The sequence below is a fragment of the Rhinopithecus roxellana genome, chromosome 1 (genome assembly GCF_007565055.1).
Source record: "Rhinopithecus roxellana isolate Shanxi Qingling chromosome 1, ASM756505v1, whole genome shotgun sequence".
Taxonomy (NCBI): Eukaryota; Metazoa; Chordata; class Mammalia; order Primates; family Cercopithecidae; genus Rhinopithecus; species Rhinopithecus roxellana.
The window spans coordinates 199,310,399-199,382,487 of record NC_044549.1 but is presented as its reverse complement, the minus strand read 5'-3'; the positions used below and the strand labels follow the sequence as shown (position 1 = coordinate 199,382,487).

The 72,089-nt window shown below is 40.0% G+C and overlaps 1 protein-coding gene and 1 non-coding gene across 5 annotated transcripts; one reads left to right on the top strand and one right to left on the bottom strand.

Moving 5' to 3' along the window:
- Positions 1–13,046: 13,046 nt before the first annotated feature.
- On the bottom strand, positions 13,047–67,742 carry SACM1L (SAC1 like phosphatidylinositide phosphatase). Of its 4 annotated transcripts, XM_030936101.1 has the most exons (21): positions 67,486–67,742; positions 66,615–66,654; positions 55,032–55,129; positions 53,280–53,354; positions 51,301–51,428; positions 48,312–48,461; positions 44,750–44,809; positions 43,875–43,908; positions 38,512–38,613; positions 36,020–36,105; positions 35,146–35,232; positions 34,570–34,638; positions 27,168–27,247; positions 26,383–26,481; positions 23,160–23,298; positions 20,789–20,858; positions 20,601–20,673; positions 19,784–19,877; positions 19,574–19,666; positions 18,801–18,858; positions 14,548–14,930 (listed from the first exon to the last, which is right to left on the bottom strand). In XM_030936101.1, exons 3-21 carry the CDS (start codon positions 55,123–55,125, stop codon positions 14,794–14,796), a joined length of 1,728 nt encoding a protein of 575 aa, XP_030791961.1. In that variant the 5' UTR covers positions 55,126–55,129; positions 66,615–66,654; positions 67,486–67,742; the 3' UTR covers positions 14,548–14,793. The 4 variants fall into 4 exon arrangements, with proteins under 4 accessions (XP_010373110.1, XP_030791966.1, XP_030791961.1 ...); XM_010374808.2 differs by lacking the exon at positions 66,615–66,654 and having other exon boundaries at positions 13,047–14,930; positions 67,486–67,721; XM_030936106.1 differs by lacking the exon at positions 51,301–51,428 and having other exon boundaries at positions 13,047–14,930; positions 67,486–67,621.
- A 167-nt stretch (positions 67,743–67,909) lies between these two features.
- TRNAR-ACG lies at positions 67,910–67,982 on the top strand. Its single transcript has one exon. It is a non-coding gene; the product is annotated as a tRNA-Arg (tRNA).
- Positions 67,983–72,089: the final 4,107 nt, after the last annotated feature.

The window sequence follows — 72,089 nt, the reverse complement described above, 5'->3', positions numbered from 1 at the left end:
CATTTGGACATCGTGGCCAACTCTAGCAAGACCACAATACCACTTACAATTCATTTTAAATGATTCATCTGTACATAAGTTTTCTGAAATGTATATAATTCAAACAGAGCATCTTGTAGCTGAAGACACACCATATCTATGATATCACATTAGTCCCTGTGGGGAAAAGAGAGAGAGATCAGACTGTTACTGTGTCTATGTAGAAAAGGAGGACATAAGAAACTCCATTTTGATCTGTACTAAGAAAAATTGTTTCTGCTTTGAGATGCTGTTAACCTGTAACTTTAGCCCCAACCCTGTGCTCACAGAAACATGTGCTGTATGGAATCAAAGTTTAATGGATTTAGGGCTGTGCAGGATGTGCCTTGTTAGCAATATATTCACAGACAGTATGCTTGGTAAAAGTCATCGCCATTCTCCATTCTCGATTAACCAGGGACACAGTGCACTGCGGAAAGCCGCAGGGACCTCTGCCCAAGAAAGCCTGGGTATTGTTCAAGGTTTCCCCCACTGAGACAGCCTGAGATATGGCCTCATGGGAAGAGAAAGACCTGACCATTCCCCAGCCTGACACGCGTAAAGGGTCTGTGCTGAGGCTGAGGAGGAGTAGCGAAAGAGGGAGGCCTCTTCGCGGTTGAGATAAGAGGAAGGCTTCTGTCTCCTGCTTGTCCCTGGGAATGGAATGTCTCGGTGTAAAGCTGACCATTTCCATTCATTCTATTCTGAGACAGGAGAAAACCACCCTGTGGCTGGAGGCGAGCTATGCTGGTGGCAATACTGCTCTGTTACTCTTTGCTACACTGAGATGTTTGGGTAAAGAGAAACATAAATCTAGCCTATGTGCACATCCAGGCACAGAACCTTTCCTTGGACTTATTCATGATACAGATTCCTTTGCTCACATATTTCCCTGCTGACCATTTCCTCACCTGTTGCCCTGCTACACTCCTCTCATGAAGATAGTAAAAATAATGATCAATAAATACTGAGGGAACTCAGAGGCCGGCGCTATTGTGGGTCCTCTGTATGCTGAGCTTCGGTCCCCTGGGCCCACTGTTCTTTCTCTATGCTTTGTCTCTGTGTCTTATTTCTTTTCTCCGTCTCTCGTCCCACCTGATGAGAAATACCCACAGGTGTAGAGGGGCTGGCCCCCTTCAAGTCCACCCTGAGAATTTCTTTTTTTAACTGCAATAAAGTAGGTCAAGGTAACCCCTAAAGTGAGTGGGTCCCTTTCTGCTCTAACGTCCAGCGCTTCCTTGAGATTATGGAATTCTGGAGAGTCTCTGTGGATATATTTGCACAGACATCTTTGAAGACACAAACAAACACTCACCTGGGACATTGGCCAGAAATGTCTTTTTATTTTTATGCTGTAAAATTCTCTTATAGCAAAAATAGGCTTTAGAAAGGTCTTCTACTGTCTTCAGCAACCGTCTCATCAATACTGCTAGCTTCACCTGATTGTCCAGTTATCAAAAGATCACTTGACTTTCAAATGTATGAGCCAGCACGTACCCCATGGATTCAATCTTCTTATCAGGTGCTTCTTTTATGTCAAAAAAAAAAAACCTGCTGTCAAGGCTTGAAGAGTGCGCACACTCAATGGCAAACACAGCACCGAGTCTGCTCTGAATCCTGGAGGGTCTGGCCCTCCTCTCGACCCCCACTCACGGTCACTGTCTTACAACTCGGGGCCACCTGGGATCAGCCATCAGTCGGGGTGTGTAAGCCTTGAACACCAGGTAGCCTCGGGAATGAAAAGATGAATGTCCTATACCACGACCTTACTCAGTGTCCCCACCTTGCAGCCCATTCCAACCACTGGAGCATTTAAAACTCCAGATGCCCACACCACACCCTGGGGCCACCCATCAGACCTTCTGGAAGCAAGACCTGGGCCTCAATAGCCCCCAGAACTCCCTAGGTGATTGCAATGTGCAGCCAAATCGAGAGGACCCCTTTAAAAAAGAAAGAATATGGGTGGTACATTGAGGAATATTTTCGTTTTATAAAATGACTTAAAAATTTGAAGGCATTTTTGGGCTGGGCGCAGTGGCTCATGCCTGTAATCCCAGCACTTTGGGAGGCCAAGGCGGGCGGATCACGAGGTCAGGAGATCCAGACTATCCTGGCTAACATGGTGAAACCTTGTCAGTAAAAATACAAAAGTCTGTAGTAAAAATACAAAAAATTAGCCGGGCGTGGTGGCGGGCGCCTGTAGTCCCAGCTACTTGGGAGACTGAGGCAGGAGAATGGCATGAACCCAGGAGGTGGAGCTTGCAGTGAGCCAAGATCGCGCCACCGCACTCCAGCCTGGGTGACAGAGCGAGACTCCATCTCAAAACAAAAACAAAATAAATAAATAAATAAATAAATTTTAAAAAAAGCATTTTTGAGCATTTCCAATTATATGGAAGAGCTACTTCTACAGAATAGTTTCTGCTCATGGAACTCAAACAGATGAAGCACCACTGTTATAGAAAAATGTGTTCCAGATGAAAATGTCTCGTTTCTGTGAATTTCATGAAGAGCAGAACATTTCTCAAGAATCCTCTTGAGCCAGTAATCAATCCTGTCTCAAAAAGTGTTCTTAGCCATTTCCTAGGTACTGCACAAAAGTGGCCATGTCGACATTTGTCCATCCACCCTCCAATAAGCTGGAGAGAAAAAAGGACATTCCATCCCTGTGCCCTTAGTAGTCGCCATGGCGCGATGGCCAGATCATGGACTCTGGAAAGTTTTCTGTTTTTACTGGAAACATAGTAAACCTTGATTTAGCTCCAAGAAATTGAGTAGGGAAATATTTGTTTTTTAGCAATTGTCACAGTGAATAAAACTCTAAGCAAGTGTATCTACAGTTTTTTGGTTTTGGGTTTGCTTTTGTCACTTACTGGATACAGTTTAAGACCTCTCAACACAAGATTTTCCTCATGTAGAAACACAAGCTAATTTTGAAAAAATGGAAAATAAGAGGGGGAAAATCCATCCAAATTTTTTTTCCGCCAAGCTTTTCCGCGTAACCTCCTCATGTAACCCGTGAGACCGCACCAATGCAATGGATGAAGTCTATCATGGGAAGATGAGAGAGTCCACAAGAAAAGTTAGAAAAATATTTCTAATTGTTCAGATTTAAAACAGAATGTGAGCCCCTTGGAATTGCTGCAGAATCTTGCCACTCCTTTTGAGAGTATCCCGGGCAGTCTTGCCCATCTCAGCGTCTCTTTTTGGCCAGGGCCGTACAGAACCACATTAGGTTTGAATGTGACCTCAGAGCCTCGCCTGAGGGGGAGGAGTGTGTAGACTATTGTATTTGATTTTTGTATGAGTTACTTTGCATGGAAAAATTAACTTATGCCACTTTATAGGTAGAAAAGCTGGGGTAAAGAATTAAATAAGCCAATTTTCTGCCCTATATCAGTCAGGGGAAGAAAAAAATAACAGATTTACACATCCCTTTGCAAGGCAAAAAGTGCATCTACAAATAGGAAATTCTTAACCTGAATTTCCTGACCAGTCTCTTACATGTGGATCACTTTTCTATTAATTCACCCTCCTGCAGAGTGGGTGGATCAGGCTTTTTTGAGATCACCCAACTAGTATATTACAAACCAGTCCCTTGGTATGCGCCGGGGCAATGGTGAACAAGATAGACACAGTCGCTGGCCTTTATGGCACTTACATTCTGGAAAAGGAGAGAGACAATGATGCATAACAAATAGATGATATGATTATAGACCGTGGTCATGTCTAAGAAGCAAATAAATGGCCCGATGTGATGGCGTTAACAGGACAGTACTTTAAGCGGTTGAGGAGCTTTGTGAACTGAAATTTGAAGAATGAATGAGTCATTAAAATTCCTAGAAGGTCTGTCCAGGAGAGGTGACAGCAGGTGCAAAGGCCCTGAGGAGGGAAAGAGCAGAGAGGAGGCCTGTGGTTGGAATGGGAAAGTGAGTGATGGGAAGTGAGCTTGGAGGAGTGAGCAGGGGCCAGATCACATAAGGCCTTGCAGGCCACAGCAAGGAGCTTCATTTTCCTTGAAGAGAAATAGAATGCCACTGAAGGTTCACTGTGGGGTCTGGCAAGATCTGATTTATATTTGAAAGATCACTGTTGCCACGGAGGATGGATAGGAGCGGGGCATAAGGGGAGGCTGGAAAATCACTCCAGAAGCTACTGTAGTAAACCCATGGAAGATGATGGCAGCATGGACGTGGGAATGGATATGGAGAAAAATAGGCAAGCTTGAGCTATACTTTGGAGGGAAAGTTGCCAAGTCTTGCTGCTGGGTTGGATGCCCAGCTAAGGGAAAGGGGACTAAAGAGCTTCACCTGCTGGGTGGATACTGATGCCATTTCCAGAGATGAGGAAAGTGGGGAACAGAGCTGGCCTACAGAGTAAAACTCAGGAGTGGTTTGACCATGTGAGGTTTGAGATGTCTGTGAATCAGGTGGAAATATCCAGTAACCTGTTGAATATAAGAATCTGGAGATTGGGTTATGTCTGGGCTGGAGATATAAATTCGGGAGTCACAGTGGAGAGATGTTATTTAAAGTCACAGGTCTAAATGAGGTCATCCAGGGTGAGTACACATTAAGAGGTCCTGCGACCAAGGCCTACAGGAACTCCAACATGTTTTCAGACATGGCCACATGTGCTTTTCCACCTCTCCCATGGAGGGATAGGGTCCGTGTATTTAGGTGGGCTTGTGACTGCTTCAACCAAAAGAATATGATAGAAGGGACACCATTTGACATTCAAGGCTAGATCATGTGGCCATGCAGCTTCGACCTGGTTTGCCGGAACATTCACTTGGGTAGCCCCAAGTTGCCATGAATGAAGGCCCACCACCCTACGCTGCTGTACTCCAGCTCACAGGACCAGCTCAGTCCACCTTCCAGCCACATCTGGGCACCAGACTAGCTTGGGCCAGACAGACCAGCCCATCTGTCAAATGAATGCCACTGAGTGACCTCCATCAGTGCCATCTGGAACAGAAGAATCACCCAGCCAAGCTATGGCTGAATTCCTGACTCACAGCATTGTAAAGTAGAGAGGAGGGATCAACAGGGAATGGAGCAGCCAGGTGTGGTGGCTCACGCCTGTCATCCCAACACTGGGAGGCCCAGGCCAGCGGATTGCTTGAGCCCAGGAATTCGAGACCAGCCTGGGCAACATGGCAAAACCTTGTCTCTACAAAGAATACAAAAATTAGCCAAGCCTGGTGATGCATGCCTGGAGTCCCAGCTATTCGGGAGGCTGAGGTGAGAGAGTCACTTGAGCCTGGGAAGCAGAGGTTGTACCACTGCACTCCAGCCTGGGTGACAGAGCAAGACCCTGTCTCAAAACAAAAAACAAAAACAAAACCCAGGAGAGTGTGGTCCCAGAAGCTCAGAGAGAACATCCTAAATTCTGCTAAACATGACTTACCACTTATACTTTCTACTTTTCCTAATGTCAGTCTATATTTGAACCCAACTCTAATAGGAGCTTGATTTAGGACATAAAATGTTAACAATATTTTAGTGAATGATACTTTAGGTTTGCACAACTAGAAAAAAGGGCAATAGGCATGCATCACTGAAAATGGTGAGTGGAGAAAGATGAACACCTGGACTTTTGGCTAAACAAAAACAAAAAGCAAATTCATGCTCAGAATAATCTATCAAGGCAAGTGTTAGGAACAAACAGACCATCTAACTCCTTCACCTGGGACCAGGGAATTCACTTAAACATGTCACAGCCCCTTACTAATTGGTCCCCCCAGTGAGATCACATCTTGGAGCCTCTACGTGGATGTCCAGCCTGGAGGAACAAGGCCAGAGGCAGGAAAGGATGAGAGCTGGACATCAAGGAAGACTCCCCACTCGTAGACTTACCCGGATCTCTCAGCAGGTGAGTGCAGATGTGCATGTGTGTGTGCATGGATCTTAGGGAACTGCCACCTGGATAAGAATTTTAAAATTTATCATCAAGGTGCCATCAGATTCAATACTCAAGTGAGGTCCAAATAGACTATAGCCCATGTTTTTCAGCTTCAAGGCCAGAGTAGTCACCTCCATGCTGGCCTTTCACAAAATGAATCCCATTAAGGCTGGTCCTATGAGATGCTCTAGGAACAAAAGATTCCACAGGCTACAAAGTTTGGGTGCTACTGCACGGTAGATACCTCCTCCAGGAGAGTCACTTTTCAAACCTCTGACAAGTCCTGCAGGTTAGATAACTCTGTGTAATCCAGGGTTTGCAAACAGTTCTCACCACAGATCCACTGTCAGAAAACAAGTGTTAACACAGAGAACCCACATTACTCCAAAACTGTACTGCAGGTCAGGAAAATGCATGACATCAAGCTCTCTGCCTAACAGACTGAGGAACCCAGAGCTCACGGCAGCGACAGAACCATCCTGCAAGATGCGTTCTCAGCAGTGAAAACATACCGGCAAATAGATGAGAATAGAAAGTCCCAACACCCACAAGTAGAGCAGACTTGAGAGACGATAGGGTGGCACTGCAGACCAGGAGGGACGAGATTCAACAGCATTCTCAGCAACTGGCTAACTCTAGAGGAAAAAGAACGCTGGACTCTGTCAGATGACATCATATTGTCTTACATAAGCACAAAATGTGCTAGGAAAACACTGGTCAATTCAACACCATTTTTGCACTTCGTTCATCAAAAGTCATAAGAAAATGAAAACACAAGTTAAAAACAGAGAAGATATTTATAGTATATATAACTAACAAATAATTATTTTCTAAAATATAAAGAATGTCAAAACTATGAAAAGATGCTCAATCTCATTAGTGATCTGAGAAATGCCAAAATTGAGATACGATTTTTATACCTACTGGATTAGAAAGTTAGGAAGTCTGACAGTGCCAAGCATTGATGATAATGTGGAACTGGGAGCAATATGAATGGCACAAGCAATTTAGAAGAGAATTTCATGTTACCTTATATATTTCAGGCTTATAATTCTACCACTGGGCATGGAGCATAGAGAAATAATTTCTGGTGTGAGCTGGAGACATATACAATGTTCACAGCAGTACTTAGTACAAAAACAAACAACCAAAAACAACCAGAGTATTCATCAATATTAGACTAGACAAAAAATGATTTATGACCATCATAAATAGATCCAAATGAATATATATATTGTAATATAGTCATTCAAAGTAAACAACAGTTGGCCAGGCAGAGTGGCTCACGCCTGTAATCCCAGCACTTTGGGAGGCTGAGGCAGGTGAATCACTTAAATACAAAAATTAGCTGGGCATGGTGTCGCATGCCTATAATCCCAGCTACTTGGGAGGCTGAGGCAGGAGAATTGCTTGAATCCGGGAGGCAGAAGTTACAGTGAGCTATTGCACCACTGCACTCTAGCCTGGGTGACAGAGAGAGATCCTGTCTCAAACAAATAAACAAATAAACAAGGCAGACAACAACAGGTTGGACTCAAGCTATAACCATCAGTGTAGATGAATCTTACAACAATGCCGAATTCCAAGGCCAGCTGTATCATGCATGTGGAATGATGCCATTTCTAGACACTTCAAAAACAAGCAAAACTAAACAATACAGATATTACATATACATTATATAGATATTACGTATCTAGTGATACATACTATGTGCTAAACTAGGAAGAAATGCAAGGCTAGTGGTCATCTCTGGGAAGATGTAGGGATGGCAGTGGGAAGGAGAGCACGGGTTTCCAAGGTGCAAGTTCTGTTCTCCCCAACCATGCTCCAGATGCCCAAAAGCATACAGAGGAAAACAGCAAAGCTTTAGATTGAGGTGGAATATTGAATTCTTACAAGCTAGGTGCCTTTCCCAACACTTCTTCCAAAGAAGGAAACATAGCCAGGAGTTAAGGATAATAGCAGAGTTGTGCCCTGGCTCTGGGGAACTCAACTAGCTGCCCTGGATAGGGTGTTCATGGTATACCTCCTGTGTCTATATCCCTCCTCTCCCTCCTCCATTCTTCCCTCCTGCTCTTTCTTTCTGGGGCTAATTTGCTACACAGCATTAGATAACCAGAACACCTAGGTCCTAGCATAAGCCCCACCTCCTCCAGGAAGCCACCTGACTCCCTCCAGCAATAGCTCTGCACTTCACCTTTGTATTCTCTCCTTACTATGGTCAGCAGACTTCTAAGATGGCCCCCAAAGATTGCCACCTGGTATTCATGCGCTCGTGTTATTCTCCTCCTCTTGAATGAGCTGGACCTAGTGACTTCTAGTGCATAGAATACAGTAAAAGTAATGGGATAACAATTTCCAGATTAAGTTATAAAAGACACTGTTGGCCAGGTGTGGTGGCTCACGCCTGTAATGCCAGCACTTTGGGAGGCCGAGGTGGGCAGATCACCTGAGGTCAGGAGTTCGAGACCAGCCTGGCCAACATGGTGAAACCCCGTCTCTCCTAAAAATACAAAAATTAGCCAGGCACGGTGGCAGGCGCCAGCTACTCAGGAGGCTGAGGCAGGAGAATCGCTTGAAGCTGGGAGGAGGAGGTTGCAGTGAGCTGAGATCACGTCATTGTACTCCAGCCTTGGCAACACAGCGAGACTTCGTCTCAAAAAAAAAAAAAAAAAGAAAGAAAGAAAGAAGAAAAAAGACACTGTGACTTCCTCCTTGCTAGCAGACTCTCCCTTGCTGACTTGATGAACCAAGTTGCCATGTTGAACAGGCCCACGTGGCAAGGAATTGAGGTTTTCAGCTAACAGCCAGCAAGCGGACCAGTCCAGCAGCCCACAAGGAACTGAATCTTGCTGATATGATTTGGCTGTGTCCTCACCCAAATCTCATCTTGAATTCCCTGTTGTGGGTGGGACCCAGTGGGAGAGAATTTAATCATGGGAGTGGTTTCCCACATACTGTTCTAGTGGTAGTGAATAAGTCTCCCGAGATCTGATGGTTTTATCTGAGGTTTCCATTTTTGAGTCTTCCTCATTCTCTCATTTTTTTGCCTGCCACCATCCACGTAAGATGTGACTTGCTCCTCCTTGCCTTCCGCCATGACTGTGAGGCTTCCCCAGCCACTTGGAACTGTTAAGTCCAATTAAACTTCTTTCTTTTGTAAATTCCTCAGTCTTGTGTATGTCTTTATCAGCAGCGTGAAAACAAACTAATATACCTGCCAACAACGAGAGTGATCTTTAAAGTGGATCCTGCTCCAGCTGAACCTTGACTGGCGCCTGTGGGAGACCCTGAAATGGGACACAGAGCTAAATCATGCCCAAATTCCTGACCTACAGGAACTGTGAGATGATAAATACGAATAAATATGGGTTGCTTTAAGCCAGTAAGTTTTGGAGTAATTTGTTATGCAGTGATAGATGCACTGAGGTCATTCAGAGCTGGAACGCATCTCACATCCCTTGCAGTCCCTGGTTCGGAGCACAAGGATACCTCATTAATTCTCAAATTAATGATCACATTTTGAAATTATTTCACTAGGAAACTGGAAAAATGAATTATGGGAAGATAATATTTTAAATATTTAATTTATCCTGATATATATATATATATAATTTATCCTCAAGATATATATACATATATATATATTTTCTGATCCACTGTCAGAAAACAACTGTTAATACAGAGAACCCACATTACTCCAAAAGTGCTCCAAATTTCAGCTGGAGAGAGAGAGAACGAGAGCGAGCACATGGGCATAAGGGCAAGCCATTTCCAAGGAATTTCATCTCACTTCCCACATGAGTGAGGGTCCTCCTAATGTTACAGGATCTTTGGGGTGTTGGTTTTCTGGCTGGAAACCTCTGTGGTCAGTGGTGCCTTTGCCCGAGTTTTGTTCAAGCCTGCTGGGCTCATTCCACCCACTCAGCCTGCCTGGCTGAGCTCGGCTCACACTACTGGCCTGGATCCCATGCCTGCCAAAGGCAAGTCAGGTATGGAGCAGCAAGGGGTGTGTAAGCGTGGGGTCCAACCACTGCCAGTTAGACACACCAGCTGCTGCAGAGGAGCGGGCAGCTCCAAGTGCTGGCATGGGTGCGGGCTCTCTGCAAGGCTGCAGCTGGACCAGGTATGCACTGCAAACAGCTTCCACGGCTGCCAGTGCCCAAGACAGTGGTGCCCAGAAGTCTGGAGATGCTAGGAACTGCAGGGCCCCAAAGAGGTAGTCACAGCCCTGACTCACTGAACTCCCAGGTCTGGATTCCTCGAAGGGCTGCAGATCTTCTCTCCTTCTCTTTGCGTGCAATGTGGTGAGCAAGGGGCGTCTTAGCCCTGTTTGTGTTACAGCTTTTTTTTTAATGCGACGGAGTCTCGGTCTGTCACCCAGGCTGGAGTGCAGTGGCATGGTCTCTGCTCACTGCAAGCTCCGCCTCCCGGGTTCACGCCATTCTCCTGCCTCAGCCTCCCGAGTAGCTGGGACTGCAGGCGCCTGCCACCACGCCCGGCTAATTTTTTGTATTTTTCGTAGAGATGGGGTTTCACCATGTTAGTCAGGATGGTCTAGATCTCCTGACCTTGTGATCTGCCCGCCTTGGCCTCCCAAAGTGCTGGGATTACAGGCATGAGCCACCGCACTGGGCCGTGTTATAGCTCTTTTAGCTTCACCATTTGGCGGGTCCTGAGTTCTTGTCCTGTGGCCAGGAAGAATGAAGTATGTGCACAAGTGTGGATGAGCAAGACAAAGAAGAGCTTTATCAAGTGATAGAACAGCTCAGAGGAGACCTGCAGGGAGTAGCTCCTTTCTGCAGCCAGGGTGTTCCGACGAGTGTTCAGCTCCTAGCAGAGAGGGTAGCTCCTCTTTCCTGGCAGGTCATCCCAACAGGTGTTCAGCTATCAGCAGAGAGGGTAGCTCTTCCCTGCAGCTGGTTGTCCCATTGTCTCTGCTCTGTTTTGGCTGAGCCCTGGGCCTTTATGGGCCCCAGAAGGGAGAAATTGCATGCCAATTGTCCCATGGGCAGCCATAGGTGGGACCAGAAAAGGCACAAGTGCCCATTCCAGTCAGGTCCACGGAACTGGCAGCCCAGTCCCCAGCCTCCAGGCTGTCATTGGCCTGAAGGTGGGGCCTCACCAGGGACGCGCTCCCTTCTGCCCAGGAGCCTGTCTGCCTCCTGCAGCCATCCATGGTGCCCAGACTGCTTGCACCAAGGGGCACCTGCAGGTCAGCACCAAGACACCCTTAACCTCCCCTTCGGTTTCTCCTCCCCTCCACCAGTGCTTGTTGGTGCCCAAAGTCCAGAGGGGTCGACGTGGCAGGGGCTGGTGTTTCAGTGCTGCCCCAAGTGTGCACACACTCTGCTGAGCTGTGACAATGCCCGGCTTCAGCCCCAACCCCACTCTGAGATCTGGCTCCTGAGGATGCAGAGTGCAGACACCCCCAGGTCCTGTGCCTGGGAAGGCGAGTCTCCCACCTGCTCCATGGAATGTGCAGGCAGCTCTGGCCACGCCTCCTTGCAGACTGGGGTGGGGGTTCCGGTTCCTTGCTGGGCCCATGCTGGCATCTGAAGCAGAAGTGACGTCACCACAAGTTCTTCCCGTGGTCCCAGTGCTCAGAGGTGGCCTGGTGCTCCCCCTTGCCTGGCTCACAGCCCTGCCCAGCAGGGGTGCCTCCAGCAGCAGCCTGCAGGCCCTGGTCCTGGTCCTAGGGAGCATCAGGCTCAGAGGTCACCCCGCTGTGGGGCAGACCCTGGGGATCTGGCCCTGGGAAGTCCTGCGCAGAGCCTCCTCCCAAGGCGCAGGAATCCAGCACCAGTCAGCAGGGAGGGTGCAGTGGCCATGCCACTGGCTGGGTCCCCAAAGTAAGCACCGCTCCCACTTCCCACTCCAGGCCCCCGAAGGACAGACCCAGCTCCGTGCCCCAGGCCTGGTCCCCGTGCCTCATGTGCAAGCGTGGCACCACCCCAGGCCCAGCTCTGCCTGTGACCCCTTTCTGCCTGCTCCTCCATGCACAATTACGCTGCTCCCCCATCGGCAGGCAACTCAGCCTGGCCCACTGCGGCAGCCCCTAGGCAGACAGGTTCCAGGGGGATCCCTGCGGCAGGCTCCGGGGACTGTCCACCTCCTCCCCACACCATCCCGGCAACAGCAAGCAACAGTGGTGGTAACGTGGATCAGGGTCCAGAGCAGTGGTGGCTCCGGGCCTGGAGGCAGGACCCACTCAGCCATACAGGGGTGGGGGCGGCGCAGTCGGCTGCCGCAGGGACACAGGGCACAGGGGTCTCACCATCACTACTGCTGCCCCTGCAGCCACTCCAGCCGTCACCACTCATATCTCCCTGCCAAGGCCGGCACAATGGCAGCAGCCACTCCAGACAGCCCACTGCTGCCATCACTAGGTACCAATGTGTTCACATCACTATTTCCCTCATGGTGACAGCTTCCTGTAGAGGTGTCATTTTCTAATAAGCAATATTTTCCCACATCAGCTGGGATTCATAGCATTTTGAAAAACATTACAATTTGAAGGTGGGGGACACCTTTTTATAGACATTACACTTTACTAAGTATTTCCCTGGGTTTCCCTGTAACTAAAAAAAAATAACTATAAGGAGATACAAAATTTCTTAAGTGATCATAACTGGAAAGCAAGATTGCAGAAGCTACTGATTTTCTTGCTTACTCTAATTTTTCTATGATGATCATGCATTGCTTTGTGTATTAGTTTGTTTTCACACTGCTGTAAAAGAACTACCTGAGACTGGTAACATATAAAGAAAAGAGGTTTGACTCACAGTTCTGCATGGCTGGGGAGGCCTCATAAAACTTACCATCATGGCAGAAGGTGAAGGGGAAGCAAAGCATGTCTTACATGGTGGCAGGAGAGCGAGCGAGCGAGCGAGGGGGTAAATGCCAAACACTTTTAAACCGTCAGACCTCGTGAGAACTGATGAGAATGGCATGGGGGAAACCATCCCCCATGATCCAGCTACTTCCCACCAGGTACAATTTGAGATGAGATTTGGGTGGGTGGGGACACAGAGCCAAACCGTATCACTCTGCATGATTTTTAATACTCTAAGATCAAAAAGAAAAACATCACTTTCAAAGTACATGAATGATACCAACAGTAGTTAGAAAAGAATATGACATTTTATTTTCACTTATGGACATACAGTACATGAATTTAGAAATAAAATCATCGCAGGATTCTGAAATACTGATACCTTAAGATCTAACACACTGATATTAGTCCATTCCCTACAAAGCAGCCACATTAGCAGCTCAGATTTGGTCTTTGTTGTAGTTGTTGACATTAAGTTCTTTAAGTGAAATGCCCAGCAGCATTTAAATAATATTTTACAGCAGACAGGAACTAAGTTTCAATATTCCATCTTTGGAACACATTATGCTTATTTACATGTTAACAGGTGGCTATATTTACTTACCCTATTGTGAGTTTAATGACTGATTTTAAGCTACAAAGGGTTTTCCAGCTATTATTTCCTTTAGAGTTTCTAAAAGTAACAACTTGTATCAATGTTTTACAAAAGATAATGATGAAAAAAAGGTAATGCTGAAATAAAGGCGCTTTTAGAAATATTTAAGGACAACGTAAGGTATTAATATTGGAAAAAAACTGTACATATTTTCAAGCACAACACTGAAATATTGTAGCAGTGTTTAATTGAATTGTTTTAAAATAGTGGTAATTATACTACCTTACATACTGTTCTAATATTTAAATCTCTTAATTACAATTTGAATATACAATCTGACTTACAATTAGAACTATGCACAGTTTCCGAAGCATATTTTTCAGGTTTGTTTTTGCACATAAATTAATGTTTAAGTTGGTCCTTGATTTGGAGAACTATAACTACCTGGAAGCACTAAGTTTTAGACACATTTATTGACAGCCAACAAAATCCTTGACAGAGTGAAAAGCATCAAGAGTACCATGCGTGGAAAAGCAGCTGGTGCCCCCCAAGTGCAATATGAAATCTAGAACAAGACCCTCTCAGAGGCCTGCATGTCTCAATGACTGACCCTCAAAGAAACCAAAATGTACAGGAGGAAGTAGCTGACCAGTCATGGGCATCTTCCACACTGGGGCAATCTTTAAAACAGAGGCAGCTTTGGACCTCTAGCATAAGAGATAGACTTTACATTCTTTGATTTTATTTACACTTTTTTAAAAAGATAAAGTATATCTGAATTCTCTCATCACATCTAAACTGCTGGTGCACTGGCAGCTCAAGCTGATTAAAGTCATGAGGCAGCCCACCAGAGACTTTAACAGAACCCCAGACCACATCCCCTCCTCTTTCCTATCATGAAGTCACAGACTGTCTCATCAAACTACTTGATGTCTGTAAGAGACTTACATTTTATAAACACAGTTAGCTTATTACTGAACTTTTAAGCAAAGTCCAAAGATGTGTGGAAAAGTATGCTTGCTAACAGTGACTGCTTCTACAAGGAAAATAATGAAACTGAGCTACAAAAATAATTTTACTGTTTTAAATAATGAAAGGAGCTAGGTTTTTAAAATATATTACTTATTCTGCAACAGCTGATTAAACTGACAATCAATAGAATCCAATGAACAGATTCAGCTTCCATTCTGCAAGCTGACTTCAGGTTATATTTTAATTACAGAACAGCTTCACATTACAAATCTAACTGTCCCAATAGCAAAGAGACCATCAAGGCAGTAACATCAGATCAATTCTGTCATCATCCTGCACAGAGCACAATATGTGCTTTTGGATAAAGGCATTAAAAAGACCTTGGGCTGATGTGGAAAGCGGGTCAGTAAAGATTCCAGTTCTGCACAATGGAATCTTCCAAGCCAAGCCGCTTTCCACAAATACAAATTCAGTCTATCTTTTCTTTCTGGACCAGTCTGGGAGCATCAACAAAATCTTTGCCATTGTAAAGAATGATAAAAAATGTTCCAATGCTTGCAACTCCCCAGAAGAGCACATAGGCCAGTGTTTCTGTCCAAGTGTCACCTGTTGATATTAAGAAACAAAAAGCTAAATAAGCCATTTGTTGATATCAGACCCAGTTTTCAGCTGTTTAGCACATTTTGGCAACATTAAAGTTTACTAGCACATTCACAGCAAAAATATAAGAACCTCTTAATTAAGGTTTAAACCGGTGGTTCTCAAACCCTGGCTAGTACCAGAATCTTCTGCAGGGCTTGATAAAGCATCAACTGTTGGGCCCCAAGAATCTGCATTCGAGCAAGTTCCTAGTTCCCAGGTGATGCTGATGCTACCGATCCAGAGGCTACACTTTGAGAACCACTGGACTAAACGATTTCATATATTATACAAATAATAATCACTTTTAGCATATTTTAATAATACAAAAAACTATTGTTTAATTCATAGTTCTGTAACAGATATGAGCTATTATCAAAATACCTGCACAAAAAATTTTAATAGAATATTCATAAGTTATGAATACCAAACATAAGTTATCCAAAACTTTTCTGAAGTTACACATACATAAATATATAAAACAAAAGTCAGTAACATTTGCTTTAGAGACGGGGTCTTGCTGTGTTGCCCGGGCTACAGTGCAGTGGCTATTCACAAGCACGATTCCACTACTGATCAGCACAAAAGTTTTGTCCTGCTGTTTCCGACCTGTACTGGTTCACCATTCCTTAAGCCACCTGGTGATCTCCTGCTCAAAGAGGTCACCATACTGATGCTGAACTTAGTGCGGACATCCGATCAGCATAGCACACTACAGACCAGAACTCCTGGGCTCAACTGATCCTCCTGTTTCAGCCTCCTGAGTAGCTGGGACCACAGGCACACATCACAGCACCCAGCCAATAACATATTTGAATGACATATTTAGCCCAACTCTGCTGATATGCATTTTCCAAAGTCTGAAGTTCATAAAGGTTAGCAGCAGGCCAACGGGCAAAGATCTACTTTGTTTTACTCCTTGAATAGCTGAACCTAGAGAATAGCTTCTCTCTCTGCAACAGTACTGGCCTCATCTGCAGACGGAGAAACACATACAGGGAATAACGGCCAGTGAGAGAGCACACCAGGGAAGAAGCCAGTCTCCAGACTCTTTCCTAACAAGCCCTCAGAGATCATGCTACATTTGTTTTCTATTCTCTTTGAAAACCACAGCAGGAGCTAGAAATCAGGTATCACCACACCCAAATGTCACAAAGTTCCTTATAACAATTAACTGACATGAGATGTTACCATCCACAGCATCCAATCTCTTGTTATGCAAAATATACTCGAATTTGCATAATTGCTAATTTTCATGGCTCTGAGTTTTAAAATTCTTCTTGGACAAAAAAAGAAGGGCAGTTCCTTATTGGCCACTCTGCTGGACACACCCTAAAGGAATCATCCGTTTTATTCAGGCAGAGCCCTTGGTCTTGACTTTCCTGCCTCTCCAGAGGTTCTTTAGGTAAATGTGGGTATAGTCAGAACAACAAAATTAACTAATTTAACAGTACAGTGGCTCCCCAAAAATGACATCCACTGGGCAGTGTTTTCAGGAAAGAAGGCAGAGGATCTAGAGAGGAAATGAGAGCAGGGATGGCCGCTGAGGAACTTGCACATGCTGCCTCTTCCTTCCTGCCCCAAAACCCGCAGTCACATCCCAGGCAATGCCTGTGTCTCAACCTGTTTTTGTATTGTAAGGTAAGAATGGTTTTTACATTTTTAAATGGTTATAAACACAAAAACAAAGAATGTGCAGCAGATACCACACACTATCCATAAGGACAAAAATATTGACTACCTGCTCTTTACAGAAAAATTTTGCTAACTATAATAATAGTAAGATGGCTCTTTCCCCCTACTCAACATTTCAGCATTTAGTCAATACTACATCACAACTGTCTACAGGGCTGAGCACTGAGGGGAATACCGAGATGAACAGGTAACTGAGCCTCCCTATCAAAAAGGTGACAGAATTAGTGGTGGTGGTGGAGTAGGAGTCCTTAATTCAGCAAACATTTACTGAGGGTTTACTACATCCTGGACAAAGGAGATAACGCAATGAGTAAGACACAGACTCTCAAAAAGTTGCTGATCCAGTGAAAAAGACAAACAAGTATGCAAATCATTACCATCCAAAAACAAATACACACTGGGTATGTCAGGTACACCAAAGAGGTATACTACCTCTGAAAAATAACTCCCTATGTATTAATGAGGTTAAAAGAGGAAAGTGCTGGGAGAGAGGACCAGGAGTGCTGTGGAAATTCAGATAGAAGGTGAAGACTTCCATGTGGGAGAGACACTCTGTGAGAGGGGAGCATATGAATGGTGCCCTGAGGATGGTGGAATTCAGACAGGCAAGAAGACGTTGGCTCAATGAATTCAGGATAGAGGATGAAGGCTGGAAAGGTGCCTTTTCTTTCAGAGTGACTAGGATTGCACCTCCAAGGTACAATACACCAAGTCTCAGACTTAAACCTCCAAAATACAGGATATTACTCAAAGGAGAATAAAGAATACATTCTTCTCACTTTAATCTTAAATGCTTTATTAACTCAGTAACATAGCAAAATATTAGGAGAAAAAAGAAAACTAGTAAAGACCTTTTCCACTCAGGTTCTTAGGCAATTTTACTCTCAACCTATTAAAATTTAATGATAAGTAATATCTTAATCCATTAACATTTGAGTTGGTTAGACTATACATTCTATAAATGGAATACTTTGCAGCCATTAGCAATTAAGAACATGGGAAAACATACTGCTCAGTGAAAAAAAGCAGATAATGAAAATACATATCTCACTTTTGAAAAAAATCAGACACTTATAAATATTAAAACATCAAAATGTTAAGAGTGGTGAGCTTCTCTCTCAAAGGTATGTTGATAAATAATATTTTCTCCTTTTCTGCCTACATGTGTTTTCTATAATTACTATGTATTACTTTGGTAATGTGAAAGGAAAATAAAATCTCAGGACTCCAAATTTGCTATGCCAAAGAGAAAAGTTAAACTTGGGAACTGAGTCTCACAAAACTACCCTTCTTTTGTTCCTAAGTAGACAGCTGCGAAGATAGTGGGCCACATATCCTCCCAGATGGCCACCCTCACAAACTGTCACAAGCAAATTCCATGTGGGCCCCAAACTCTTTACCCTAAAAGACAGTCTGGTCGAATCTCCCTCACCCTGACATTGTAAATTAACAGTTTATTTTCACAGGTAAGGGACAAAGACTAGAAAATCATCCCTCCACTCACCCCAAAACAAATGCAGATTTGACTTCTCCCTCTACTCTATGTTTACTTTCTCTTACATAAAATGCAGATTTACTGAGCCGGAGATGAATGCATAATTGACTGTTCCTCTACCCCCTCCTCTCACATGTAATGTGGATTCAGTGAGTGCTAATCAAAGCCTCACAAGAATGTGACCACTTATTTCACTACCTACCCTCCCCTTGTTTCCATTCCTCCTTCCCCTCCTATACACCGTTTCACCATTTAATACTGAAGTCCTCAAAACCCTCTTTGGAAAAAGCACAAGATACTGATACTGATCCTACCGTAGCTTGTGTCTCTTTTTCCTGGGCAGGTTCTCAACCTTGGCAATTTAAGCCTCTGAACTGACTGAGACCTGTGTCAGACACTTACTGGTTCACAGTAATAAGAAAAACATGTTTTTAAAATCTGAGGTTTAAAAAAAACCATCAAACTACTAGGTATGTTATTTTTCTTCCTGTCACATCTAATGACTAATTTCATCTACTCCACTTTACCCATTAAATTTAATAGGGAAACATCAAGTGTTCAGTGAACTCAAAAACTTAGGATGTTGTAAAAGAAAGGTCAACATTCTAACCAAGAAACAAATGGAAGAATGTGTGGAGCTGACTTACCAGCCATCAGCAAACAGATAATGCACATTGAAAAGGCAACAACCATGATAACAGGCAACTGGAAAAGACAACAGAAAGAGATAATCATTTAAGAATGCTAATCAATGGCTGCAAAATCAGTTGTGCATGCATTGCTTGGGAAAAGAAAAAAACTCATCTGTCAACTAATACACACAGTATCTTTTGTCAATAAAACATTATTATTTATGGGTTCAATCACAACTGCCCTGGACTTTAGATGGGGAAAGTGGTAAGCTCGGAAGAAGCATGCTTTTGCTCCAAGCCAAAGAGTGCTAAATGGAAGGAGGATGCCCAGATGAGGACCTAGAACACGAGGTCTCCCTTCCATTCCAGGGCACTTGACCCACTGGAAAGAAAATCCAGAGGGGCTCTTGCAGAGTCTGGTGAACAGACAAGTCAAAAAGGAGAGAAGCATCAAAAATAAACTTTGCCCTCCATGTAACAAGTTTGTCTCTGGCAATTCCCTCAATGTAAAAGAACTGAAGTTTTCCTGAAATGAGAAACCTTCCACTTCCCCTTTGCTTCTGTGACATCACACGAAAAGGATGGGTGAGACACTCTGAGGAAAAGAAAACAAATGCTCCACAGTTACTGTACTCCTCAGCCTGACCTCTTTGGAAAACTTAAGTATTTATATTTCATGTAATGAAATATAAACAACATATAACGTTTTAAATTAAGGAGACTGAAACCATCTACACCTTCAGACACAATGCTTTTAAAAACTTGAAAAATACAAAATGGTTTCTTACAGCCAGGAATTTCCAATCCCTTGGAACACTTAAAGGACTATGAGATTCTAATTCATCCACTGAATAGTTTCCAAGAAATAAGTCTATGGAATCCTAGAACAGAAAGGAAGAAATCAGTAACTCACCAAACTCAGTGTGAGATAACATTAGTGATGAACGATGCAAAGATACAACCGCCTAATGCCAGGAAAGCATCAAATACAAACTTACTTGTCTAAATCCATCGGAAAAGTTGTTCTTATAGTATCGTATCATTGAGTTCCAGCCATCCATTATAAGTCCCAAATGAGTTCTCTTTCCAGTTCTGGTTAAAGAGGTTAAATTTTAAGTTACAAGCTTGTACACTGAATTCTCACACTGTTTTATGGCCAATAAGCATAAGGTATAGAAATGAGTGACAGATTTAAAAAACTATCGCTGAAGATATAGATACTTCACAAAAGAAATCACTTGTAGGTCCAAGAAATACCTATTTTCTTTCTAAAATATTACCAAAGGAGGCACAAAGAAACACACTAATTCCAGCTGCAAAGACAAGAAATATGAAGAGAAATACATAGCCCAGGTTAAGTGGTAGGACACAGCAAAGCAGAGACTAGAAATCTTATTCTGCTCCCAGAGAATCCACACAGCAGAAAAAGAGCCACTGCATGCATAATACATCCAAAATGTTCTAATTCCTCATTACTCAGTGTGGTCTTTGAAAGCAGCATCAGCATCACCTGGGTGCTTTTTAGAGGCACCTCTCAAGACTGGTGCTTCAGGTACACAGTAAGGTCTGAGAAGCACTGTGGAGCGGTGGCTCTCACCCCTCCCCAAGCATCAGAATCTCCCAGGGTGGCTAAGAACACACCAGAACCTGGGCCTCATCTCCCAGAAATCCTGACTCCACAGGTCTCAAGTGAAGCCTGGATGCTGGAGATTTGCTGCTGTTGCTGCTGTTGTCTGAGAGCTGCCCGGGTGATTTTTAAAAGCACCAGGACTGTGAACTACTGATGTGGAATGCTATTTTAAAAGCACGGCTTGCCTGGTAAAGTCAGTCTTCAAGGCACCAGTTCCCGCATATTGCTTGGCACAGGCATTTGCGTTGTCAGCCCAGGCTGTAGAAAAAAGTGAAAACAGCTGATAATGATTAAAATGACAAAGTTCTAAATCCAGAATATTAAATTATTTCAAAATTTGAGCAACTTTGTCTATATTAAAGAAATGACCTACCATTTTTGTAAATCTTCTCAAATTCATCTTGTTCTTCAAGCTTTTGTCCCACATGCAAAACTCCTAGTCTCTGGAATAAAAACCACACCCAGATTTATGTGTAATCGATTTTAGCAGACATGATTTAGGAAGAAAAAGCAGTCCCCAAATTGTATCTCATGGTTCCTGGTTGCTGGATGCAAGCCAGAAGTGTCTGTTGTCTACAGGGAGCCCCAGCTTGCAGCAGCCTCTCCTGCCCAGGGCAGACTGCAAAGCCTCTCCTGAGGGCACCTTTGCCTTGCAGCCCCCGCACTCCCTTGAGGGACAGCAGCAGGACCATATACAGAGTGTCGGGAGGGAGAGTGAGAGCGGCTGTAGGATTGAGAGTGTCAGGAGGGAGAGTGAAAGCGGCTGTAGGATTCCAGCCGCTACTTCCTCCCTCCCTCTCACCCCCAATCTTCCACTGCCTCTACCCCTTGAGATCCCCTCATATGCATCATCCTTCAACTTCTTCACCCCTGAGTCACCCCAACCTTACCCTCTGTCCCAGGGATCTTTGAGAATCTGATGAACGCCACCTAATCTACCACCCCAAAAATACACAGACACACACACAGACACAGACACAGACACACACACACACACACACACACACACACACAGATCTTCACAAAGAATATCCCGGGGTTGCTGGGCCCCCTGAATCCCTTCTATGGACTCCCTTTGGAGACCACGAACCACAGATGAGGAGTCCCTACCTTGTCTCAGACCATCACCTCTCAGAACCACCATCTTCATTGCTTACCTCAGATGACACCTCATCTCCACCTCAAAAGGAGTTATTCCCACCCTCAGACACAGCACAGGAGCCACCTTGGTGACCTTTAGCTGGGTAAGAACTCTGCCTTCACTGGCGGACGTGGAGAGGCACAAGTAGACAGCCCCTACACTAGCAGGCAAAGCTGCTGGAGAGGCTCCTGCCCCCACTCTCTGAAGGTTGGTTAAGTTTCATAATACTATATATAGCATGTAAAATTGTAAAATATGGATTGCAGAACCTAGTCAAGTAAGTTTTGGTTAATCAGCCATGGAACCAAACCATTCCTAATATTGTTTCTACTAAAAACTACACTCAGAAGACCTTCCAACAGAAAAGGGCATAGCACAATACAAACTACAGACTATTCCAACAGGGACAGCACTGCTCTGGCAGGTGCGACTTCAAGATTCAAGAACCATTCATTCTGAAGGAGGTATTTTACCTCCATAATTTCTTTCTCGGTATCATACAATTGTCAGAACTAAAGCTGAATGCTTACTAATTCCCTGAACAGGAAACCATGTGGTATGCATTTTGTCTGCTCCTCACAACAAATGCCAATGTGATTTAGAAATTGGGGCTCTACGTCTTTTTCATTCCAAATATACACAGAAGAAAAAAACTATTTTTCTCATCAGCATAGTCTAGTGATAAAGCAAAGCTGTGTCAGAAACTTTTTACTTTGGAGTCAATATTCCTTGCTAGTAATAAGAGAGAGATAAATAGAAACAATCTTGAGGTGCTACTTTTGTACTAATGAAATAGAAAAAAAAGAGGCTAGACACAGTGGCTCAAGCCTATAATCCCAGCACTCTGGGAGCTGAGGCAGGTAGACGGCTTGAGCCCAGGGGTTTGAGACCAACTTAGGCAACATGGTGATACTCTGTCTCTACAAAAAATACAAAAATTAGCCAAGCGTGGTGACACACGCCTGTAGTCCCAGCTTTGTGGGAGGCTGAGTTGGTAGGATGGTTTGAGCCCAGGAGGCAGAGGTTGCAGCAAGCCGAGATTGTGCCACTGCACTCTAGCCTGGGCAACAGAGCCAGACCCTGTCTCAAGGAAAAACAAAAAAAATTAAAATTAAAATATCAAATGCTGGAAAGAGTTCAATGAAATGGATTTACTTATTCATTGTTGGTGTCAGTGTAAACTGGAACGACTCTCTTGGAAAATAATATACGTATTCTCTTTAACCCAGTAATTCTACTTCTAGGAATTAACATGAAGGAATCAAGTTAATAATAACATATATAGACGCATTCTCTACAGTGTTATTTATAAACTAAAAATGTAGTGATCTGAATGGCTTAGTAAATTACAGCACAACAACACAACCATCAGAAACTGTGATTACATAAATGCTAAGGGAAAATGGCAAAAGTGAAAACTGTGCATATATAGACTGACCATAGTTATGGAAAATGTGACATTCATGGGCAAGACACAAAAATAAAAAGAGCTGAGTTAGGGTGGGGGCAATGTGAATATTTTATGTTACTGGGTTTTAAAGAAGATGTTTAATTTTCTGCTGTGTTGTTTTTCAATTAAAAAAAAAAAAAAAAGCATTCGCACCTGAAGTTGGGCCTGAAGCGAACGACGAGCTAACAAACTCTGGATCACATTGGTTCTATCTAGACAATCCATGCAATTGCTTCGGAACACGCCTTCCTGGTTTGCCACCACCTGGCCAGCAGAGTCCACTAGAAAATAACTAAAACATATTTGTATAAACACTCTCATACCAAAGTAGGTCAGATTTACTAAGGACTTAACTCTTACAACATGGGTCTCATTTCAGTGACGTTATTGAAAACTGTAAATTAAAAGGTCAGATAGGAATGTGTGGTCAGGCATATGTGATTATCCTAGACCAAAAAGAAGTCTAAATGGCTGAGGCAAAACAGTCCCCCATCCAAAAAATGGCTGAAGATTAGAGATTATCTCACCCCAAAGATGTGAAAAGGTAGAGTTAAGAGTATTAAAAAGGTGGTTGTGCAAATTGATCATGTTTCCCAAAGCCAGATGATGGTTTCCTCTAACATAATTATTCCAACTATATCCCTGGATATCAGGGTTTTATGATTCATATACTATCTTTAGAATCCTCTGGGTTGCTTGTGAAAAAAGATTCCTGGCCTTGAGATCAACTGAATCAGAATCTCTGAGGCAAGGATTGAATATTTTGCATTAAAAATACTTTTAGCTGGGCATGGTGGCGCATGCCTGTAATCCCAGCTACTTGGGAGGCTGAAGTGGAAGGATTACTTGAGCTTAGGAGTTCAAGACCAGCCTGGCCAACATAACGAGTCCCTGCCGCTAAAAGAACAAAAACTTAGCCAGGCATGGTGATGCATACCTTTATACAGTCAGAAGGCTAAAGTGGGAGGATCACTTGAGCCCAAGGGTTAAAGGCTGCAGTGAACTATGATCATACCACTGCACTCCAGCCTGGGTGACAGAGTGATATTCTGTATCTAAATTAAAAAAAAAAAAAAAAATTGTTTTTAACACTTTCAAAAATTCTTTTTTTTTTTTTTTTTTTGAGATGGAATCTCCCTCTGTTGCCCAGACTGGAACACAGTGGCGTGATCTCAGCTCACTCCAACCTCTGCCTTCCCGGTTCAAGTGATTCTCCTGCCTCGGCCTCCTGAGTAGATGTGATTACAGGCACCCACCACCATGCCCGGCTAATTTTTATATTTTTAGTACAGATGGGGTTTCACCATGTTGGCCAGGCTGGTCTTGAACTCCTGACCTCAGGTGATCCATCTGCCTCGGGTTCCCAAAGTGCTGGGATTACAGGCGAGAGCCACAGCCCCCGGCCAAAAAAAAAAAAATTCTTAAATAGGTGATACATGCAAATAGTACAGGATTTATAAAGTATAATTGGGTATTATTTGAAAAATCAGTTTCCCTTTCTCCCCTTAAACACCCAAATCTCTGTACTGCAACCAACCACAGTTACCAGTTCCCATGTTTTCTTTAACAAGCTCCTTGATAATTCTATGAATTCAAAAATCTGACAACACACAGTGTGCTGGTTAAGAATATGGATTCAGGAAGCAAACAATCTGTTTGCTAACCTTAGCATCATATGCAACTTACTAATTGTAGAACTTTAAACAGTAAGCTTATTCATCCACAAAATGGAGGTTAACAGCAGCACCACCATTAGGCTTCTCTAAGGTTTGAATGAGATAACACATAATGTATATAAAGTACTTAGCACAGTGTATGGAACACAGCATACAATGAATACTAGATAATATTAACTACTGAAATTATTTTCCAAAATCCAAGAGGAGGAAGAAAATGCAACAGATTCATCAAGGGCTAAATACAAATCATGACCTCAGGAACAAGAGCCTGGAAGAATGTGTTAGGATGAAAAATCTACATATGGATCATGCAGAATTGGTAAGGTTCGTTTAGAGTTGGTGTACATACATATGTGTGCAAGGGTGTATATGTGTGTTTGTACCCCATTAATACTTATAAAATCCCAGATATGTTATAAATATTATTGCTTAAACTGTACAATAAGTTATCATCTCTACAAATGAAGAAACCGAAGCCTGAAGATAACTAAGTGGCCCTGGGTCATATTATTACTAAGAGAAAAACTTACACTCAAATCAAGGTGTGTTGGACCCCAAAGCCCAGATTCTTTCCACTACCCCAAAAACCCCTAGAAAAAAGTCTCAAGAGATCATCTGAAAGTCACCAGTGAAAGCTCTGCTCTCCCTGTGGACCACGGTGAACGGCAACGAACACAAACTCTGGAGTCAACCCTCCTTCTTTCTTACACTCTTGCATGGCAGCAGTTAATGGGTGAACCCACGGAACTACCTCCTCCAACAACATGCCGGGCCCAGCCAATGTTTTCTCTAATGGCCCAACAACAGTAGGTCAATTTCCCTTCTGTGTTCGTGACAAAACCTCACAAAAAAAGCAGATTTAAATAACTGTAGTTGATTACCTAATGTATATAAAAAGACATTTTTGAAAACTAAGCAAATATCTATCAAAGAGGTTTTACTATATTATTGTGTAACAAATTAAAAAGTGTATTTGGGTTGCCAGGTTTACAACTATCATACACAGGCAGAAGAAAATGACAGTATGGTTTACAGATTCCTTCTTCTGGCTTTAAAATCAGTAAAGACTGATGCACACCGAGTATGGTAAACCTGAACCAATATGATAATATAATACTGCAAAGACATTCGGACTTTCGATCCGTTAATCCTACTCTGAAGAATTTTTTAAAGAAATAAAAAAATTTAACAGATGTAAAATACGTGTAAAGATTCATGGCACTACAATCTTTCATGATAGAAAGAGGAAAGGAAATAAACCAGGTGCTCAGGGTGAAGAAAAGCACTTCTTTAGAACTACGTTATGACAAAACAATACAGAAAAGCCATTAAACACTATCATTACAGACACTGTACAGGTTAACAACAAAATACTTGTGATAGAATGTCTAGCGGAAACAACAATATAAGATATTAGTAAACCAAGTTCAATTATATAAAAATTTGTAAATGTGTGGTAGATAATTTACAAATATATGAAGATACCTGGCCTTGGGTCATTTTTAAGAATTTAAAAATATTTTGAAGTCACCAAGTCTCATCTTTCCAGTAAAGAAATTAAAAATAATAAAACAGTATAGATAAGCAATGACAATCCAGTGAACTATATTTATAAGTCTGCTGGATAATGCATAATAAAATATGACTGATATATATACCTCTTCTCTCTGCCTCCTTAAGGAAATAATATAGCTTACCTTAATTCATCTTGCATTTCTGCTACCTGATCCAATAAAATACTTAGTCGATCCCATCTCATATTTTTACATTCCTTATGGAAGTCAAAGGCAATGTATCTACCAAAAGAAAAGATATTCAGAAACCGACCAGAGATCATTCATTTTCCTTCTATTAATAATACCTTCATAAGCTGATTTTCCCCTTTATATCAGTGCATACATATTTCTTGGGAACACTAGAACCTCCTTCACTCTGGGTTTATCGCTATACATACACTACATGCACACACATACCCCTTCTCATGCTCACACCTATCAGAGGAAAATATATATATGATATAAGCAGATATATATATATATGTATACATGAAAATACAAATACATGCATATGTCTATCCTTACATGTTCTTCTGGGGGCCCTCAGCAAGGAGTAGAGAAACACAACAAATGCTTAGTGAAGTAAGCTCAAGTACAGCAATCAGGTATGCCCTGCAAAGAGGCCTAGTCCAAATTCCTCAAGACAATTCTAGTGGTAAAGTATGACCTATGGAAACTCTCTGGGGCACAAAGCCTCAATGAGGGAATTTGAATCAGAGACTAAACTCAAAACTCGACTGAAAAGAAGTTATTCTGCAACATAAATTATGCTACAGAAATTTCAAGCCAACAAAATATCATGCTCCGATCTACTATTGAAAAAAATGCAAGCTGAAATACATGTCTAGTGAGCTCTATGTAATCATGCACATATGTAAGTGCACATCTGATCTGAAAAGACCTGCAACAGATTTCTAGTGAGGTACCTCATCATTCCACTTCCCAAAGAAGACACCATTGTTGCAAATGTCTGCTCAAGTGGCTTCTCTGAGCCCTTCTGGTTAATCTGTAAAAAATTTCAAACACCATAGTTTTCAGTTAATTTCAAAGGAGACAGTGACATCAGAAAAAGGACAAACTAGGAAGCTCTAAGCTCTCATTCTCCCACAGAAACATAAAAAAATCCCAGAAGCTGTCTGAGCCAACTTTGTAGGAGCTCTAAAAAAAGATCAAAGGTTTTATAGTAACCCACCCAAGCACCCAATAAAGAAAAAGTCACTTTCAAAATGGTGGGAAAGTTCTGTGGCATTTAACTTGTCCTTGACCCAGCCCCTCCCCAGAGTGGTGACAATCTTAGTCTTATATGGGAATAACCTGGTTCTTAGTTCCCCTCATCAAACTAGGGGAGGCAGACCAGTCCTTATCTGCAAATAATTGTGGACATCTGTTCTAACATGAAGGACTAACTCGTCTCTGTCCCACATATCTCTGAACACCGGCAGTAAAAATGGTGACCACTGCTTGTAAAAGCTACAAGAGGAATATAAATCAATGGATGCCTGAGGCAAAATATCCTGGATAGAAACATACAATAGACCATTTAAAGACTGGAGAAGAAGCTGGGTGATATTCTTTGGGAAATTAGGACTTTCAAAAGCAGCCATGTACATGAAGGAGTTTTGAAGGCCACCCACATAACCAGGCAAGATGCATGCTCAGAAGAGTCCTGAGAAGACCTTAAACCTTCACCACAGACTGATCCCTAGGCTCACAGCAAGCCTGGTGAGTAAAGGACTGTCCCAGCATACAACAAGTCTACAAAGAATGGGGGACAGGGTTGTTCTCTCATTTTTGCTTTCCTTTTTTGTCTGTCTATTTCAGTTCTTGGAATTCAATGAAACTTGTCAAAACAGCTGAATATAAGCAAAAGGAACAGACCTCAGTGAACATACATAATAAGAAACAGTTTTGGCAAAAATAGTTCTGAAAAGTCTCAAAAAAAAAAAAAAAAGGATTAGTAGAGTCTTTGACAATCAAATAAAACAAAAAGCCCCCAGCAAACCCTAGGGGAAAAGGAGACTCTGACTTCCAGAGTTATGATATCATAATAATCAAACATACAATTAAAAAAAAAATCACAGGTACACAAATAAACAGAAAACAATGGCTCACTCAATGGAACATAAGAAATTGACAGAAATTGTTCCTGTGGAAGCCAAGACAGGACTTGGCTTATTAGACAAAGACTAGACTTATTAGACTAGACTTATTAGACTAGACTTATTAGACAAATACTTTAAAGCAACTGTCTTAAAAACAAAGAGCTAAGGGGAAACACAGACAAAGAACTAAAATAAATCAGGAAAACAATACACAAACAAAATGAGGATATCAACAAAGATAGAAAAATTATTATAAGAAGCCAAAAAATAATTCTGCAGCAAAAGAGCACAAAAAGTGAAATAAAATATTTAGCACTATGGGAATTCCAGGAAGAGAGAGAGAAAGGAGGAGAGAGATTTAAAGAAAAAAAAATAGCCAAAACCTTCCCAAATGTGATGAAACATATGAATCTACAAACCAAAGCTCTGAACTCTAAGCAGACCCACACCAAAAACATTATAATCACATAGTTGAAAGACAAAAACAGAATCCTGAAAAGCAGCAAGAGAGAAGAGACTCATCACACACGAGAGATTCTCAACGGGATTATCCGCCAATTTCTCATCAGAAATCTTGGAGGCTGGAAGATAGTGGGATCATATATTTTAAATGCTGGAAGAAGAAAAACTGTCAACCAAGAATTCTGTATCTGGCAAAACATCCTTTAAAAATGAAGGAAAAATCAAGACATTCATAGATAAACAAAACCTGAGGTAGTTTATTATCATTAAACCCAATCTATAAGAAATGCTAAAGGGAGTCCTTCAGGTTGAAATGAAAGTATGCTACACAGTAACTTGCAGCCACAGAGAGATATAAAAATTTCCAACAGGCTGGACGTAGTAGCTCATGCCTATAATCTCAGCACTTTGGAGGCTGAGGAGGCCAAATCACTTGAGGTCAGGAGTTTGGGACCAGCCTGGCCAACATGGTGAAACCTCGTCTCTACCAAAAATAAAAAAAATTAGCTGGGTGTGGTGGCACACACCTGTAATCCCAGCTACTCGGGAGGCTGAGGCAAGAGAATCGCTTGAACCCATGAGGCTGAGGTTGCAGTGGGCCAAGATTGTGCCTGGGTGACAGAATGGGACTCCATCTCAAAAAAAAAAAAAAATCCAAAAAGGTAAAGACAAGGGCAAATATAAAAGCCAGTATTATTGAAATCCTGGTCTGTAACTTCACTTCTTATTTCTACAGGATTTAAAAGTCAAATGCAGTCCAGAATGGTGGCTCACATCTGTAATCCTAGCGCTTTGGTAGGCTGAGGCAAGAGGATGGCTTGAAGTCAGAAGTTCAAGACCAGCCTGGGCAATATAGTGAGACCCCCATCTCTATAAAAACACAAAAAAATTAGTCAAGCATGGTGGTATGCGCCTGTAGTCCTAGCTGCTGAGGAAGCTGAAGTGTGAGGATTCCTTCAGCCCAGGAGTTCAAGATTACACAGAGCTATGATCGTGCCACTGCATGTAAGCCTAGGCAACAGAGCAAGATCTTTCCTCTAAAAAATAAATACATACACAAATAAGAGTCAGTTGCATAAAAATAATTATGCTACTGAAACACAATATATAAAGATGCAATTTGAAATGTTAACATAAAAAGGAAGCAAGAAGGCTTTACAGGAGTACAGCTTTTGTATGCTTCTGGTATCAATTCAAATCAGATACTTATAACATTAGGATATTATATGTAATCCTCACGGTAACCACAAAGAAAACAGCTATAGAATATACACAAATGAAAATGAGAAAGTAATCAAAATATATCACTACCAAAAAAATCAACTAAGCACAGTAAGAGACAGTAATGGAGGAAATGAGGAACGAAAAGCTAAAAGACACACAGAAAACAACAAAAGAGCAGAATTAAATCCTTATCGGTAATTACTTTAAATGTAAATGGATTAACTCTCCAATAAAAATAAGTAGACCAGCAAAATGGAAAAAAAATATGATCTAACTACATGCTGTCTCTAAGAGATTTATTTTAGAACTAAAGATATATACAGGTTGAAAGAGAAAGGATGAAAAAACATATTTTATGCAAATAGTAATCAAAAAAGAGCTGGAATAACTACACTAGTATCAGACAAGATACACTCTTTAAGTGAAATACTGTTACAAAAGACAAAAAAAGAACATTGTTTACTGATTAAATGGTCAATTTTCCAAGAAGATACAACAATTATAAACACATATGCAACAAACCATGACAGCCTGAAGATATAACTAAGCACACTGACAGAACTGAAGGGAGAAACACAAAATTATATAACAATAGTAGGGGCCGGGCGCGGTGGCTCACGCCTGTAATCCCAGCACTCTGGGAGGCCGAGGCGGGTAGATCACGAGGTCAGGAGATTGAGACCATCCTGGCTAAATAGTGAAGCCCTGTGTCTACTGAAAATACAAAAAATTAGCTGGGCGTGGTGGTGGGTGCCTGTAGTCCCAGTTACTCAGGAGGCTGAGGCAGGAGAATGGCATGAACCCGGGAGGTGGAACTTGCCGTGAGCCGAGATCGCGCCACTGTACTCTAGCCTAGGCAACAGACAGAGACTGTCTCCAAAAAAAAAGGAAACTTCAATACCCTACTTTCAACAATAGAACAATGAGACAGAGACGAATAAGCAAATACAGAATAAAATAGAGAATTTAAACACCATCATAAGCCAATCAGACCCAACAGACACATACATATTACTCTACCCAATAACAGCAGAATACACATTTTTTACAAGTACACATGAAATATTCTCTAAGACAAACTATACTCTAGGCCACAAAACAAGTTTTAACACATTTTAAAAAATCCAAATCACATTAAGTATATATTCTGATCACAACAGAAAGCTAAAAATCAAGAATAGAAGGAAAACTAGAAATTTCACAAACGTGAAAAACCAACAACATACTGAACCACTGGTTCAAAGACAAAATCCCAGAAAGAGAAATTAGAAAATACCTGAGACAAATGAAAACAAAAATACAATACACCAAATGTATGAAATAAAGCAAAAGCAGTGCTGAGGAAAATTTCTCGCTGTAGATGCATACATTAAAAAAGAAAACCTCAAAGCAATAACCTAATTTTACACTTTAAGGAACAAGAAAAAGAATAGCAAACTAAACCCAAAGCTACCAGAGGAAGTAATAAAAATTAGAGATAAATAAAATAGAAAATATAAAAACAATAAAGTCAATAAAACTAAAAGTTGAACTTTGAAAAGATCAATAAAATTCACAAACTCTTAGCTAGAATGACCAAAACGAAACAAAAGACTCAAATTACTAAAATCAGGAGTGACAGTGAACATTACTACCAATTTCTGAGAAATAAAAAGGATTTAAGAGAATACTATGAACAACTGTATGCCAACAAGTAGGAAAACCCAGATTGGCAAATTCCTAGACACATAATCTGCCAAAACTGAATCATGAAAAAAATAGAAAACCTAAATAGACCAATACATAGTAAGGAGATCGAATCAGTAATGAAAACAAACAGAAAAAAAAAAGTCTCCTAACAAAGAAAAACCTGGACTAGATGGCTTTACTAGTGAACTCACCAGTGAATTCTACTAAAATTTAAAGAATTAACACCAGTCTTCCTCAAACTCTAACAAAAAGATGAAGAAGAGAGAACACTTTCTAACTTATTCTGTAAAGATAAGATTATCCTGATATCAAAACTAGACAAAGATATTACAAGAAAAGAAAACTACAGGCCAATATCCTTTATGAATATTAATGTAAAAATCCCCCAACCAAACACTAGCACACCAAATTCTGCAGCATATTTAAAAAGTATATACCATGACCAAAGGGATTTATTCCCACAACGTAAGGCTGGTTCAATATACGAAAATCAATCAGTGTAATACACCACATTCATAGAATGAAGGGAAAAAAACAAACAAGCATCTCGATTGATACAGAAAAGTATCTGACAAAATTCAACACCCCTTCTTGATAAAAACATTCAACTGGATAACTTAGAAAAAGAAGAAAAGTTCCTCAACATAAAGGCCATTATGTGAAAAACCCACAGCTAATATCATATTTAACGATGAAAGACCAAAAGCTTTTCTCCTAAGAAAAGGAATAAGGCAAGGATACTTGCTTTCACAATTTCTGTTCAACATAGTATTAGTAGTTCTAGTGACAGCAATTATGCAAGAAAAAAAATAAATAAAAGGCATCCAAATTGGAAAGGAAGCATAAAATTATCTCTGTTCACAGGTGACAGGATTTTATATACAGAAAACCCTAAAAATTCTGCAAAATAGCTATTGGAGATTATAAATTCAACAAAGTTGCAGCATACAAAAATCAAGACACAATAATCCGTTGCATTTCTATATACTAACAATGAAATATCCAAAAAGGAAACTACAAAAACAATTTCATTTACAATAGCAAAACAAACAAACAAAAGCACCATTCAGGCATAAATACTCAAAAATAAATTTAAACAAGGACGTGAAATGCATGTACACTGAAAACTGCAAAATATTGCTGAAAGAAATTTTTTAAAACATAAATAAATGACAAGACATCTGCATTGCTGGACTGACAAACAATATTACTAAGAAAACAGTACTATTCAAAGTGATCAATCTGTCAATTCAATGTAATTGCTACTAAAATCTCAATGCCATTGTTTGCAGAAATAGAAAAACCAAGCCTAAAATTCATAAGCAATCTCAAGGGATCTCAAGTAGCCAAAATTATCTTGAAAAAGGAGAAGGAAGTTGGAATTATCACATTTCCTAATTTTAAAACTTATTACACAAAGCTGTAGTAACCAAAATAGTGTTATCCCATCCTAAGGACAGACACAGAGACCAATGGACTAGAACAGAGCCTCAAGGTAAGACCTTACATATGTGTTCAACTGATTTTTTTATTAGGGTGACAGACTATTCAAAGGAAAAGAACAGTCTTTTATAAATGGTGCTGGGAAAACTGGATATCCATATGCAAAAGAATGAAGTTGGACCCTTACCCCTACACTATATACAAAAATTAACTCATGTGCAGTGATAAGAAGTAATACACAGACACACATAGACAAAACAAATATTAACTCAAAACAGACCAAAGGCCTGTAAGATCTAAAACTATAAAGACTCTTAAGAAGAAAATACAGGAGTAACTTTATGTTACTGGATTTGGTGACAATTTCTTGAATTTGACACCAAGAGCAGAGGCAACAAAAGAAAAACTAGATAAGCTGGACTTAAACAATTTGTATCCCAAGGACATTGTCAAGACAGTAAAAAATCAACCTAAAGAGCGGGAGAAAATATTTGTAAAGCACCTGTCTGCTAAGAGATAAATATCCAGACTTCATTAAGAATGACTACAACTGAAACAAAAACGACCTGATTAAAAAAGAGCCAAAGGATTTACGTAGACATTTCTCCAAAGAAGATACACAAATGGCCAATCAGCACATGAAAAGATGCTCAAAATCACACAAATCATTAGAAAAACGTAAATCAACTCAACACCGCGAGACACCACTCCACACCCATCAGGATGGCTATAATTAAAAACTTATACACACACACACACACACACACACAAAACAGAAAACAACAATTGTCAGCAAGGATATGAAGAAACTGGAACTGGTATATTGCTGGTGGGAATACAAAATGGTGCAGCCGCTATGGCAAACAGTACGGTGGTTCCTCAAAGAGTCAAACAGAATCACCATATGATCCAGCAATTCTACTTCTAAGTAAAAGCCTAAAAGAACTGAAAACAGGGACTCGATCAAACAGATCCTTGTACACCACCAATGTTTATACACACACACACACACACACACAATGGAATATTCTTCAGTCTTAAAAAAAGAATGAAATTCTATACATGCTACAAGATGGATGAACCTTAAAAACATTAAAAAAAGACAAATATTGTATTATTCCACTTACATAGGGGTACTCAGAATAGACAAATTCAGAGAGACAGAAAGTAAAATAGAATTACCAGGGGCCGCGGGGAGGGAGGTAACAGGAAGTTAATTATTTAATGGATAGAGTTTCTGTCTGGTATGATGAAATGTTGTGGAAATGAAGAGTGATGATGGTTGTACATTACGAACTACTTAATGCCACTTAACTGTATACTTAAAAATGGTTAAAATAGTAAATTTTCTGTCAAGAAAAAGTTAAGGTTTCCTCCGCCCCCAACCCAAGAAACATAAGAAACATACCAGATTGATTATAACTTGTTTTCCATAAATAATTACTTGGGAATCAAAATGCCTTTGGAAACCATCCATCTAGAGGGAAAAGAATTACATATTTTACTGGAGTACATTATGTAATTTATAAATACAATTTAAATATTTATAATATTTTAAAAGGACCTCCTTAAATGTCTTATTTCTATATTCAAAAGAATGATGTCAGGGTGTGAACTATGTCTTCTAGATATTCTAAATGTCATCTAGTAATCATAAGCTATTTTACTCTGAGCTGCAACACTACCACTTTAATTCTGAGTACAACCTCAGAGGAATATATTAAGTACTCTAAAAAGCATAAATTTACAAATCTTACTGAGATCTCTTAAATCCTTACTTGCCACACCATTCAATCATAGTTTGTTCTTCTATATTTCTAACATGCCACCTACACAACTTTTGGTTTAGGGGTTTACCATGTGCTAGAACCAAGAAGAGCCTCAAAGATGTTGAATGCTGATTTAGGGGAGTAAACACATTCTTTACATGCAAATTATAATGCTATTAAGCTTCTATTTTTAGCCAACAAAAAGGCATACACACGTGATTTGCTACTTTGCTGATTTGTGGCAGTGGTTTGTACTTGAGGTTTGGTCTTTGGGACCAGAAAACAGGTATTGACCCTCGAGTCTAAAAGAAAAGAGAGAAATGTGAAAACAAACACAAACATATTTGTTTTTCTCACCTTACTTATTGTCAGCGGTATATAAATTAATGAACATGCAAGGGAAAAAAGTAATACAACCTACCAACTATTTTAAAAATCCATGTGTATCTCTCCTAAAGTTCATATTTTATGAAAAAACATTTAGAACTTTTTCTCCTTCTAGTTTTATATACACGGCATTTGTGTAGTAGATAGTTCTTTATTTCCCGAAATTCTACATTTATCTATGAGTAAAAATTAACAGGTTACATCTGTTATATAATTTGGCATTATGAAAAAATTAGAAAATTGCTTTATTCATTTTCAAATGGATATGTTTATCAACATATGAATACATTTGGACACTAACGCTCTAGAGCAGCAAGTGGTCCACAACTCCATAAGGCAACAGAAGAGACATCTCACAGTGGCAGGTAAAGTCAATCATAAGCCATCAGCTTGTCCTATCATCACTGCCCTGAATACATGTAAATGGTTCAACAGACAGATGGCTCCATTTCCATAACTCTCCTTGCACCTCCTAGCTTACCCTCTCCTCCAGGGATTTAATTTAAGGGCAGGAAATGTCAGTAGGTTAGTGCCAGATTAATGGACTTTCCTTTCTTGGGGTGAACTTTTTCTGCACTGTAGATAAAAATATTACATAAGAACGGAGGAGAAGGGAAAAGAGGGAAATTTCAACATGACAGAAAATGATAATCCAAGCAGAAAAGGCCAATTCACTGACTGCCTAACAGACTAACAACTTGCCTGTACAAATGAAGCTTTGCTCCCATTGTAGTGCACAATTTGTTCTGTTTCTACAAAGTTAGCTGCATGGCCTTCAGAATCAATTCCTAAGTAGAAAAAAAAATAAGAATTAACTATACTGATTACGTAAAGAAACACTTCAGAAACCCACTAATTCAGGTTAACTTGGAGAGAACTAAGTCAGTTCAAATTAGTGGAAAAGTCATTATGAAAATACAATTCAAACAAACTCATTATACATGATCAGAAAACTAACAGAAGCTCGCTCACTTTAAACAGGCTTAAAGAGGAGTATAAAAACCTATTAATAAACAGATGAAGTTGGTTGCTCTTAAATACACTGATTGTTCCTACACGCAAAATTCCTCTAAAATAGTGTTTCTCAAACTTCAGACATCTTTTAAAGAAAAAAAAAAAATTCTCAAGGATCCCTGAGAAAATGTCCATAGATCCTAATTTGAAAAATACTAGTTTGAAAGGTAACACTATCAATTTAGGTAATTATACTTAGTAACAACACAATACTCAACGTAAATACAGGTCATTTTATTTTTATTTATTTATTTTTTGAGACGGAGTTTCACTCGTTGCCCAGGCTGGAGTGCAATGGCGCGATCTCAGCTCACCACAACCTCTGCCTCCCGGGTTCAAGCAATTCTTCTGCCTTAGCCTCTCAAGTGGCTGGGATTACAGGCATGCGCCAGCACGCCCCACTAATTTTCGTATTTTTAGTAGAGATGGGGTTTCTACATGTTGGTCAGGCTGGTCTCGAACTCCCAACGTCAGGTGATCCGCCCACCTCACCCTCCCTAAGTGCTGGAATTACAGGCGTGAGCCACCACACCTGGTGAATATAGGCCATTTTAAAATATTTTGTTGTAACAGTGCAAATGGTCTCCAGCAGATGCTTATACTGATTTTAATTATGAAAATGAAAACACAAAAACTGTATGTGATCCTCTGTAATTCCATAAATATGCTCACAAAACCTAGTTCAAAAAGCACAGTGGATTCTTGATGCTGTTTAGTTCTTTCAAATATCTGAAGCATTCCTTTAAAAATTTGTTTACATAATCTATTTTTACAAGGAAAAGCTTGCTAAGCAAATGCAACTTTCAAGCTAGTCCCCTGACTCAAATTACCAAATTATCAGAAAGAAATCAATGGATTTTTAACTGTGCCAAATATTTCCTAACATCCTTTCTATCTCACATATTTCTCACATATAACATTTGGAGGTATATGCGAAGTATCACTGTTTTTGTTACCATATCACCAGAAGGGGCCAAAATTATTGAGCCAAATCAGCAATGACATGACTCCTCAATACTTTATGAGATTACTTGTCAGAGGCACAGGCTATCCTTGCTTCCTTTCATAATTCCCACTAAGGAACAACATTCAGTTATTTTTAAAAGTGAGAGTCAGAGTGAGAGATAGTATGTGTGTTTCTGTGTATGAAAGAAAGATCTTTATGAAAAGATTTGCAAGACATATTAAGAAAAAAAGGAACCAAGGTACAGAAAAATATGCATAGAATATTATCACTGTCTAAGAAAAGGAGGAAGAGAAGGGCACATACCTGTATTAGCAAAAAAATTATCCGGAAGGATAAATAAGAAACTAACATCTGATTAGCTGGTAAGGGGGTAAGAACCGAGCAGATGAGGTCAGAAATGGGAGATATTTTTTATCGCATTAAAAAAATACTTTTTGATATTTGAAATATGTAAATGCACTACCTGTTCAAAAAATTTAATCAAAAACTATGTTTCCATCCAAGAAAATCTAGTTACAAGAGAGTTGCTAACTCTAATTTGGTTTGTGATCTTGGCCAGGTCACACACTCAATGTTATTCTTCCTCTGCTACGAGAGATATTAAGCAAATAATCTCTACAACTTTCTGGCCCCAAGCTACAATTTATTTAATGGCTTACAGCCATAAAATATGCTGATATATTCTGGTTAAAAAAAAATAGAAAGATTGGAGAAACTCCTTTTCATAATGACAGTAAGCTTTAATACAGATTTTTAAAGTTTAGTTCAGCGAAATAAGCATGTTGCTAGTACAAAGTCTGGAAAATAAATGCTCAAAATGTAAATGTTCACAAAGTTGAAGGCATAAAGCAAATGACTAGCTTCATGCATGCAAAAAAACCTAAAAGCAATACAAGAAAATACTTTCTAGGTTAGGTTACTGAAAACTACACTGAGTTCAGCTGTGCTTTCAGATATCCAGCAAACAACATGATCAGTTCCTCTTCAAGCAGTAAGCAGCAGCCTACAAGTATAACATTAACATTTGCAATATAATTACAGTAGCTGAAACACGGAAGACCTACCTAATTATTATAATGAAGTAGGAGATAAATACTTAGCAAGGCTATCAAATGATAATGAAAACAAATAAAATACAAAAGGTTACATTCATGTTACTGTAAGACAAAATATTAATTACAGATATGATCCATGCTGACAAAATTAATCTCACCTCTTACATAATAGCGCACACCAGCTCTGAAACAGCTCCTCCTCGAGATGAGAATCCAATCAAAGTATTTTCCATTAATAGAACATGAATGCATGGTAATAACTTAACTACATTAAGAAAAATACAACATATAATAGAAATCATAAGCATTGTTTCTAGATTGTTTGAATGCATCTACCCTAATAATGGTCTTTAAGAGAAAAAATGAGAGTATGCAAATCTTCCTGAATATTCACAAGCCTTTAGTACTATAATCAACTGTGAAGCTCTGTCAAGTTAATAACCCTATGACATGAATGCAATGTTTAAGAAGTTCACTATGGTGTTTTTATTTAAATGATATGCTTCCCTTTTCCTGATATCCTCAATTACTTTTTAAAGAATTAAGTATAAACCACATCACTGAAAAATCTACTCTGAATGGAAAACATAAATTTAAAATAGATTAACTTTCAAATAAGAAACGAAAAAGCGGGGGAGGGAAGTCTAGGCTACTGTAGTTAAGGGAAAAAAAAAATGAAATGCATGACACATAATTATAAATTAGCCATAACAGGTGGTAAGCATATGAAGATTCACAGATTAAAGTGAATTAAACAAAAGTTACCTAGAAATGGAAATTCTGACTCTACCTTATCCTCAAAATAGAAAAGGTGAACCTCAATATGAAAGACTGTATCTCCCCCTTCTTTATATAAAGTTATTTCCCTTAACTACTAATAATAGTATATGCTATAGGACACTTCCTACACCATTCAGTAATATAAACAGTCATATACCTAGAAATTCTAAAGGCTGATCTCTCCACTTCGTTCCCAGAGTAAAGGGTTGGAAAGGCCTTTGGAAGTGGCATACCTCTTACATTAAATGTTTTTATTATGAAATATAATAAACAGTAAAATATAATGTATGCAACTACTTACAATAGTTAAATACCCATTTAGTATGGGGAGTGGATATTAAATGGGTAAGAATTTCTTACTGGAGTGATGGAAACAGGATGCTGGTTGCACAACACTGTGAATGAAATTAATGCCACTCACTGAATTACACATCTAAAAATGATCAAAAAGGCAAACTGTTTATTAAATATATTTGATCATAATTTTAAAAATTACACATACACACACCCCTTTGTACCCACTAGCATCTTTGAAGCACCTTTCTGTGTGGCTCCCTTACTGCTCTCTAAGTAAGCTCATCATTCCCTTGTCTTTCTAGTCTTGCCACTAAACAACTTCCTGTTTAGTCTGCACAGCTTTTGGCTTTTTTTTTTTTTAACATAACAGGAATTAACCTGTATGTATTCTTTCAGTTCTCCTTATTTGCTCATTATATTCAGGAGGTTCATTTGGTGCTGCTATGGCTGTATAATATTCTACTACATGACTAGATTACAGTTACTTATCCATTCTACTGTCCCTGGACATGCCAGGTGTTTCCAGTTTTACTATTATAAACAGTGTTGCAATAAACATCTCTGTAGAGGACAAGCAGAAGTGGCTCTAAGGAGCAGTACTGCTCGGTTACAGAGTATAATTCCTCATCTGATCTTATTAGGAAATTCCATCTTGTTTCAAGAACTACTTTGGCTTCTCACCTTTACCAACATTTGATATTGTCCGCTTTTTTAAAAAAAAATTATTTATGCATTTATTTACTTGAGAGAGAGGCTCTTGCTGGCTACCCAGGCTGGAGTGCAGTGGCACCATCAAGGCTCACTGCAGCCTCAAACTCCTGGGCCCAAACCATCCTCCCGCCTTGGCCTCCCAGGTAGCTGGGACTACAGGCACATGCCACCATGTCTGGCTAATTTATTGTCTGCTTTTTAATGTTTGCCACACTGTGGCTGGGGGAGCAAGGGGGGTATGACAGAAAGGTTTTATTGTTTCAATGGCCTTACTTTTTCTCCTTCCACATTTGTTGAGGTTTGGTTATGGTATTTTCTATATGTAATACTTTTTCTTAACATAATTTGATGCATCCATTATAAAGCATAACAGCATAATAAAATATTTGTGAACCTACCATCCAACTTCAAAACAGTACCAAAACCGTGAATCTATTTATCTGCTCCTTCCCTATTCTATCCAATTGTGTTCTCACCTAGAAGTAACTATTCTGTTTTATGGAGACCATTCTCCTATCTTTTTAGTTTCATCACATGCAACCACGACTTAGAAACACACAGCTTGCTTTTTTGTAAAAATGAAACTACACTATTTATAAACTTCAAGCCCTTGTGATGTTCATGGTATTGCTGTAACATGGTACTGTGAACATTCTGGAAAGACCTCCTGGTATGAATGTATTGGGTAGGCACTGGAGAAGTGCTGGCAAATTCACAAAAGAACACCAAATGATTTTCAAAATGGTACCTAATGACATCAGCAATGAGGTGAGTTGCTAATGACTCATCTCTATTACCTAGTATCATTAGACTCGATAAGGGCTCCTTTTGAGCTCCCAATTCACTTTCCTTTGAAGCCCACAGCACTAAAGAAGACTCCAAGGTAGTATTTGCTCCCTTATTCACCCAAATTATCTATTTTGAGCCAGGGCACAAAGACGAGCAGGGCAGATAAGCCTGCTCTTAAAATCTAGCAGAGAATATGACTGACTCCTTTAAGAATCATGTTCCTCTGACTGTAAGACAAAAACATATACACTTTAGAGAATTCAGAAAGCATGAAAGGAACAAGAGTAAAATAAAAACTGAATCCCATCAGCATTAACTTTTAAAATGTGAATGTATTTACTTCTAGCCTTTCATCAGTGAGTTACTCCCAGGGACATCCACGCCTTCTCTCCAGGATGGCCATTTCACATACTCCCCTCAACCTGCAACATTTCTCTCTCATCCCACTCACAGCCCATTATGTCACTTTATATGGCGCTGTAAAAATAAAAGCCCTCCACAGGCCCCGATCACGTTTACACACCCACCAGCATCCACATCCAATCTGCTTCCCTTCTACAGTGGGAGGTGAGCAGTCCACACCAGGCCCTCTACCTGTGCACTGACCCCATCCACCTCACACATTCTTGGACATCACTCTAGCATGCACCTTCACTAATTTTCCCCTTCTCAAAAATCTTTTGAGTAGAGGTCTTGCTCTGTCACCCAGGCTAGAGTACACTGGTGTGATCATAGCTCACTGCAGCTTCAAAATGGGGTCAAGTGATCCTCCTGAATCAGCCTCCTGAGCAGGTGGGACTACAGGCACATGCCACCATGCCTAATTTTTAAACATTTTTTGTAGAGACAGGGTCTCACTATGTTCTCCAGGCTGGTCTTGAATTCCTGGCCTCAAAGGATCCTCCTGCTTCAGCCTCCCAAGACACTGAGATTACAGACATGAGCCACTATGCCTGGCCCCACCACATTTAAAGTAAAAGCCACAGTTCTTCCCACGGCTTATAAGGCCGAGTCATTTGGGCTGACCTAATTCTCTGAACACAGCTCCCGCCTCTCTCTGTCCACTCTATTCCAGTCATGTTCCTGTCTTGGGGTCATTTTACTTATTAATGTCTCTGTATGTGTGTGAAACACACGAGTTTACTTCTAGTCAACAAACCACACTAAAGAAAAGCTCATTTAAAGCTTTCAATTTAAAAGTAAATGGGTAAGCTGTTTCTAAAATTGCCTAGAAAAAAAGGTTCTATAACCTCACTTAATATTGTTTGTCCATTCACAATCTCATTTTGAAAAAACAAAAAACAAAAAACACCATCGTTGGTCCAAATCATTTAAGGCACTAAATAAGAACACTTTTTTTTTTTTTTTTTGAGACAGAATCTTGCTCTGTTGCCCAGGCTGGAGTGCAGTGGTGAGATCTCGGCTCACTGCAACCTCTGCCTTCTGGGTTCAAGTGATACTCCTGCCTCAGCCTCCCAAATAGCTGGGATTACAGGCGTGAGCCACTGCGTTCAGCCGAATAAACACATTTATTCTTATTTTGTCCTTAGGACAACATGGAAAGCTCAGGGTGGGGGTTTGGGGAAGCAAAAATAAATGAGCTTTTATCCCAAAATTTTCTAATTTTTATTCCCCTGTAACTCTGGAACATGTTTCCTCCATAACTTTTTGGGTTTTAAGTATAACAAGCGTAAGTTTAGTGAAATTATATTAACATAATGAATAAATAAATAATAGACTTGTACTGATAAGCTTCTTACATGTGCTTGATAGAAAGATGTCATCACCAATTTTCTGCAGAGCACAATCCTGATTACAGTCATGCATCACTTAATAGGGGTACATTCTGAGAAATGTATCGTCAGACAATCCTATACATTATAGAGGGTACTTACACAAATCTAGATGGCACAGCCTACTGCACACCTAGGCTACATGGTATATAGCCCATGGCTCCTTAGCTACAAACCTGTATAGCATGTTACTGTACTAAATACTGTAGGCAATTGTTAACACAATGTTATTTGTGTATCTCAACATATCTAAACATAGAAAAGATACAGTAAAAATATGGTATTATAATCTTGTAGGACCACCACCATATACGTGGTCTGTCGCTGACTGAAATGTCAGTATGTGGCACGTAACTGGATAGGCACTCGTCGGCATATACTGTGCTTATGTATCCTTTAAGAGCCAGCGCACTTGGCTGCTTTATTTTTATTATGATGTCTATGATACAGATTTGTTTTTAAAATGAACCTACCATTAGATAATCAATACTCATTTTGTATCTGTACTCTGATTTCTCCCCTAGGCAATATTCTTTGTACTCTACCTATTTTCATTTATCTGTCACTATTTCAAATGACAAATAAAATTTTTAATGGTAATTCTCCTCTCCAAGTTATTACCCACACTAGTGTCTGAGTCACACTTTTTTTGACCCTGTCACCCAGGCTGGAGTGCAGTGGTGCCATCATAGCTCACTGCAGCCTCAAACTCCTGGACTCCAGTCATCCTCCCACCTCAGCCTCCTGAGTAACTGGGACTGGAAGTGCAAGCCACCGTGCCCGGCCTAAGTCTAACTTTTCAAATTCTGTACTAAGGAAAGTTTTCAACAGCCAGGTCCAAACTACTTATGTGTAATTTACTGATAAAAGATAACATCAAATAAAGGCAAAATACAGTATACGTATTCCTTCTCTTTAAACAACCAGCCCCAGAACTCTTGAACAGAGAAAGAGTCGTATAGTCTGAAAAGTTCATTCTAAAAAAAAAAAAACCAAAATGGCAATGAGTTTGATTTTCTTATCAACAGCAAGTTCTATTAATTCTGAAATACTCTCCTTATGGAGTATTTGAGACTACCTCTAAATCTGCCTTATAATAAAATTTAAATAAAGGCATCTAGAAACTAAAGAGTAATGTCACGTAAGGATACAGCCATGTAACACTGGAAGGGCAAACCGATGAACCTGAAATGAAGATACATATTTAGAACAAATACACTTCAAAAATAAATGAGCATTATATAAAAATATGTACACATAGGGAGGTAATATACAAACATAACAAGGTAGTAAACTTATGGGTAACATAATTTTTAAAAAATTTCTCTAATGTAACATTAAGTATGCATTACAATCATTTGAGCTTGAATATTCACAGATTTTGGAACACTAATAAAGCTACATGAAGTTACAGAATGTTTACCTCCTTTTCAGTCTTTGCCTACAACTTCACTCCTCCAGGGAAAAGATATCCCATGCTAATTGTTTGCAGCTCAAACTACTTTTCCAAAAAAAGCATAGCAAATGACAAGAAATAAAGTCATTAGACACATCTATTTACCTAGATTCAGTAATATATCATGTTTCCCTAGCTGGGCCTCCCTGTTTACACCTCGTATGTGCAGACAAAGGACAGAAGAAGGTGGTGCCTGTGCATGTCTCTCCTGGGTGACTGAAGGGAGTCTCATCCCCAAAGGAAGACAAAAACAGAGCTCTCCCCTTGGCCAGGGAACTTGGCTCTGGCCCCTCATTTCTTCATTATCCATGTACCAAGACCCACTGTATCTCTCTTAGACAAAGCAATGTATTTTTACTTAAGGTTTCTATAGAAGATCAGAGTAAAATAATTAGGCTTCTTCAACCTAGAATGATGTGCCAGGGTAGACCTGATCCAAGTTTGTAAGTTACAAAGTTAAATTAGATTTGTTTCTCAAAATTCTTGGTGATTAGGAAGTCACTTTATAACATGCACTGAATTAAAGCTTGGACTGCAACGATTAAGCAGATTTTATTTAGTGTACATTACCTCTGGCTGTGCAGAAAGTTCTCTTAGAAGATGACCATTCCATACAAACCGCTGATCTGCCTGAGAGAAGTTTTAAAATTTAATAAAATATCTCCTGCCAAGCTTACTTTCTGCAGAAAGAAAACGACACCAATCAATCTCTTCTTTGACCGGTCTCAAACAAAATACATCTCCCCCTCAAATCTGTACCTCCTGTGGACATTCCTGTCTCATTGTCTCAGGCCAGACAGAAACTTGGGAGGAGTCTTAGGGTATTTCTTTCCCTTTCATTTAATTTTCAAGTACTAATCTTCTTCAAAATCCATCTTTTTTACATTTCTACTTCCACTATCCTTGACCAACATCTGACTCCAGCCTAACTACTAACACAGCTTCCCTTGCCTCCAGTTTAGGCATTAGCCCTCCCCACCTATTTTTCCACAATACTGCCAGTAGGAATTCTCTAACGTGTCCTGTCTCCTATCTGCTCAAAATTCTTCAACGACTCTGTCATCTAAAGAACCAAATCTCTGCATGGCCTAATCAGTCCTAGGATCTGGCAGTCCCTAATTAACTCTCTGATCTCATCTCTGGCCACTCTGACTTTCATAAATACAGAAGAAGCTCCCTCAACAATCTATATTTAATGGACCCTACTTAGGGACAGGCGTGGTGGCTCATGCCTGTAATCCTAGCACTCTGAGAGGCCAAGGCAGGCGAATCACTTGAGACTTAGGAGTTCGAGACCGGCCTAGCCAACATGGCAAAACCCTTTCTCTACTAAAAATACAAAAATTAGTCAGATGTGTTGGCACATGTCTGTAGTCCCAGTTACTTGGGGAGGCTAAGGCACAAGAATCGCTTGAACCTGGGAGGTGGAGGCTGCAATGAGCCAAGATTGCACCACTGCACTCCAGGCTAGGCGACACAGCAAGACTTTTGTCTCAAAAAAGAAAAAACAAACAAAATAATTGACTCTACTCAGTAGATTAATCAATTCTATTTATGAAGCATACCAAATGAACCACCCACAACCCCAACTCTAAAAGTCACAGGGAATGGTTTTTGCACTTGGCCACAACCAGCTGAATCGCACTTCCTGAGATTCAAATGTGTGTTCCCAAGTGGTCTGTGCCAGTCATACTTATTATTTCTTTATATAGTTTAACTAAATATTTTATAAATCAATAAAATAAGACTAAAAACAGACTGCTGTTTCTATAAAGTTAAATGATTTGGAATATAACTTGGTAAGAGGCAAGTTGCTAAAACAAAACTGCTGTTGAATTAGAGTGGGAGTAGCAACTAAAAATATATAAAAGAACATAGTAAAAATGTACAGGATTCTGCATACAGTTTTCTCTGTAAGTGTCAAAGTCTTTAAAGTGGCCCAAATGGGAAAGCCTTATGGATGTAATTTACACAGGGAAGACAATTCAGAAACAAGGAACCAAAAACAAAGAAAATCCTACGGCCGTACATAAAAACATTGACCAATGTAAAACTTTCTGTTTTAAGTTAAAATATTTAGGGTATATATGTTCCATTGATCACTTTTATGATTCCCAAGTTAAAAAAACATTAACTTTTTTTTTTTAAGACAGTCTCGCTGTTGCCTTGGCTGGAGTACAGTGGCGTGATGACAGCTCACCGCGGCCTCTATCTCAAGCAATCCTCCCACCTCAGCCTCCTGACTAGCAGGGATTACAGGTGTGTGCCGCCACACCTGTTTAATTTTTAAAATTTTTGTAGAGATGTGGTCTCCCTATGTTGCCCAGGTTGGTCCTGAACTCCTGGACTCAAACTATCCTTCTGCCTCGGCCATCTAAAGTGTTGGGATTATAGGCATGAACCACCACCTTGGCTGACTTTCTGATTAGCTGACAAAAAATTCCCAACTCATCCAACAGATGAGATGGCTTTTTCTTCAGCTTAGCCTCTACCACCACCTCTGCCTGGAACCCTCCCTGGCCCACTGTCACCTGACAAACAAATCTTCATCAAGTCTCAGCTCAAAAGTTATCTTTCTGTGTAAAGTTACTGTCCTCTGTAGATACCTTTCTTTATAAAGTTGTCGCTGACAACCCCAGGCAAAGACCCTCATTCCTTCAGGATCCCACCTCACTTTGGTACATACCTTCATTATAGCAACCATTCTTTGACTACCACTTCCCTGGCGGTCTGTAGGCTCCCATAAGACAGGGTCCACAGCTTAATTCTGGGTCCCCAGGGGCTAGTATAGTGCCTGGTACATGGCTGACGTTGTAGAGATGTTTCACAAACAAATGGAGAATGTAGCAACTGCTTTTAAAAGCAAGTCTCTTTGTAGTTAAAAGCCAAGTTTCTTGAATGCTTAGCCTGCATCTCAACTTCCATCTAAGGCTACATACAATTTTACTAAATTAGAGTGTAAAATCTTACCCAAAAAAGCCAGTCAACTAAAATATTAATTTAGGTTGAACTATAAGAAATAACCATTTTTATTGATTAAAAATGGGCAATTACTGACAATTTCACATGTCCAACCTAATAGGTAACATGGAAGGACCTTTTAAATTCTGTCTTCTCATTAAACACATCTAAGGTGTGTCAAAAAAATTAAGGCAGCAATTATCCAGGTTCCTGAACAAAAGAAACTTTAAGTTGAGATCATTTGAAACCTAATTTTAAAGATACATTCACTCTATATTTAAAAAATAAAAATAAAAAAAAAGCAGATTGGGCAGGCACGGTGGCTCACGCCTGTAATCCCAGCACTTTCGGAGGATGAGGTGGGTGAATCACTTGCGGCCAGGAGTTCGAGACCAGCCTGGGCAACATGGCAAAACCCCATCTTTATTAAAAACACTAAAAATTATCCAAGCGTGTTCGTACACGCCTGTAATTCCAGCTACTTATGAGGCTGAGACACAAGAATCACTTGATCCCAGGAGGCAGAGGTTGTAGTGAGCTAAGATCGTACCACTGCACTCCAGCCTAGGTGACAGAGCGAGACTCTGTCTCAAAGAAAAAAAAAAAAGCAAAATAAAAAAAACCTTTAAAAGGACATTTTCCAAATTCTTAGTGACTTTTGTTACATTTTTAGTTATAAAAATTATAAATAACCATCACTACAGAAGAAGTATCAACTATTAGAATATGAATTTTATAAGCCTAATTACACTGCTAATGTAACTGCTGCACTACCGAACACTGAGAGTTGAGAGTTAAGAAATTACAAATGAATGCAATGCTAGTTTGAAGATTTTACATGTGAGAGTTAGCACTTGGTAGCCTAGTAATAGTTATGCAAAATACAAATTCTGAAAGATTTTCCTCTAATAACTCACTTGTGTGTTTATACAAAGATTTCTGAATATCTACACCAGTGGTTCTCAATTCTGGCTGTATACATACACAGATTCAAGGACTCTCACACTGGGATTGTGATGTATATTTAAAATAGGGTATATTTTCAAAGCCTCATACATGTTTCTAACATATAGCCAGGACTGAGAAAAATCAATATAAATTTTTATGCATGAAACAGAGACATGTCCGTTTTAAAATACTAAAAATAAAAATAACTGAAGATCAAGCTTACCCTTTCCAAAAGACTCATTTCTTGGAATTCTGGACTAGTGTTGGATAGCCGCTGCAAAGTATGGGTCAAATCATATGTTGTTGAAAAGTAAAATCCATCCACATTCAAGACATGGTTTAGCATCGCTAGGAAGGTTTTATTATCTTGTAACTGTAAACAAAGAAAAATCAGTACAGCTCATAATTGAAAAGGAATCTGTCAGCATGAGAAAAGAATACAAATTAAATCCTGTTAAGTCCAGTCTCATTAAAGACTACTGGCACAATGACTGAGCCAGTAAAGGGGAGGCTCGCCATTTCCCTGGGATGTAGGACAGTTCCTGACACACAGAAGATACTCAGTAAACACTGTAGGGTACTATTAGGTAACTTGATTAGGTAGGACTTCTCCCCTTTGTATCCTTTACAAACTTTATTCTAAAGGGCAGAAGAGTGGTTTTAACAAAACATCACCTTCGGTTATGATCTACTATGTGCCGGTTATTTTCCTAAGACTCTCTTTAATCTTCACAACAGCCCTGCTAAGTTAGCATAGCTATCTTCATTTGACAAATAAAACACATACATTTATGAGGGGCCCAATAACGCACATAGCAAGATACTAACATAATCCTCATTCTCAAGAAACGTTCCCTGCTTTGGGATGGATGAGAAGTAAAATGGAATTCTTTTTCTTTAAAACAGAGATTAAAAAGTCCAGTAAAAGCAATATTTATCTTTATTCTTGGAAAACCATTTTAACTAGCTTTCCCAATGAATACCAATATTGACATTTGGTTTTATCCTTGTTTTAAAAAGCAATTGTTAATGTTTAGTAACGTTTAACCATTACTAAATGATTAACTTGTTAATCTACATGTTACAAATCTACATATACAAAATTTTTTATTTGTGCTCAGACATGTTTTTAAAATTAGCTACACAGCTTGACAACAAAGAATAACAATCAAGAAGAAACTAAGTAAATATGACTGGTCTATTAAATAAATACAGCCATTTTTATTTTTTTAAAATATGCCCAGTAGAGAATGAATATATTGATATATATTTCTCAATATATATATAATAAAAAAGAAATTCTAAAGTATAAAAAGCATATCTTGTAGTTTTACTTAGTTAGGCAGTGCTATAATTTTATTTTTTAAAATATTTATCCTAAGTTATATGTTTTAATACATTTTCTTCTAGAAACAAACATTCTTATAAATTGTGTGTAAAAATATAACGTAAAATTTTTAAATAGCAAACACATAACTAAAATTACATTAAGAAAACAATCACTCTCAATAGGTATATTTCTAAACAATGTTGACTTTAAAAAGTAAGAGTCAAAGAATCAGAACAGGGCAATGCCATTCATGAGCAAAAACAGATCCTGTTTAAACATGAATACAGGCAGTCTTTACTTTGTAAAGTGGGACTGTAAAAATTACCATGTGATTTTAATCTTAATAATCTTAAGCTATCTTAACAATCAACTGTAAAAACTATGATTGTTTCATGACCTTTAAAAATTTTTTTGTCAAAACATTAAAAACTCTATTGTAAGTTATATTTACTTATATAGTTATAAGTTGTAGACATTAATTTGTAAGTTACATATACAGCAAATTATTATAAGTATAAAGAAATGAGTAAATTGTAAAACTAATATTTAGCACACTGTAAAACATCAGAAACACTGAGAATAAAAAATATTTTATTTCTTTGTAAAAAAACTTATCAAGAGACTTGAACAGTGCTTGCCTTCTTCTTGTCATATAAATTAAGATACAGACTATCTCTTCTATCCCTGGTGAACTGTCACACACCTTCCTAAGTCTAAACCAACTTCTGACATTTTATCCTTTGCACTTTCAACGTTGGGAAATATCTCCAAGGTTTCCTTTAATGAGAAGTCTGTTGCAGGCGTCACTTCCTCTGAGATACTGTCATCCTTTTCGTCACAGCCACTCCATCATTAATGCCGGTCAGTTCGCCTGCACTAGGACCTCTGGCTGCATACCTACAGTCCCTTGAATGGTGATAGTGTCAGCATTCCCATGGTCAGCTACTTCTTCTATGCTCCATTTATGTTCAATTTCAATTTCTCTTCCAGAGTTGTTGTTTTTTGTCTTTTGCACCTTCATCTTTGGTGGGTTAATTCTTCAGTTAATAAACTGTAGTAACTGAAATTTAAGCCATGTTGCTTGGGGATTGGTGTTAACTAAACCATGGTTACTGAAATCTGTGCATACAGGAATAGTGCAAAAGGAAAATTGCCTGAAAGAATATATACACATTTCATAAACACACATACACACTTACATTCACATGTGGTAAAAATAGAGAAAACCTCTCTGGGAAAGAAGAGAATGAGTTAAGAGGAGTAGAACTTCAAAGGTATTTGTAATTTATTTCTTTACAAAGACGATATGAAGTTAAATCTGGTGTTGAGTACATGTGCATTTCTGTTTTCCCTTTTCTCTCCATATGACATTTCATAATTTAAGAATTGAATCAGCCGAGCGTGGTGGCTCACGCCTGTAATCCCAGTACTTTGGGAGGCCGAGGCGGGCGGATCACGAGGTCAGGATATCGAGACCATCCTGGCTAACAAGGTGAAACCCTGTCTCTACTAAAAACACAAAAATTAGTCAGGTGTGGCGGCGGGCGCCTGTAGTCCCAGCTACTCGGGAGGCTGAGGCAGGAGAATGGCATGAACCCAGGAGGCAGAGCTTGCAGTGAGCCGAGATTGCGCCACTGCACTCCAGCCTAGGCTACACTCCATCTCAAAAAAAAAAAAAAAAGAATCTTAAAAAAACAAACAAACAAGAGCAACAAATGATTTAAAAAATATTTATTATGCCTAGGTAGAAAAGTAGGTAGAGTGACCTTACTCTATAGGTTGTTAAAATAATTACATCTATTCCACAACACCCTCACCCTCCTCTACTCAGCCTATGCTACTTCTTTGGGCTCTGCAATTAGTAACAATTTCCAGTTCTTACCTGAATATCAGTTAAGTGCAACATTGTCTTCTTATAAGAAAGGACATCAAAATCTGTTGCTTTCCAGATTACATGATTGAAAAATTCACCTACTTTTGTCTTTTTAGTAATGACTATAAGATAATTACCTGCAAAAAGCAAGCCAAATACACATAATTATAAAAACAGTAACTATAAAGGTAGAAATAGGAGTCCTTATTGTTTAACTTTAAAGGCTAGTAGAATGAGACTGTATTGTGCCACTCAGATAAAAGGCCCATTTTTAAAGCAACCTTACAATTTATGAATAGAAAGGCCAGCATATTATTTAGAACAATCCTTACTGAAAGGTCACGTTTTTCTCAAAAAAGATAAAAGCAAAAGCTTTTCATAAACAAAGGATTTGTCTTAGTAAATGGAAAGTAGAGACAGAAAATACTTCTTTTTCTCTCTTTCATCAACCCCAAGGGATACAGGCCTCTGCTAATCATTTCCTAGCAGGCAGTTCAAAGCATCAGGTCACAAGATCTGACATTACAGGGCAATGTCCCTTCCACACCACTCCTATGTCCTTCATGTCACTCTAAATGGTAGAGAAATGTGCTGGGGCAGTACAGCTAACTGGCTGCTGCAATATTACAAGGATGAGTGGTCAGGAATCAAGGAGTCATCACAACATCATGCACAATATACCAATCCTGACCTTGCCACCTCCTCACCCCACAAATATATAAAACAGAGTAACCCTTTCCTACTGAATTAATTCTTCAGGTGTGTTCAACACTTTACCCACAAGTGCCCTCTCTGAAAGTTTTCCCATGTACATGTCTCTCCTGGAACTTGTCACACTGTACTGCAGTAGTTTACTACTTACACGCCTCTCTCACTAGACTGTGAACTGCAGGGCAAAATGGACTTTCATCCTTTATAATTCAGCATCTAGCATGTTGCCTGAAACAACAGGAACTTCAAACAAGCTCAATGAAATTAAATCTAAAGAAAAATCACCTTCTTAACAATTCAGAACATTTGCTAACATACACTATGCCCTATTAGTACAGGACTGAAGGTGTAGAATACCCTGGTCCACTGATGCATTAACATTTTTTTTTTTTTTTGAGACGGAGTCTTGCTCTGCCACCCAGGCTGGAGTGCAGTGGCCGGATCTCAGCTCACTGCAAGCTCCGCCTCCCGGGTTTACGCCATTCTCCTGCCTCAGCCTCCCGAGTAGCTGGGACTACAGACGCCCGCCTCGTCGCCCGGCTAGTTTTTTGTATTTTTAAGTAGAGACAGGGTTTCACCGTATTAGCCAGGATGGTCTCGATATCCTGACCTCGTGATCCACCCGTCTCGGCCTCCCAAAGTGCTGGGATTACAGGCTTGAGCCACCGCGCCCGGCCAAAAATTTTATTTACAGGCTGGGCATGATGACTCATGCCTATAATCCCAACACTTTGGGAGGCCGAGGCGGGTGGATCACCTGAGGTCAGGAGTTCAAGACCAGCCTGACCAACATGCTGGAACACCGTCTCTACTAAAAATACAAAAAACTAGCTGGGTGTGGTGGCAGGCATCTGTAATCCCAGCTACTCAAGAGGCTGAGGCAGGAGAATTGCTTGAACCCACGAGGTGGAGGTTGCAGCGAGCCGAGATTGTGCCACTGCACTCCAGCCTGGGCGACAAGAGTAAAACTCCATCTCAAAAAAAAAAAAGTTTATTTATATACTCCATTTGCAAAAACAATCTAGTTAAGGATTTCAACTCTAACTGAAACACAACGAAATACAAAACTTTTTTTTAAATAACAGAACCTCATGCTGATAAATTTTACCATTTGGGGAGTATTTCTTTTAAAAATTAATGACAAATACTTAACCAAGAGATTTACTGCTTAAAGCATGACACAAAGTATTACTTCATCGTACACTCACTCTAATATTATCAATTTAACTACCTGGTTTAATTACCTTCTTTGTCCATCTTAGCTTATTTTCTCTTACCTGCCACCAGATGGATTGTGCCCAGTATACCAAATATTGGTCTTGTGACAGCTGAAGGAGGAACATCTTTCTTGACTTTAAAAGAAACGAAAGAAAGAAAAATCACATACAAAAAGCTCACCAACAGAAACAGAAATTTAGTTTGATTTCAATAGTTACTTTGACTAAATCAATTTGCATGATTTGTTCTAAGAAAAGTAACATTTCTTAACTTAAATGCACTACTGATAGAGCTGTAAGTTATGTAAACTGGAGTGTAACAGCAATAAAACTGTGATAACTCCTAGAACGTATGTTAGGATTTTTCATGGAAGAAAAAATAGTCCCGTTACGAATGCCATGGTCTGCATTCCCAATGGTGAAAAGAAACTGGCTAAGAAACTGTCAGCAAGGCAGTCCCTCATCAGCACTGACTTCGCGTGGAAGTATTTTATCATGTGTCTTACTGATGACTGTTCGGCATCATCATCTTTACATTCAAACTATTCATGACCTTTAGCTTTTCAGTCTATGCAAATGGGTCTGCAATCTCTACCTACAAATAAAATGTTACTGAAAGATCAAGAATAACTGAAAATACACCCACATTAAAGCTCTTGTAAGACACTAGGTTGTATCAATGCGGTATAAAGATTAGTATAATTTAAACTTTAGGAGAAGTGTACTAACACTGGTTAAAACCAATCAGCTATCTTGAGAGATCCCAAGCCACCAAGCAACAGCCAAATAGGAAATATCAAATTATCAAACTAAAACAGAGCTCTAATTCCATTTGATCAAAGACAAACTTTATATAGTACCTACCAGAATTACCACATAATCAAAAAAACAAATTTTATAGCCATACTTTTCTTACACCCCATTATCTCACGTCATATATTTTCATATTTCGCTTCACCCACTCAAAGGCTATTTACTGAATGCCTACTCTACGGTTATTCAAATATTATACTTTAAGAAAAAAATATAGAACTCTGGAGGTGAATTAGAATCTTTCAACAAACGAAATATGAAATTCCAAATGTGTTATCACTTGGTACATTAATTTGCCACCAAAATTATTTCGTATTTATCTACTCAGAAGTGAGGGTATTCCACAAAAGTGAAAAAAAGAGTTTGCTTTTCACATCCCAGAAAAGCAAAACCAAAGTATAACTGGATAGGTAGATAACACTTAGAAACATAATTTGCCTAAGAACACCTACAAGTTTTAGTCAGTGATGGATATTTTATTTTTCATTTATTAAATTTCCTCATAGTCATGAAAGTTTTCAAAACAAAAACAAAAGCAGCTGTTAAAATTCCATACTCTTAAAGCTGAAACAACTTTTTCACTCTCAAATATCTTAAATCTTACAGCTAGAAAGAAACTTAGCTATCTAAGCCAATCCTGTTAAAATACAGCTAAGGGAAAAAATAAATAAATATTATGTTTTTAAATCCTTACAGACAGTAAAATGCTACCTAAAATTTTCAAGATCATTTCTCCTTTTCACAAAAAAGGAGACAGCATAAAACTAATGCACAAAAATTACAGGCTGGTGCAAAAGTAATTGCGGTTTTTGCCATTACTTTTCATGTATAGTAATGGGTATACCATTACATTCAAATGAGGTAGCAAGAATAAAAATTTTAGTAAGAATGCACTTAAGAGATCCACACACTGACGCACCTCTGAGTGATGTTTTTTAACTATTGTAATTTATGTATGAAATCTTTCTCCCTAAACTTCTAAATCTGGCTGTAAAATACCTGCAAGGGTAACCTCTGTGGACACACGGTCAATGGTAAGTACGTCATCTGCTCCATCATCACAAGCTTCCACATAAAATTTTTCAGGTGTCATATGCCTAAGAAGAAATGTAAAACATAACTAAACCAAATGAAACGAAGACTTCTAAAAAACTACTTATTATAACAATTACAGAGTATAAATTTGACATCATTTTCCCAGCTTCTAAATGGATGAAGCTGTTAAGTTTGCTATCCTTATGAGTTCACCGCAATTCTTCTCACTTGTATATTTGATGCTGACAAGGTTTTGATTTGCTATGAAACTATCAATTTAATGTATACAAAAAATATCATAATCAAATCTAGTTTATTACATTCAACAGGGTACAGAAGGCAATGTAGCACAGTAGGAACAGAGCCTACAGAACCAGACTACCAGTAGTCTGACCTCAGGCAAGTTACTCATTCTCTCTGATCCTCTTATTCCCTTTCTGTAAAATAACGGTAATACCAGATTCATCACGCAGCAACGTGTGAATTAAATGAGCTAATCTCTGGTAAGTACTTTGAACATTTGATGCGTAGTAAGCAAGAGGTATTAGCTAAAAATAATAAGAAATGCATTTTAAATAAAATATTTCCAGGAAATTTTAAAAAATAAATTAACATTCAGGTCAGGTGTTTTTTTAGAAACCCATATATATGTTCCTGAAAAAAACTTCTCATTCTGCAAAATAAAAAATAAAGGAGGTAGAAATACGGTTAAGAGAGACTACTTAAAATTTATGCAACTTTGTAATTAGAGTCTAACAAAAACAACAGGTGGTTTCTCAAGAAACAAATAGTTTAGGCAAGCAACTCAGCATGGTGAGGGACGGACTCAGGATATACAAAATATTAACAGAATAAAGTAAAACTGCGTTTTAGTTTGCAGGCACTAAAACGATGCAGACTGAAGTAGAACTCCAAGCCACTGACTGAGACTGTTGTTTTAAGGTAGGCACAGGAGAAGATACAACTTTTCAGAAGCTGAGCAAGGCTGGGGAGGCAGGCTGAGTCCAAGAACTATTTCTTTTTCCAGAAACTAATCTTTATTTTTCACAAACCAGACTTAAAAGAATTTCTATCTGTTCTATCTGTGCAGCAGCCAACCTGAGGGCTTTTTCCTTTCCTTTTTAATTCTACTCCCACTTGCCTATGAAAAATCTCATTCAAACCCACACAACCATCATGGACATCATTTTCTATTTACCAATTGTGTATAAGCTATTTGACATTATAGAAAAATGTCCTGCAGCAAAACAAACTCTTGTTGACTGTTTTTTACTGTAAGTTCTCTGAAAATAATCAATCCTTAATTATCCAAATAAAACTTACAACCTTCTATGGTTCATCTGTAACTAACTAAATATTAGGTTAGTTTCCTTCATTTGGGGGGATATGCTAAGTGAAGGAAAATCAGTACAACGAAGAAAGTAAATCTGCTTCAAATACAGCAATCTTCAATTTAACCTGAGTACAACAGTTCATTCCTTTTTATTACTGAAATAGCATTCCATTGTACAGATACATCGTAATTTGTTGATCCATTCATTTGTTGATGGCTATTTGGTAACTTTGGTTTTGGGTTACTATGAATAAAGAAAAGGTTCTAGGAACATTCTTGTATAAAAGTCTTAAGGCAGATGTTCATTTCTCTTGGTTAACTCCCTAGAAGTGGAACAGCTGGATCATATGGCACATATATGTTCAACTTGTGCAGGAAGAGAGAAGAGCAAGGGATTACAAGCATGAGGAAACGTTTCAGGGTAACGGATACGTTCACTATTGTAACACTGGCAATGGTTCCAAGGGTGTAAAAATGTCAAAATTTATCAAACTGTACACTTCCCTTTTCCATGTGTGTAGTTTATTGTATGTCAACTAAACTTCAATAAAGCTATAAAAAGAAAACAAAGTGAGAGGTCCTAAAACCAAAGAAATATAAAGAACTTCCAGACATGTAGTCTTAAGCCATTTTTTTTAAATCCACTATTTCAGTCCATATCTACAGAAGATGTTTTATGGAAGCACAAGTTGCATTCCAAGTGTAAGTCATTAACATTTACCAAAAGGCTACCTCGTGCTAAGCATTACGCGAGCACTAGGGACTATGCGGCAGGTGATGAATACATTCCAGGGAAAGCTGAGCCAGGAATTTCAGTGGTTGGTTTGGGGACTGACTGATGGTAGGCACAGAATTGGGATTCAAACTAGTTTTGTAAAAGTCTAAAGGCTGTAATTTTTTTTTTTCACCATACTGTATTACTAGAATTTGAAGACATCAGCCTTTGGTAGGCTGGCACAGATACATTGTTGTGTTCAAAATTGACCCTGGTTAGTAAAAAACAAAAACCTAAATGTTTTGAAAACCCTGGTTTAATAAAATTTAAAGACTTTCCATTTAAAATAATTTTTTAAAAGTTTTGTCACTTCGAGACCCAAACACTAAGGTATCTAAAATTTCATTTGAGGAAAGGATTTCATTCCTTGCTGCCATTCTCAGCCTTCTCTTCGTTAAAAAGAGATAGAGGCTGGGCGCAGTGGCTCACACCTGTAATCCCACCACCTGGGAGGCCCAGGCAGGTGGATCATTTAAGGTCAGGAGTTCGAGACCAGCTTGGCCAACATGGTGAAACCTCATCTCTAGTAAAAATACAAAAATTAGCTGGCCGTGGTGGTGCATGCCTGTAGTCCCAGCTACTGGGGAGGCTGAGGCATGAGAATCGCTTAAGCCAAGGAGGCAGAGGTTGCAGTGAGCCGAGATCGCACCACTGCACTCCAGCCTGGGCAACAGAGTGAGACTCTGCCTCAAAAAAGTAAAATACAATAAAAAGAGATAGAACTGGTAAGTGAGGGTGGATGACAGAACTCATATAATATGCTCAGCACTAAGAGGGGACTCCATGAAATACAGGCATTATTCCTATTTTACTAAATGGTTTCACACCACTGAGTTTTAATACTGGTTTTTTTACACTTCCATCGTCTTTAGTGTCTTGACAAAGCCATCACCACTGCTCCTATTTGGCTGCTTTACTTTTACATCTAGGACAAACTAACAAGTTTCAGAAAAGGTCTCAGGAAGGTGACACAGTTTTGACCAGAGTAAAGTCCATGGGCTTTATTACATACATTTTCTTCATAATACTCAGAGGTCTACGTCTTTTAAGTTCACAGCTGTATTGTGGGGGAAAGAGTTGCCATAATTTATTTCTCCAGATAAAGGGTGTGTTACCTCTTCAACAACTAATGCTATTTTTAACATAAAAAGATTATTATTCACCAAGCTCAGAAATACAATTCCTCCACTTTTTTATATTAGGCATAAACCACGAAGCTTGCATCTAAATAAACAGTCAAAAGAGAAATGCATATTGCATGCCCTCAATAGCTCACCCTTCCTACACTCTGACCACCTGTATTTACATAAATGCATTTAAACTCTCCTCACCTGTAAGACCTTTAAAATGAAAATTATTTGGACAAAAATCAATGAACTGAAAAGTCACACTTGTTTCCACATACAAGTTTGGAGGTATAACTTAATAGGCACATTTCAGTCAGCAATAAAGTATTTATTATAAAATCAGTTGTTTATAAGAGCACAAAAGTCAAACACACACACAGAAAAAAACTATCTCCATTGTAAGCAAGTAAAAGTTTTTCTCAGCCGGGCATGGTGGCTCACGCCTGTAATCCCAGCGCTTTAGGAGGTGGAGGTGGGCAGATCATTTGAGGTGAGGGGTTTGAGACCAGCCTGGCCGACACGGTGTAACCCTGTCTCTACCAAAAATATAAAAATTAGTCAGGCGTGGTGGCGCACGCCTGTAATCCCCACTAAGGCTAAGGCAGGAGAATTGCTTGAATGTGGGAGATAGAGGCGACAGTGAGCCAAGATCATGCCATTGCACCCCAGCCTGGGCGACAGAGTGAGACTCCGTCTCAAAAAAAAAGTCAAGCAAATAAAAAGAAGCAAGGCATTTTTTAATTCTAGGAAAAACAAAACATTTTTATAAAGAAATATAATTACGATATACCATGAGGCTTAATTTGAACAACAGCTACACATAAACCACAGCCCAGCCTAATATGAGCATTTTTATAGATATGGAGTAAAATACCAGAAGTTGCTTAAAAAAGCAGATGCCTCTGTTATTATAAGCTTTGTATACTACTTATTTTTAAACCACATACATAAGATTGAAATAAAAATAAGTTTTAAAAAATGTATTATAGGCCCGGCACGGAGACTCACGCCTCTAATCCCAGCACTTTCAGAGGCCGAGGCGGGTGGATCACAAGGTCAGGAAATCGAGACCACCCTGGCCAACACGGTGAAACCTCGTCTCTACTAAAATACAAACAAAAAAATTAGCTGGGTGTGGTGGCGCACGCCTGTAGTTCCAGCTACCTGGGAGGTTGAGGCAGGGGAATCGCTTGCTTGAACCCAGGAGGTAGAGGTTGCAGTAAGCCAAGATCGTGCCACTGCACTCCAGCCTGGCGACACAGCAAGACTCCATGAGGTTAGGCGTTCAAGACCAGCCTGGCCAACATGGTGAAACCCCATCTCCACTGAAAATATAAAAATTAGCCAGGCATGGTGGCAGGCGCCTGTAATCCCTGCTACTCAGGAGGCTGAGGCAGGAGAACAGCTTGAACCTAGGAGGTGGAGGTTGCAGTGAGCGGAGATCGTGCCATTGCACTCCAGCCTGGGGGACAAGAGCAAGACTTCATCCCCCCCACCAAAAATGTATTATAACCAAGTATACAAATAAGAGTAATTATGGATCAAGGTAGAGATGTCTCGCTCAAAAGTCCTGAGGCCTTTGCTTGATCTTCTCTCTCTGAGAGATGCTGTTGGAATCTAAGTTGCTGATGCTGCCATCAGGCTATTCTGATAATGTCACTGAAAGTGGTATCTCTAGGCTTAAGAACTGTAGCAATGAAAACGTGAACAGTGACTGCCAGGGAATTAACATTTCTAGGGATGGCAATTATAAGTAATGACTCACAATTCTGTTAATCATAACAGCAGGTATCATCCTAACTCACAGGCACCTACATATACGCCCTTACTGTTCTCTTCCTCTCCTTTCATTTCCCACCACTTTTGTATTGATCTTAATACTGATCTGAAGCATAATTATTTTACGTAATAAATTTTATTCTACATGTTTTATGCTTCCTAGGCTTCATTTCAAAAGCCAGTGAAATTAACTTTAACTCTCTAGCACTTACAGTCAAAAACAATTAAGTAAACATTCAGTGGTGTAATTTTTGCTGGTGTGTATTGTTTTATTGCTATTTTTGTCTTTAAATCTTCACCAAACAAGCTATCATATTACTTATTTTATGAAATGGATTTCAGAAAACAAGATTCGATCCAAGATTATTTGGTCATTATCTATACTGCTAATAACAGATCTCTAAGGTTCAAAGTAATACTGTATACTAACAAGGGTTCTGGTCCTATATAAACTATCTGGTGAGGTCAATAGCCTCCAATTCACTATTAACTCTAACTGAACAAGAATCCTACCAAGTATCTGTCAAGACAAAAGGATTCGATATCTACCCAGAGTTCTGGTTCCCATTAATAACACACATACTATAGAAGATATATCAAAATAGCATAATACTTGTATAATAATTGCTTCTATTTTGACTACCTTCATTCAGTTGGTTATTTTGCTTTTAAGGATTACTGTCCAAACACGGGATAAAAAAGAAAAAGTGGTTGGATACAGTGCTCATGCCTATAATCCCAGCACTTTAGGAGGCTGAGACAGGAGGACTGCTTGAGCCCAGGAGTTTGAGACCAGCCTGGGCAACATGGCAAAATCCCGTCTCTACAAATAATGCAAAAATTAGCCGGGTGTAGTGGCATGCACCTGTGGCCTCAGCTACTCAGGAGGCCGAGGTGGGAGGATCACTTGAACCTGGGAGGCAGAAGCTGCTGAGGGCCAAGATCGCATCACTGCACTCCAGCCTGCGCAACAGAGCAAGACACTGTCTAAAAAAAAAAAAAAAGAAAAAGAAAAGAAAAGCAAAACAAAGCAGGAGGATCTTGAGGTCAGGAGTTTGAGACCAACCTGGTCAACATAGCGAGATCTCATCTCTACAAAAAGTGTTGAAATTAAAAAAAAAAAAAGAAAGAATCAACACTTAAGTTGATTCCCCCTTTTTGACTGTTGTGAATAATGCTGCTATGAATGGGGGTATACAAATCTCTCTGAGACCTTACCTTTAATTATTTTGAGTATCCCAGAAGTGGAAATGGGACTAAAAGCTAAATTCAACAAAGGCAGTATGGGTATTACACTTCATACAAATGCACTTAATCTTATAGTCACCTGGGATTCAACAACTCTTAAGAGTGTTTTTAAAAAATTAGTCTTGTTAAATTTTAAGAAAAGCAGTATGTTTAATTATAATATTAACATCAAATATTTCTATTTTCTTTCAGTGTTGGCATTGTGATTTTCTAGTGTCTGAAAACATTTATCTCCCATGTAACATTCACATCTTATTTCAGACAACTGACCTCTTTAAAATGTTGTCAAATCAATGAGTAAAACTGGCCCACTTCAAAAATATTACTACTTACCCACCTCATACCCATTAAAATGGCTATTATCCAGAAGGAAAAACGAAAACCCAGGATAGAAAATAATAAGTATTGGCTAGGATGTGGAGAAACTGGAATCCTGGTGCTTTGTGGGTGGGAATGTAAAACGGTGCAGTTACTACGGGAAAACAGTATGGTGACCCACTAAAAATTAAAAATAGAATTCCCGTATGACCCAACAATTCCACTTCCGGGTCTATACTCAAAATAACTGAAAGTAGGGTTTCAAAAAGATATTTGTATACTCACATTCATACTGGCATTACTCATAATAGCCAAAAAGGTGGAAACCAACTATGTGTGTATCAACAAATGAACAAACGAAATGTGGTACATACATATAATGGAAAATTATTCAGCCTTAAAAAGGAAATTCTGGGCTGGGCACAGTGGCTCAGGTCTGGAATCCCAACACTCTGGGAGGCCAAGGTGGGCAGATCACGAGGTCAGGAGATGGAGACCATCCTGGCTAATGTGGTGAAACCCCGTCTCGACTAAAAATACAAAACATCAGCTAGGCGTGGTGGCACGCACCTGTAATCCCAGCTACTTGGGAGGCTGAGGCAGGAGAATCGCTTGAACCCAGGAGGCGGAGGTTGCAGTGAGCCGAGATTGCACTACTGTACTCCAGCCGGGGTGACAGAGCGAGACTCCGTCTCAAAAAAAAAAAAAAAAAAAAAAAAAAGGAAATTCTGTCACATGCTACAAAATGGATGAAGCTTAAGGACATTATGCTAACTGAAATAAACCAGTCATAAAAAGACAAATACTGCCACTTTATGAGGCATCTAGAGAAGTCAAATTTATAGAGACAGAAAGTAGAATGGTGGTTGCCTGTGGCTGGGAGGATACAGAAATGGGGAGTTGTTTAATGGGCACAGAGTTTATTTTTACAAGATGAAAAGAGTTCTGGTGATGGATGGTGATAGTGGTTGTACAACATGAATGTGCTTATTGCCCAGAATTGTATACTTAAAAATAGTTAAGAGGGTAAATTTTAAGTTTTATTTTACCACAATTTTAAAAAATAATGAAACCACTATTTTGCATAGGAACCACAGTGATATGTCATAAAACTGTAGCAAAAACATATTCCCTCAAAAATCTTATGTAAAGAATCTGGCTGGGTGCAGTGGCTCATGCCTGTAATCCCAACACTTTGGGAGGCTGAGGCGGGTGGATCACTTGAGGTCAGGAGATCAAGACCAGCCTGGCCAACGTGGTGAAACCCCGTCTCTACTAACAATACAAAAATTAGCCGGGCCTGGTGGTGCACGCCTGTAGTCCCAGCTACTCGGGAGGCTGAGGCACAAGAATCACTTGAACCTGGGAGGCGGAGGTTGCGGTGAGCCGAGATTGTGCCACTGCCCTCCAGGCTGGGCAGCAGAGCGAGACTCCATCTCAAAAAAAAAAAAAAAAAAAAAAAAAGAATTAAAATCAAGGTCTTAATGATCAAATTTAATATATCTCTGGTTGCAAAGACAGAGGCACAACATTTTACTAGGTTTGGTGAGCAAAAAGAAAAGAATTTAGTAAAGAAGGATCCCCTGTGCATACTACACTCATAGGTGGAAGGTGCTCCTACCTCCCCCATTCATCTTCCCTTTGGGTACCTCCTCACTGAGCCCTCCCTGGTTGCCTCTCCTATAGCTCAAGTTCATCACAGATTCCCCAGGGGCACGACCCAATTCCAAACCAGCTGGTGTTTCTAGAAACTCATTCTAATATGCTATCTTCTTTCTCAAAACTCTGTGTTCCCACCTACATCCTATTCCCTGAATACCCTAAAACCCATTCTCTCAACCAGACTTCTTCACAGGACTAGGTCCAAATTCCACCTAATCTGAAGTTCTAATCCACAGCACTATCTACCAGAGCCCCATATCTTCCAAAGAATTCTATTCTACCAGCATGTTCTTCTGGTCCTAACTCAGCTATGTATGGCCTGCCCTAAAATATTTCAGAGTGCATAAAAACTACGAGGATAGCTAAACTTGCAGATTTCCACGGCTCATCCCCAGAGATTTTCACTCAGTAGGCCTAACGTGGGGCCCTGGAATATGCACTTCAAACAAGCATACCAAGTCATTTGATGTAGCCTAGCACTAACCTAGGCTGGCCAGGTTAGCCTAAGTAAGCCTGAACCAGCCTGAACTCCCAGCCAACTAATGCTTTGGATACAAACCCCATATTATCTGTGCTAAAACTCATGAGAATAACCTTGGCTGCCCTATACCCCTCCCTCCACCGGAAGAGTTCTGTGAATAATATAAATGTTCATTATATTCAACAGATTACATGTGTCTACATCACAAGGAAGCTTAGGTTCCATCTGTTTTCAAGGTTGGATCGTATCTGCCCTGACTGATGACCTCACAGTTATGAGACTCTTTTAAAAAAGGCAATTTCCTGAGGAAACAGTATTCTTCAGAGGCATGTGCAGCCTGATGCAGCATCTAAAGGATTCCCTGCCTTACATCTAGTTTCAAATGACCTTTTAAAAGAAAAAAAAAAAAAAGAAAAAACGCTTTAAATGTATCCAATAATTTTGCACCTCCAACTTTCCACTGAACCTTTCAGAGAGTTATTAGTGAGCTTGAGGTCTGAGGAGCATAAGAAGTGCCCAAACCACATTTGATGTCATTTTTCTGCAAAGGAAATGTGATACCTATGCTTAAGTGCCAAGGTATTTTAGCTTATATATGGGGATAGATAAGCTGCTTAAAAATTACATTTTCAGTCTAATTATTTTGCAATTTCAAATTTATCACTGTCTGACATTATCCATGCCTATACAAATGACTTAAAAAGAAAAATGGAGCCTAACAAGATATTTAGAACTGCCTAGAAGTTTAAAAAGTATGAATTTTAAATTCTGAGCAAATCAATATTCTGTTTTCCACATTAAATATATGGAAATTCATATGGACATGTCAACTATATTTGGTTGTAAGTGACTCATTTCAATACCTGGCATGTCTGAGGACTAAGGCGAGAGCAATCTGATAAGAGAAAAAAAGGTGATATGGATAACAAAATGGAATGGAAAGATCACTGGACTCTGGACCAGCTGTATTCCAAGGCTAGCTCTAGCATGGCTTGACTGTATGATCTGACTTTGTGGCCAAGGGCAATTATTAGACTGTTTTCAACAATGACAGGATACATATCAGCCTATGACCTCACAGAGACACTGTGAAGACAATAACATACATGAAATGACTTTTAAGCTGTGTTTCTTCAAACGGATACATTCCAAATTACCCTAGACTGTGTTCTTTTTGAAGTGCTAGTACGTGGTCTATACTGGAAAGTTCCTTTCATTCACTCAGTTGATTCACTGAGAAGCTGCTCTGCACAAGGCTCTATGCTAGGTTCTGAGGAGGACTAGAGAAGAAAATGATAAGGTGTAAACTGGTTGGAAAAACAAAATACAGCCATGTGCCATGTAACAATGCTTTGGTCAACAACAGACCACATATATGATGGTGGTCCTATAAGCTTATAATACTGTATATTTACCGTACCTTTTCTTGTTTATGTATGTATACATACACAAATCTTTACCACTGTGTTGCAACTGCCTACAGTATTCAGGTGGGAGGCTCGCTTGAGACTAGGAGTTAGAGGCTGCAGTGAGCTATGACCAAACGACTATACTCCAGCCTGGGCAACAGAATGAGACCCCATCTCTTTAAAAACAAAACGAAACAAAAGAAAAAAACAAGCATTTCAACATTTAAATAAATCCTGTAGCAATCCTTTTGTAATAAAATAATCGAACTATCTCTTTTGCATGGATGTTTCTTAAAACACATCTCTAGACACATTTTTTAAAATGGCTACTGTCTCCTACCAATTCTTATACAGAAACCAATTTCACTTTTAAATGCATCCGAAAAAGAATACTCCTTAGGGCAGGAGCCACATTTAAAACCTTCAACACAGCCTCAGAGCAGGAAGAGCCAAAAGGAAGGAATAGAAACGGAAATTCTAACTCATAAACCCCTTGGTAAAGAAAAAGTTGCAAAAAAGTTATACCTTCACATTTACAGAAACACTCAAAACTTTTTTTTCAGGGGGAAAAAAAGCTAGGACTGACAAATCAGAAAATGGGTTTCACATAACCCCAGTTTGACTTTATCACCCAAATAATTTAAGAGTTTCCACTTCTCACAAAAATCAATACAAAAACATCATTCTTACCACTTAAGGGACAAATTTCTTTTCTCTTTTATGTATTCAGAGGATTTTGGTTTGTTTTAAGGTCTGAATTGGTTAAATTTAGTGTTCTGGCAGCTGAAAAACAATCATAATTCTCAAGTTCTCCATCCTATTCAATCTTTGCCACGCTAAGCTGCATCAAGCCATGGCTCCATATTGCTTAAACACATTTGAGACCTGGTGTAGGATCACATTAAACCCTTCAGTGTCTATCAGATAGACAATAACCTAATTAGCTAGCAGAGCACATGTGACAGTGGCCTGGCCAGAAAAGCAGTGGAAGACACTTCCTTGAACTCTTTCACCAACGACAAGGTAAGCACTTTGCAAAGGGGAACTGGGAGAAAATACGGAAAGGTGGAGAGGAAAATGTGGAGGGAAGCGTGCAGCTAGGGTTTTCAAACAACATTACAGTAAACAGAAATGGCACGGAGGTGGACTGTAGAAAAAGCAATCATCTTTTCTGCAACACACACAGTGTGGAATAGATGACCCCTCTCTCTGAATTTTGCACCTCTAACTTTCCAGTGAATCTTTCAGAAAGTTATTATGAGCTTGAGGTCTGAGGAGCATAAGAGGTGCCCAAACCACATTTTGAGGTCATTTCCCTGCAAAGGAAATGTGACACCTATGCCTAAGTGCCAAGATATTTTCGCTTATATATAGGGATAGATAAGCTACTTAAAAATTACATTCGTTTCTCCTACCAGATATTCCCAGGCTGTGGCCACCAGATTTTCAAACAGCCTAGGAGTAGAACACGAAGTGAGTACAATTATTCACAGACAAGAAAAGTGTGGATGCTAATGGGTAACACTAAGGGAAATAAACACATGTTGTTTTTAATCCAAGACAAACCAAAGCCCTTAAAAGCACTTATTTTATAACTCTTAACAACCAGAGCCTCTCTATCAAAGACTCAAGAACTTGGATTTACCGAGAAGTCACTTTGCAGTGTCAGAATTCTCGAGATTAGCCTCTGGCTGTCGACATAGACTTAAGAACCTGCTTTTGGCTGGAGATGTTTAAAATTTAAACCAAAGTAAACTCCTTCAGGACCTTAAGAGTACTGACTGTACTTTAAATTTTTTCTGCACACTGAAAAGTGGTCAGGCAGGCTTCAGTACCTAGATAGGCTGTAACCAAAACAAAGGTTTGTTGATTTGTGTGTAGACTCTAAACCGCTGTTTTAGGTCCGTTAAGGAAGAGAAAACTCTTTTTCTCTGCTAAGTCATACAGATAAATTCAGTCTCTAGCTCTCCATAGAAAGTGGGGACAAGCGTGCCCTGAAGGGCCGCATCATAACGCCGACCCCCGCTCGCTGGAGGCCAGTCTGCAGCTTCTCTCTTCAGCTGTGGGCGCTGGGGCCGAGCACGGTGGAGAAAGGCCGGCGAGTCGCTGGTTCCCGGTCCATGGCTATTCGGGCAAGGCCTAGGAGAGGCCGCGCCGGATGAGGAAGACCGGTAAGTGCTAGGAGCTCCCACACCCTATCTGCCGCCCGGGACTCAGAAGCCCTCCCCGAGGCCGGGGCCCGCAGCTGCCTCCCCGCCCGCCGCCCCTCCGGCCCGTGGGACTCACAGCTTCAGCTGCTCGTAAGCCGCCGTCGCCATCCTGCACAACCACCTCCTTCCTTGTCTCTCCGCCGGCCCCGCCCCGCGCCGCCACCTCGGCTACAGCGCTATCGGTCACCCTGGCACGGCGGCCGCAGCGCCCAGCCTCGTCCCACCCCTTTTCCCGCCCCACAAGAGAGCCGGCCTTAACGGGAGGCGGTAGAGGACAAATTAGTGTGCGAGCTAGAGCACGCGAGACATGCCGCCGATACGGCGGGTTGGAGTGCGACGAAGACCATGACGAAGCCGCTGCGGATTGGTGGAGCGCGTTTCGGGGAAAGGCGGAGCAGCGGGAGCTGTGGCGCCGAGGCAAAATGGATCGCTGGTTCCCGGAAGCCTGTTCACACTGCATAAGGGTGATCAGCCCTCGCGGAAAAACTTTTACTAGCTCGGGGCCAGTGGCGCAATGGATAACGCGTCTGACTACGGATCAGAAGATTCTAGGTTCGACTCCTGGCTGGCTCGCAGTGCTCGTTTTGCCACACTTGCATGTATTACAAGACCTTGGAAAGGTATATGGTTAGAATGTGAGAGTTAAATATCTCAAATTTTGATGCTACTTTGCTCACAATGTCATCCTTTAAACTATGCTAGGAACCTGGAGTTGTCTGAGGTGGTTCGCAAACTGCAGAGCGTCCTGTTGGTAATGATGCACCTGAGAAGTCTGTAAATGGGGTATATTTAGACAAACACACCTGGAAAAGTAGCAGTTTGGAGTGGGCATTGCTGTGGCTGGATGACGCAAAAGCGCATGTAAGGCAGCAGTTCTGGCCTTTCCTCGCCATGGAGCAGAAGCCCCCATGGTGATGTGATCTAACCAGCGGAGAAGAAAACCTGCAGTGCGGCTGCACGGGGTAGTGGGGGTCTACAAAGCGTCGGAATCTGCAGAAGCCCTGGCCTTTGCGAGCTCCAGCTCCGAAGTCAACCCGGCCCCCAAATTCCACTGGGAAACCTTAATACATGGGTGTTTTTACAATAAGAAGACCTCAGGTAATCTAGTATATTACCCCTCATTGTACAGATGCGCTACTCGGACACCCGAGAAGGCTCGAAACGTCTGCGGCCTAAAGGGGACTCGAACCGTGGGGTTATATGAGTCATCGGACACTGTCGATTGACTTATCACTCGATCAATTAATTTCCGCAACATAACGTTTTCCCCTGACAAAATTATATATTTTTAAAATATATAAAATTATTGGGAATAATAACGCGGTTCCCACCCTAGATCATGACTATTTTTTTTTTTTTTTCCTTAAAGCCTTTTTTTCTTCTATACTTTTTAACATGGGTATACTTGCACATGTGTTTTTCCAAATTGGGGTTGTGTGGAAGGAAATAGGTTCTTCATTTTGTCCCCTTACCTTTTTGTCTGAGATTTAAGGTCATTAAATATTCTTTGAAGATATTTCATCAGAGAGCTAGATATTTTATGCATAACCCTTATGCTGGGAATTTGGGTTATTGCCAGTTTAACACTTAGAAAAAATGATGCTGCTTAGGAGTTCGAGACCAGCCTGGGCAACATAGCGAGACCTCATCACTAATAAATAAATAAATAAATTTTAATTAGCCAGGTTTGGTGGTGTGCACCTGTAATCCTAGCTACTCAGGAGGCTGAGGTGGGAGGATCACCTCAGCCCAGGAGGTCGAGGCTGCAGTGAGCTGTGACCATGCCACTGTACTCCGGTGTGAGCAACAGAATGAGACCCTGTGTTGAATTATTATTATTATTATTATTTGAGACGGAGTCTCGCTCTGTCACCTAGGCTGCAGTGCAGTGGCGTGATCTTGGCTTACTGCAACCTCTGCCTCCCGGGTTCAAGCGATTCTCCTGCCTCAGCCTCCCAAGTAGCTGGGACTACAGGCACGTGCCACCACAGCCAACTAATTTTTTGTATTTTTAGTAGATACGGGGTTTCACCGTGTTAACCAAGATGGTCTCGATCTCCTGACCTCGCGATCCACCCACCTTGGCCTCCCAAAGTGCTGGGATTACAGACGTGAGCCACCGTCCCCGGCTGAATTATTTCTTTGTCTTACAGATTTCTAGAGGTGGAACGACCAGGTGGACATCTGTAAGGTCCATTTTATGGACATTTTTAAGACTTTTGTTACTTTCTAACTGCCCTCCAAAAAATTAAACCAAAATGCACTTCCATCAACAGCACCTGTTTCTCTGTTTTCATGCATGCTAACCAACACTGGATATTATAAATTTAATCGTGATTTGCAATTTTCATAATTGAAATATGGAACTTCCTTTTACATGCACTTCTTAATGTATATATTTTCCCTTGATGTATTGAGTTTTTTCCTACAAATTTGATTTTCTTAATATATTAAGGGTATTAACTCTTAAGTACATTGCAATCTTTTTTCCAGTTTATGATTTACCTTTTCTTTTTCTTTCTTTCTTTTTTTTTTTTTTTTTTTTTTTTTGAGACGGAGTCTTGCTCTGTCGCCCGGGCTGGAGTGCAGTGGCCGGATCTCAGCTCACTGCAAGCTCCGCCTCCCGGGTTTACACCATTCTCCTGCCTCAGCCTCCCGAGTAGCTGGGACTACAGGCGCCCGCCACCTCGCCCGGCTAGTTTTTTTGTATTTTTAGTAGAGACGGGGTTTCACCGTGTTAGCCAGGATGGTCTCGATCTCCTGAACTCGTGATCCACCCGTCTCGGCCTCCCAAAGTGCTGGGATTACAGGCTTGAGCCACCGCGCCCGGCCTTACCTTTTCAATATTTCTCAATGGCTAGGCACGGTGGCTCATGCCTGTAATCCTAGCGCTTTGGGAGGCCAAGGCAGGTGGATCACTTGAGGTTAGGAGTTCGAGACCAGCTTGGCCAACATGGTGAAACCCTCTCTCTACTAAAAATACAAAAATTAGCCAGGCATGGTGGTGTGTGCCTACAGTCCCAGCTACTCAGGAGGCTGAGGCAGGAGAACTGTTTAAACCTGGGAGGTGGAGGCTGCAGTTGGCTGAGATCACATCACTGCACTTCAGCCTGGGTGACAGAGCTAGACTGTCTCAAAAAAAAATATATATATATACATATATATATATTTTTTAACTTGTAGTAATTTTCACTTTTATATATTCAAATTTACTAATACTTGGTTTCTTCTATTATATGATTTTTTTTCTTTTTTTGAGATGGAGTCTTGCTCTGTCATCCAGACTTGAATGCGGTGGCTCGATCTCAGCTCACTGCAAGCTCCGCCTCCTGGGTTCACGCCATTCTCCTGTCTCAGCCTCCCGAGTAGCTGGGATTACAGGCGCTCGCCACCACGCCCAGCTAATTTATTGTATTTTTAGTAGACATGGGGTTTCACCATGTTAGCCAGGATGGACTCGATCTCCTGACCTTGTGATCCGCCCACCTCGGCCTCCCAAAGTGCTAGGACTACAGACGTGAGCCATTGCGCCTGGCCTATTATATGATTTTTTAATGTTTTGTTCTTATGTTGTTTTTACTATTTACTTTAATCCATTTGTCATTTATTTTGTTGCCATTTATCATGACGTAAAGATCAATTACTCTTAAAACCTGACACACTTTATTGAGGTAAATTCAGTTGTTATCCCCATTTTCACAGATGAGGGAACTAAACCGGCTTAAGGTCATTGAGCAATTGAGTTACAAAACCTGAGATAGCACCTGAGTCTGGGCTCTTGACCCCAAGGCTGTCCTGCCCTGAGGACTCACTATACCCCCAGAAGACACCACAAGAGTGGGTTCAAGGACAATTCCCTGTCTGGGCAAGGATGGCAGTCACATAGGCCACTTACCCCTCACCCCTACTAATTGGCAACAAGAAGACCCCATTTCTAGTCCTGATGATGCTTTTACCCACTAGCTCTGGGCTCTTGGACATTTCCTCTCCTTTAATAAAATAGGGGTTTAAGTTGCAGCCTGTCTCATAGGCTTTAGGGGAAAAAAATGCTTCCATCTAAACAGCCACCACCCATTGTCATGTAGAAGGAACTAAGAGAAGCAAAGTTTGATGTTTCTTCACCAGTTGGGAACCATAAACCAAAGCCTTTGTGACATATAGTGAGACTGAAAACCAGAAAATAATCTGGCAGAAACATCCATTCTTCTGGGGTTTTTTAAGGCCAAACAAGCCGAAATCAGATTCCAAGGAAACCAATGTTCAGGATAAGGAACCAGCCAATGATGAGTAATATAAATTCATATCTTTAGGCAAATTTTCCCTATAGTAAAGTTGTTACATAAATATAACTTTTTACAAAATCTGCCAGAGGCCTTCCAATGGAGACAGTCCAAGCTGCAGATGAAGCTTGTTGGTACATCCAAATAATCTCTATAACCTACTTTTAGGGCCAGCTCCCACTTATAGACCTTTTAATATAGAAGTTAACAAAATTATTCAGGCAGATAGTGAGGGTACAGGAGTCCTTGGTAAGGCTTTTCTTTTAATAAAAAGCAGCCCCCAAAACCATTTTTCTTCTAGCAGAAAGCAGCCTGAAAAGTCAAGCTGCAAGCATAAATAAGCAAGCTAGAAGCTTGCATAGATAAATGCACCTGGAAGCCAGGTACATCCAATATGGAA

Excerpts from the sequence above, each read along its gene's own strand:
- SACM1L (XM_010374808.2), bottom strand. The coding sequence starts at position 67,517 with ATGGCGACGGCGGCTTACGAGCAGCTGAAGCT. Across the intron at positions 48,462-51,300 it reads TGCACTTAACTGATATTCAG|TTACAAGATAATAAAACCTT; the intron begins GTAAGAACTGGA and ends CTTTGTTTACAG. Across the intron at positions 19,667-19,783 it reads TTTCCGATGGATTTAGACAA|GATTCCATAGACTTATTTCT; the intron begins GTAAGTTTGTAT and ends TTTCTGTTCTAG.